The sequence below is a fragment of the Musca vetustissima genome, unplaced genomic scaffold (assembly GCF_032173495.1).
Source record: "Musca vetustissima isolate MV318-11 ecotype Yass unplaced genomic scaffold, APGP_CSIRO_Mvet_v1 utg114630, whole genome shotgun sequence".
Classification (NCBI taxonomy): domain Eukaryota; kingdom Metazoa; phylum Arthropoda; class Insecta; order Diptera; family Muscidae; genus Musca; species Musca vetustissima.
In genome coordinates, this window is record NW_026885216.1 from 1 (window position 1) to 63737 (window position 63737).

General features: G+C 37.2%; 1 protein-coding gene across 1 annotated transcript; it reads left to right on the forward strand.

The window, feature by feature from the left end:
• Positions 1-2406: 2406 nt before the first annotated feature.
• Positions 2407-53229, forward strand: LOC133332333 (uncharacterized). Its single transcript, XM_061540731.1, has 6 exons — positions 2407-2984; positions 31516-31815; positions 31895-32117; positions 32282-32388; positions 45273-45350; positions 53101-53229. The coding sequence occupies exons 1-6, from the start codon at positions 2613-2615 to the stop codon at positions 53227-53229; spliced, it is 1209 nt and encodes a 402-aa protein (XP_061396715.1). The 5' UTR covers positions 2407-2612.
• Positions 53230-63737: the final 10508 nt, after the last annotated feature.

Sequence of the window (63737 nt, forward strand, 5' to 3'; positions counted from 1 at the left end):
TAATTTTCGCAACATGATTTGCTTCCACTCTTGTGGATTGGTCGAATAATTGAAACCTTGAGTAGATCTGGAATAGTCGATTCATTTAGGCTTCTATTTATAAGGTCAGTTATGGTTTCTGATATTATTTCCACATTATTCTTAAGATCAATTGCACGAATGTTATCCGCTCCAGCACTTTTCCTGGCGTTGAGACTTTTTAGGATGTTTTTGACCTCCATAACGTCTGTATTTTCGATAACAATAGAATTCATTATGTTTGTTGGGTTGTTTGGAAGAGTAATTTTATCACACACGTGTACTATTTTTTCAACGTTATCTTTAAATTGTTCTGCAAACTGTTCAGCAACTTCGAGGATGTTTTTATTTACAAAATTAAGTTTCACTGTGTCATCTATGTTATTGCATCTCTTTCCAATTATTTCGTTAATGGTTGCCCAAGTTTCTCTGATATTGCTTCTGTTTTGAATAAATTTATGGAAATAATATGAATTTTTGGCAAATATTATTTTTTTATTCAATTGATTGTTGAATGTCTTATACAGGGTTTCGTTAGCTGCACTTTTGTTTTTCCGATATTTTTTATATAAATGATCTCTTGTAGTGCAGTAACTTATTAGTTCGTCCGTTAGCCAAGGTTGCCCACTTCTGTTTTTGGTTTTAATTTTCTTCGATTCAGTGGATTTTTTATAGATATTATTGAATGTTTTATATATTTGTTCGAATAATACCTTTGTACCATTTATTCCGTTCGCAATATTTGCCCAATCAATTTGTTTTATTAGAGTGTTAACTTTTCTATTATTAATTGTGTTTTTTTCTGATGTTGATTTGGGTGGATTTGTTGTTTTTTCCGTTTCAATACATCCATATATCGTATAGTGGTCTGATATTTTCGTAGCTATTATTGCTGATTTAATATTATTCCTAGAGTTGTGTCTTACAAATATATGATCAATGCACGTTTTACTACCTGTGCGTTCACATTCTCTAGTTATACCAGTTATGCACATGTCTCCAAATAATTCTTTACGGATATGGTATTTAAGGTAATATCCAGGTTCATATCACCTATTAATATTATGTTTTGTTTATTATTTATATTCGTTAGGCTTTGATCTAACTCCTCAATGAATTTTTTTACGTTTGTGTTTGGAGGCCTATAACAAGGAATTATTGATATGACACTCTTGTCACCCATTGATATTTCTATGTTTATAGATTCCAGACGAGCTGAAGGGCCAGTTGGTCTATATATAGACGAGCTGAAGGGCCAGCTGGTCTATATATAGACGAGCTGAAGGGCCAGCTGGTCTATATATAGACGAGCTGAAGGGCCAGCTGGTCTATATATAGACGAGCTGAAGGGCCAGCTGGTCTATATATAGACGAGCTGAAGGGCCAGCTGGTCTATATATAGACGAGCTGAAGGGCCAGCTGGTCTATATATAGACGAGCTGAAGGGCCAGCTGGTCTATATATAGACGAGCTGAAGGGCCAGCTGGTCTATATATAGACGAGCTGAAGGGCCAGCTGGTCTATATATAGACGAGCTGAAGGGCCAGCTGGTCTATATATAGACGAGCTGAAGGGCCAGCTGGTCTATATGTAGACAAGCTGAAGGGCCTGCTGGTCTATATGTAGTCGAGCTGAAGGGCAGCTGGTCTATATGTAGTCGAGCTGAAGGGCAGCTGGTCTATATGTAGTCGAGCTGAAGGGCAGCTGGTCTATATGTAGTCGAGCTGAAGGGCAGCTGGTCTATATGTAGTCGAGCTGAAGGGCAGCTGGTCTATATGTAGTCGAGCTGAAGGGCAGCTGGTATATATATAGACGAGCTGAAGGGCCAGTTGGTCTATATATAGACGAGCTGAAGGGCCAGCTGGTCTATATGTAAAAAATTGTTGGTCCTTTGAAAAATATTCTTTAAAAAAATATTTCGTTGGTCCCTCAAAAATATTTTTAAAAATCCACGCCTTGCGTTTCTTCTTGAAATAATATTTTTAAAAATGCACGACTTGTGTCGGTCCTTGGAAAATATATTTCTAAATCCGCGCCTTGTGTAGGTATTCGAAAAATTTATTTTTTCCAAACCGAGCCTTGAAAACATATTTCTAAAAATCAACGCCTTCTGTTGGTCCTTGAAGAAACACTTCCAAAAATCCACAATTTGTTTTTTTAATTTATTATTTAATTTTCAAAGATTTATTGAATGTTTATAGAATTTATATACAATTAAGTTATTTTTCTTCTTTTTTCAGCGCTCAAATTAAAAATCTAAAACAACCGCCTAAAATCACTCTTCCCAAAATTTCATCTCTCTCATAACCGCGTCAACACAACAATTCGATGATATGAAGGCAACCGCCATAACAAACAGTCTAACGGCTCAAACGGCACCGACATCAGACAATGCCACACCACTTGTAAGTCACATTGCCACGGCCGCCGCCTCGGCATCTAGCAACGTTGCAACACCCACAAATTCCACCGCCTCATCATCGACCTCATCAACGGCGAATACAACGAAATTAAAATCGGCCCTGAAAGCGCCGAAAGTTAGTTTTGCTCCAATTGATTTTATGCCTCCACCACAAATCACGTGATACGAAAATATGCCGCACAATAACATTGTTTGCGAATGGCTGCGTGCGTTGGGCTTGCAACAATATGCGGAAAGTTTTCTCGAAAATGGTTATGACGAATTGGAGATATGTAAACAAATAGGCGAAATCGATCTGGACGCTATCGGTGTAGATAATGCCCAGCATCGCAGTAAATTGTTGAAAAGTGTCCGCACGTTAAGGGAGAAGGGTGCCGCCTTGGTCTATGTTATGATCAATGATCCGAAGGCGTTAAGTAGTAGTAATGAAATTCTGGCTACAGAATGTGATACCCCAACGACAATGAAAGAGTTGGAGGCGTTAGTGAAGCGGCATTTGGAAGCGGATGGAATTCGCTTGACAGCGCATCCCTACTCAACACCGGTAAGTGAGAAATGTTTACTAATTTAAGAAACTATCGATCGCAAGAATTTTTCTTAAGCAAAGGTAATTATGACATTCTTATAAAGACCTATAAGATTGTGTCAGGACTTTCAATTGAAGGCCATTAGCTCTTATATGGAAGACCATTCGAAATTGGCAGTTGTAGAAAATTTCTTTTAAAGGGACTCTTAGGTTTCCTTAACTCTTCCTGGGCTTCTATTTGCGTTGCAGGTCATCTCGCAAAACTCGCTTCACTTCTGACCTTCGGCTCGCCTATGAAAACATCTGACTTTCAGCTCGTCTATATAGAACAGCTGGTCTTCAGCTCGTTTGCATAGTGCAATATGCCTTCAGATCGTCTATATTGATCAGTTGGCCCCAGTTGCCCCTCCACTTGTCTATATAGACCAGTTGGCCTCCATCTCGTCTATATAGACCAGCTGGCCTCCATCTCGTCTATATAGACCAGCTGGCCTCCATCTCGTCTATATAGACCAGCTGGCCTCCATCTCGTCTATATAGACCAGCTGGCCTCCATCTCGTCTATATAGACCAGCTGGCCTCCATCTCATATGTATAAACCAGCTGGCCTCCATCTCGTCTGTATAGACCAGCTGGCCTCCATCTCGTCTGTATAGACCAGCTGGCCTCCAGCTCGTCTATATAGACCAGCTGGCCTCCAGCTCGTCTATATAGACCAGCTGGCCTCCAGCTCGTCTATATAGAGCAGCTGGCCTCCAGCTCGTCTATATAGACCAGCTGGCCTCATGCTCGTCTATATAGACCATATGGCCATTCAGCTCGACTATATAGACCAGATGACCCTTCAGTTAGTCCATATACACCAGGAGCCCATCAGTTAGGCCTTCTATGCGTCTATGAAAGAATCCTGGAACTTCAGCACGTCAATGAAAGGCTGCAATCCCTTCAGACCAGGCTTTCAGTTCGAAAAGACTCCCAGTCCTTCAGCTTATCCATAAAGATTTCCTGCATTTCAGATCGTCGATAGAGACATCCTGTTCGTCTATAGAGAATCCCTGCTTCAGCTAGCCTAGTAAAGTCTCCATGTTATTCAGCTCGCCTATGGGAGGCTCCCAGCCCTTCAGCTCGTATATCGAGACTCTCTCATATTCAGTTTGTCTATATGGACTTCCTGTCCTTCAGTTTTTCTACAGAAGCTACTTCACTTCAGATAGCCTGTAAAGATATTCTTAAGGTCGTCTTTAGAGACCCCCTTCAGGTCTCAAAGACTCCCTTTAGGTCGCATGTAGATAATCCCTTCAAATCGCATATAGAGACTCCCTTCATCTCGTCTAAAGGTCCTACTTTTAGATTGCCTATAGGACTCCTTTAATCTGGACTATAGAGACTACCTTCAAATCGCCTATAGATAATCCTTTCAGGTAGCCTATAGATAATCCATTCAGGTCACATATAGAGAATGCCTTGAGGTCGACTATAATTACTTACATCTATGAAGACTCTTTGCTCTTCTGTACGTCCATAAGGCTCCCTATTCAATCTGAAAAACTCACTATCAGATGAAGGTTCATGAGGGGTTCGTTGTTCTTCAGTCAGTCTATAAAAGCTCTCTCTGTTGTGTCCTTGCCTTCCAAATGATCCCTATGCTTCAGCCAGTATTTAAAGCAGGCACGGGCAGAGCGTAAAAAATTCTGTTCTCACGTACTTGTCTTTGTGTGTGTGTCAATGGTTTTTCAATTGGTTCAGTTTAATGTGTGTGGGAGAATAGTGATACTTACTCTCGCGATAGTGGACGCGTGCGGGGGTTCGCCCGACTGTGATTTAAAGCCTCACCATACCACGAAAACACCTTCGCCTCCACCAGCTTCTCTAGAAAAGTATCCTATCTTCCGGCTCTCCTTTAGAAATCTCCAATGTCTTCTTATAGCTAATAATCGACTCCAATAGGTATGTGCGTTTGTGTGTTCGCCCAATAATTAATCTTTAAAAAACTAATTATTTTTCCGACTACTTTACTACTCCTGTAAAGTGGATTATTTCCTTGCTTTAACTTTTTTACCAGCCATTACTCTACTTTACTCGCCATGTAGTTGATGAACTTTGACTTTTTATGGCCTCCCGTCCATTTTTTGTTCACTGTAAATTTGTTCCAACTGCTTAATAAAGTTCGGGCAATAAATTTTCACTTAAACCCCTCTTGGCATCGAAAGTTTATTTTTTGCGATTTTTTCAGCTCTCTCAAAAAATATAGTTGTTCTTCTTCTCGATTTACGTGATCGTGCAACGTGTCGCTTTTCCGTTCTATTTTTTTGTTTGTTTGGTTGGTCCATCTATGTCCCTCAGGATTATTTCCGTACTTGACCATAAGTTGTGGCATGGCTGTTGGTGATTTTCTTCCCAGTTTTGTGAATGTGATAAATTTATTACATTGTAGGGCAAGTGACCAACATCAACTAACCAAGTTCATATACCCTGGCCGAGATGCCAGGCAGGCATATGGTCATTATTTAAGTTGGCGGAACAGTGGTGGTGGAAGGGCCACTAATGGGGAATTAATATAAACACAAAAGAGACCTTCTTGAAATGACTCCTGGAAGAGGTATTCGGCGGTACCGGTATAATCCTAGGGAAAGACTTTATTATGGGAGATACATTTTAAAATCATTTTTACTCCAAGTCCCACTGTTTCTTAAAAAACACTTTAGTTCCCTATTCTCTCAGTGGTCACTGATGTATATATACACTCTTTACACTATTACTGCAAATATACGATAATCTTTTTCGATAGTTTTTTCCAATTTTTTTCGAGCATATTTAATATCCTACTTAGTCCACATTATTACCACCATAACAATTCCGTAAATTTTTGGTCGTTGAGCCTGCTCGAGAGTTAAGCCATATGTTTATGAACTCTGGCTATGTGGATGGATTGTAAAATAATGTCAATACTCTATGGGATTTTCTTTGAATTTGTGTTGAAAATACGTGTGTGTCACAATTGAATGGAAGTTCTTGCTACTGCAAGTTCTCCACATGAAAAACGATTATTAACTTCGTTGGCGACCGGATAAAGTTTTCAAAAGGGAATAATGAAGTTGTTTAACAGTTTTTTGGCTAATTAGGTAATAATTAGCAGTTTATGTAGGAGCTCCCATGGTCAAGTGAAAGACCATGTTATTATTATGGTTTATGGATTTTTGTTTGAAAGGCAATTGAAGGTCAGTTGAGCTGTATTTATGGAGTGAATATTATACGTATTCGACAAATATCGAATACGTATAACACAAATATGAAAATTAATAATACACTTTGGGACAAAATCTAGGTCATGGTCTGAGGGGTGTAAAATTCGTATTGGGGATGAAAGACCTTGAAGTAAAAGACTCCAGAAAGTAAAAATTCGAAGTAAAAATCGTCATAGGTCGATGATATTGCATGATATATATATTTTTTTTGCCGGCGAACCTAACAATCCAGAATATATTGCTTCATATCTGGATTTGTAGGTAGCTATTTTATGCATTTTTTAAGATTACATTTCTTCAGCAAAATCGAATGAGGAATCTTTTTTTTAAAACATTTTGTTTGTTTATACGTGCTTTTCGTCCTTAATTTTTTCAAATGGACTCCAATTATCAACATATGCGATTTTTCAAAATATTCTACAAAATGTTTACAAATAAGATTTAAGGTGAGGTCCTCAACGACAAGAAATGGATATGATAATTGTATTTTTTCAATTTTATCCGTGACAGGTTATTAAAACCCTATGTCTCCTCCTCATTTTCCGAATGAAGGAAGCTGTTTGCAGATAACTTACAATGGCATTAGCATCCTCATGTAAAAGTTCCGTTGAATTTAAGGCCATTAAAATTCCCACCTATTGTTGGAGTAAACGACACGTTCGTCCAGAATTGAACGGCATTTTAGCTTATACCTTAATAAAGGTATTCATCAATCATAGTTTCTATTTGAATATGTTATACGGGTTCATTTTATATGTTTTTGAAAAAAATATATCATCTTAATTGTACCAAAAAAAGGATCACACCAATTTTATGTATTTTTTTGTACTTACTTATCCGAGATTAAAAAACATTTCCAAGCCCGTGGGTCTAGTGCACATCTCCTCCAATGTGAAAGACCATGTTCCGAGATGTTGACTTATACTTGGTCTTTCCACCTAATTCATGGGGTCGCTCGCTATTATATGCCTTTTGGGCTGAGACATCCTCATCCATGCTCACAACATGGAACCGTCATGCTGAACATTTCAATACGATCTGCTATATGTCCGCCCTCTAGTGTGGTAATGGTTTATTAAATAATACCTGAATACGTAAGCACCTGTAAATATTTACGTGTAGACTTTTTTCCTAAACACGACAATATAAGTTGCCTTATCTGTTTGCGCAAGTACCCATGTCTCAGATCCATAAAACAGCACGGGTAATATCAGCGTCTTGTATAGTGTATGTTTGGTCTTGAGCGAGGTGGCATTGTTTCTAAACTGTTTACTTAGACCATAGTAACATCTGTTGGCTAGCACTATACTTCTCCGAATTTCAAAACTGATGTTTTTCATACCCTACACAACTATGTTGTCAGGGTATTATAGCTTTGTGCAGCCCCAAAAGTTTGTAACGCCGCGAAATATTGGTCCTAGACCCATCTTTAAGAATACCGATCGTCATACTTTCAAGGTGAGTCGATCTAGACATGTGTGTCCGTCCGTCTGTCCATTATAATTTGTAAACACGATACAGGCCACAGTTATGGACCAATCTTCACGAAATTTTGCATGTAGGATAGGTTCTGGCGAATGAATACCCCTATTGTTTTTGGAAAAGATCGGTTTATATTTAGGGGATGAAATGGACCAAAAACTTTATTTTTGTCGGTTTTTCTGGTCGCTAAATATTTCCTTTGAGAAATTATGGCCCAAACACCGCGAATTTTTGCATGGAGAAATCGGGATAAAGAATAAGCATGCATGTTTTGATAAAGAAGCAATATTTACCGGGTCAAATGGACCCTAACTTTTGTGTGAAAAATGACAAAATTTGTATTCTATAGCGTATATATTTACCACTGAAGGACATAGACCCGAGAAGTGGATAGTATCTCCAAGAGGAGTGGCTGACCTTTAAATTGATACCAATTATATTGACGTAGGTACTCGGATGCGGGAGTACACTTAAATATTTAACGCCTAAAATGTTAGGTGATGATCAGATAATAATTTTTCGGATGAAGTGGAACGAAAACTTCATTATTTGTACTTTTCGAGTCGAAAGCCGAACATCACAACACAACCCACGGTGAGGGGAATCTGGACAAGTAATTAGAGGAGCTGTACTGATTATTAGTAACTTTTGCTGACCTCTAGCCAGTCAAAAGTGTGCAAATTTGAAAGACCGTATTCCAAGAATATTGTATTCACAGAAAATAAGATTTTCATGGAAGTTGTGTTTTACCCTTTCTTCGTGAACCATCCGTAGGCTCGCTTTTATATGCCTTTTATGCATTCAAAACTTATGTCATTAGTTTTATTTATGGAGGTACCAATGTATATAAAATATTTAACTACCTCGAAGCTGTAGTTCTCAAGTTCCACAGTTGGTCGGAGTCTACTGGACGTCTTTCGTGTTGATTTACTGCCAGACCCACTTTGGCAAATCCACATCTCAATTTGTTCGATCAATGTTCGATCCATTATATCGATGGCATCAGCGGCGTAGGCAAGTAACATGTGTTGTTTGGTGTACAGAGTACCATTTCTGTTCACCTTTGCGTCTTGTATGACCTTTTCCAGGTCGCACGAAGAACTATCACCTTGTCTGAATCCTCGTTCGGTATTGAAGGGCTCCGATTAATCCTTTACGACTTTAACTGATGACCATGTGCCAATTAAAGTTATTCTGCATAGCCGTATAAATTTTCCAGGAATGCAGGAAAGTAGACATGGCTTTAAACACCTCTGAACGGATAGGGTTGTCGAAGGCGGCTTTATAGTCGATGAATAGGTGGTATGTGTCGATGTGTTTTTCGTGGGTTTTTTTCCAGGATTTGGCGCAGAGTTAAAATCTGGTCAATGGTGGATTTGCCAGGTCTGAAGCCGCATTGGTATGATCCAATAATGTCATTGACCATTGGCTTTAATCGTTCACACAGCACACTGGATAGCAATTTATATGTGATGGGAAGAAGATTTATTCCTCTATAGTTGACACCTATCGTCTTGTCTCCTTTTTGGTGCAGGGAACACAGGATGCTGAGGTTTCAATCATAGGGCATGCATTCCTTTAGCCAAATTGTACTAATCAGTTGGTGCATGCTCCTGACAAGCATCTGACCTCCAGTCTTGAATAGTTCGGCTGGTAACCCATCGGCACCTGCTGCTTGAGTGTTCTTCAGCCGATTTATTGCTACTCTGACCTCATCTTGGCTATGTGGCATACACTCTATACCGTCATCTATTATTGGTTCTTCACCGCTATTATTTCACCAATATTATTTGATACCAGAAGTTTTTCAAAATGCTCCTTTAATATCCTCAACACGCTGTCTCTATCTGTCACCAGGATTCCTTCTTCATCTCTACAGAAGGATGTGCCTGCACCAAAACCTTCGGTTTGGTGTTTTACCCGTTGGTAGAATTTTCGGACTTCATTCTGACTCCTGTACATCTCGATATGCTCACGCTCAAATTGTACCAATCTGCTGGTGCATGCTTCTTACCAGCATCTGACCACCAGTCTTGAATAGTTCGGCTTGTAACCCATCGGCATCTGCTGCTTTATTATTCTTCAGCTGATTGATTGCAATTCTGACTTCATCTTGACTGGGTGGTATACACTCTATACCGTCATCTCCTATTGGCTCTGGGGTATCTTCTTCACCGCCTCTATTTGATACCAACAGCTTTTTAAAATGCTCCTTCCATATCCTCAAGACACTGTCTGTATCTGTCACCAGGTTTCCTTTTTCATCTCTACAGGAGGATGTGCCTGCACCAAAACCTTCAGTTTAGTGTTTTACTCGTTGGTAAAATTTCCGGACTTAATTCTGACTCCAAATCGAGATGTAGATTTGCTCACGCTCACGTTTTTGTTTGTTCTTTCTTCTTTTTTCTGGAGACATGTTTCTCCTCTCTCCTTTTCTCCCGATAATTCTCCATCACATTACGTGTTCCTACTGTCTGCAGGGTTGTCCTATACGTTGCGGTTTTCACATCAGTAGCATTGCGACTCTCCTGATCGTACCATGGGTTTCTTGGTTGTGGTTTTTGGTACCCAAGTGTTGCTTTTGCTGCAGTTTGTAGGGAGTGGGAAATTCTTTGCCATTGTGCTTCTATACTATTATCGGGACAAGAAGTGCTTTCGTCAAGCAGGTGGGTAAGTTGAGCGGAGTAGGCCTCGGCTGTGTTTGCAGCTTTTCAACATCGAGTTTACGTCTTACATTAGCTCGCAACATTGCAGCAACATTAATACTGGTGCGAACTTTGGTAATGGTCCGAATCGATATTCGCTCCCCGTATCGAGTCTATCACACTTTATCAGGAGAAATCCTTGTGGCCTTGTGTATATCGAGATGCTTGAATCTGGTGCTGCTACCTACCATGTTTTTTGCTGCCTCGAAGTCAATAAACCTCATGCCGTTGTCGGATGTTTCTTCATGGAGGCTGATTTTTCCGATGGCGGGACCAAATTTTTTTCCCTTCCGATTTTCTCCTAGCAGAATTTTAATGTAATGGCCAGGGCAGCAGTCGTATGCAGATTCTAGGTGCTCTTAAATAATGTATTTGGTCTGTTCATCTTTGTCTTCCGTCGGAGCGTTGGTTTTTTACTCTTTACCACTCTGTGGTACAGAGTATTATGTCTTTTGTAACATGCAATAGGAAACGATATAGACACATGGTTCCTTTTGAGAATATGCATATAATCACTTTTTAAGTCGATTTGTGCATGTCCGTCCGTCTGGCCATCTGTCCATGTTAAATTGTAAACAAAGTACAGGTCGCATTTATTATCCGAATTAGATGATTTGGCACAGCTCATCTATTCGGCCCAAGGACGAACCCTATTGAAATTGGGAAAAATCGGTTCAGATTTAGATATAGCTCCCATATATATTTTCGTCCGATTAAGTAAATGGTGCACCAAAATACCACATATCTTTCGATTTGCACAAAGTTTGGCATAGCGTACTAAATTAAGTCTGTAGAGATGTGTGTTTAGATATAGCTCTGATATATGTTCGTCCGATTTTAGGTAAATGGTGCACTAAAGTCCCTATATATGTTTCGATTTGCACGAAATTTGGCATAGCGTACTAAATTGAGTCTAAAATGATGAGCAATAAGTTTCGTGAAAATCGGTTCAGATTTCTATATAGCTCTCATATATATTTTCGTCCGATTTGATGTAAATGGTGGTATTACAAACTGGATTAGTATTAGACATATCCAAATATTTATCCACATTTTATGACCATTATTATAACATTTCGCAATAAAGATTAATGAGCATAAGTTTATTTCCAAACTAAAGAACTTTCAGGGAATCTTAATCCCTCATCTTACAATTTAAGCTACTACAATAAAACAAAACCAAACATTCTCGTAGCTCAAAATAAGGCAAATGTCAACACCAATTCTCTATTTCATCATCATCACCATCACCATCACTTCCTTCGCAATGTCTTAAGAAAACCTGTATCTCTCATCAAATTGAAATTGAATGACAGGATATTACGTTGACATATCTCCTACGTAGATTTTCATTCATAATCACAGCTTTATTGTCGAGCTATACGACAATATCCATCCATCCATTCTGCACACATGTAATTATGTGAGTGAACAAATGTGTGTTACACGCATGTCAATGACCCTTATACGAGTATTATGTTTGTTTGGCTGGTTGGTTGGTTGGTGAGAATAAAAAACGCATCACACAGTTTTTAATGTTGTTTTTGTCAGCTTTTTCTGAATTGTGTTTTTGTTTTTTTTTTCTTTCTTTACTTTCTCACCATTAGTCTTGTAATCCTTGCTGTGAATGTGCGGCTTTTTTTATTTGACAGCTTATTCATATGCGGATTGTCCTTAAGTGTCGGTGCGTGTATTTGTGTTACGTATGTGTGTGAGCACACAATTTCTTTTTTACATTTGCTGTTTGTAAAGTAGAATCAATTAAACAGTGTAGCATATTACACTCGAATAAAAATGTTATGAAAAATGAAAATGAATTTAAATTATTTATGTAGAAAATGGGTCATTGTTTTTTTTTCAAAAATGTGCCCGTTTATTGTGATTGAAATATAACAATTTTTATACTTTTCATAACTGTAGATGTCAAGTGCATAAAATCGTTTGTAGAACCTCGAAAAATTATTTGCAGAGCATAGGTTATTTTGAATCACAACAAATTCTAATAGAATTGTTTAAAAAATAATGTCAACAGCCAATTTCCAGGTTTTTATAACATTTTCACATATTATTTGCACAACGGTAACGCCTCGTCTATTAAATCACGATAGAGTTCGCAATATTTAAGATAGATCTTGTGTACGTACATTACTACAACTTCTAGGATGATAGAGATATATCGATCCCCGTTACATTATAGCCCCTGTTTTGTCTCAAAACTATTTTGGGCAAAATCCCAACAACAACCAAAAAATCACGGGTGGAGCACAACTGGAACAACGAAGGCGATCAGGATCAACTTTAAATAAATAAAAACACTTTTATTTTCATTTTTCCTGATATTGGAAAAAAATCACTTTCCTCTAATTTATTTATATTTTTATACCCTACACGACTATGTTGTCAGGGTATTATAGCTTTGTGCAGCCCCAAGAATTTGTAACGCTGCGAAATATATCTCGACTAGCTGAGTCGATCTAGACATGTGTGTCCGTCCGTCTGTCCACTATAATTTGTAAACACGATACAGGCCACAATTATGGACCAATCTTCACAAAATTTTGCATGTAGAATGGGTTCTGACCAATGAAGACCCCTATTGTTTTTGGAAAAAATCGGTTAATATTTGGGGCATGAAATGGACCAAAAACTTTATTTTTGTCTGATTTTCTGGTCGCTCCAGAATTCGCAATTATGGCCCAAACACCGCGATTTTTTTGGATGGAGAAGGACATCGGGCCAAAGAATAAAGATCAATCAATATTTAGAGGATCAAATGGAACCTGACTTTTGTGTGAAAAATTAAAAAAAAAAATTATATTCTATAGCGTATATATTTACTCTTTACTACTTTATAGTATATCCAAGAGGAGTGGTTGGCCTTTAAATTGATACCAATTATATTGTCGTATGTACTCGGATGTGGGAATTACACGTAAATATTTACAGGTGCTTACGTATTTATTTAGTAACCCATTACCACACTAGAGGGCGGAAATATAGCGCTGATCGCTTTGAAATGTTTCATGAGGTTCCAGCTATGGTCAACTACAACGTCTATAATTTTCGGCGATAATCAGATAATAATTTTGGGATGAAGTGGACCGAAAACTTATTTTTTTTTGTGTTTTTTCGAGTCGATCTTTAGGCCACATTGAAAGCCGAACATCACAACACAACCTACGCTCAAAGAAATCTGGACAAGTATGTAGACTAGTCGGTCAAGAGGGTAAAAATATCGCGAAATATTGCCCAAGTTCAGAATATAGAACCACACAAAGTTATAATTTTTTTGGAGGTTGTGTAGGGTCGTCCGCGTCCGACTATACTGCTCACTGGTTTGAATACTGATTGATTGATTTTTATTTTATGTTTCGTTATCTTAATGATTATAATATCTCCCTACAACAATAACAATACGGGTACACGTTTTGAGGAATTCAAAGACAATTTTTTTGCTATATTGTTTTTTCCTGGCAACAATTTACTATGGCACAGGCCCCATATACAAGTTGCGATATATTTTAGGTATTTTGGCCTTTTCAGATAAATTCATCTGATATCAATCTGATTAAGAATATGCATGATTTGATAAAAAAAAACGTTATAAGTCACCTTGGGTTGCGGTCGAAAATAGATAATTTTCTACAAAACAATTTAAAACGATGTTAAGTTCGGTCCGGCCAAACTTTTTATGTCCTCCACCATGAGGTTGACAATCAAAATATTGGTGTGGAAATTTTGTGATATCGTTATGAAAACACAAAATACCAAATTACAGCGAATTTTGTTCAAAAACGTGTCAAAAATCCCTATATTGGGAGGTACCATACTATGGGGGCTGCCCTTAAATGTGGGTCAATATTAAAAATTTTTAGTACGAAAATGTACTATACAATGAGAACCCAAAACACAAAATTACAGCCAAGTTGGTTTTAATACGTGTCCAAAATCCCCAAAATATCGAATATTGGCTATCGTTATATGGAACCTACACGAAATGTGTTGCGATATATCCCATTTGCAATACCAAACATTTCAGAACTCTATCTTTAACATCGTGATTTCAACAGACGGACATGCCTAAACCGAAATAGAATTTTATTTATCGAAGTCAAAAATCCTAGTTCATGCCAGAGTCAGATATGTATACTTTCCAATTGTGTGGTCGAAAAAAGTGTCCGCCGTTGAAAAGTTGCAATTTTATTACGAAAACAAAACAATTACAAAGTTCAAAAGTCGGACCCTTCACCACTTTGGGTATACACAAGAGATTCTCATATGTACAATATCCGACATAGCATCAATAAAGGGCCATTAAAATAGAATCGGGCGTAATTAAATTAAGTAAAAACCAATACACATACCATTCTGCAATCTATACAAAATTGCATGTCAATCGGGGAGACATGGATTTTTTGATGTACTATTTGTATGAAATCGAGCAAAAAAAAATGGGATCTATATGTAAATCTGGACCTAATTGAGCAACTGTGGCATGCACCATTTGGTATGCTGCAGCACATTACACTCTGAACAATTTTATCTCATCTATATGGAAATATATATATATATATATATGATCTATATCTAAATCTAAACCGATTTCAGCAAGCCTTGACACACATCATTCTTGACTCAATTGAATTCGATATGCAAACATTTCGTATCAATCGGACAGACATTGGAAGTTGGGTGCATCATCTATATAAAATCGGATGAAAATATGTATGGGAGCTATATCTATATATGAACTGACTCCAACAAAGCATCGCATACATCAATTTGGTCCTAATTTTGTATATTGTGGAACATTTTGTCTCAATTGGATAAAAATTTGGCAGTTTTGTGCACCATTTACATGAAATCGGACGATCCTATATATGGGAGCTATATATAAATCTTAACCGATTATAACAAAACTTCGCATCCATCAATGTGGACCTAATTCAGAATACTGTGCAAAATTTTGTCTCAATCGAACAGAACTTGGCAGTTTGGTCATAAAATCTGACAAAACTATACATGGGAGCTATATCCCAATCTGAACCGATTTTAACAGAACCTTGCAGACATCAACCTGAAGCTAATTTAGTACGTTGTGTAAAATTTTGTCTTAATCGGACAAATATTGGGAGTTTGGTGCACCATTTACGTAAAATCGGGCGAAATTATATGTGGGAGCTATATTTAAGTCTGAACGGATTTTCAATTTCAATAGGCCAAAAAAGTGAGCTGTGCCAAATGTCATCTAAATCGGATCATAAATGCGATCTGTACTTTGTTCACAAAAATACAGGGACGGACGGACATACATAAATCGACTCAGAAAGTGACTCTATGCATATTTTCAAAAGGAACCATGGGTCTATCTCGATTCCTTTTGACTGTTTTTCCTTTTCCTTGAGTCCTTTTGACTGTTACAAACATATGTTCAAAGACATATTACCCTGTACTACAGAGTGGTGAAATGTCGATCCACTTTTTCAATTTTTACCTTTTTCATGCAAAATCGTAATTAGCGTCACCGAAACCCCTATATGTGAAATTTATTTATTTCAAAAACTCACTGCTCTAATTATGGCATAAATTGGATATTTGGCCCATCGCCTCTATTAGCCTGTTCGTCTGAGCGTTCCTATTACAGCATTACTTTACTATGAGAAAAATTCACATTTTATCTCAGACATTTTTATACCATATATAACTTTGTTGTGAGGATATTATAGGTTTATATGGCCCAAGAGTTTGTAACGCAGCGAAATATTAGACCTAGGATCACCGAGTCGATCTACATATGTGTGTCCGTCCGCCTGTCTGTCCATTATAATTTGTATACATGGTTATAGACCAATTGTCACGAAATATTGCATGCTGGTTCGGTTCGGACCAAAGAAGACCCGTATACATTTTTGGTAAATATCGGTAATAATTTAAGGAATGAAATGGACCAACAACTTTTTTCCTGTTTTTCTGGCCACAATTATGACCCGAACATCTCTATATTTTAAACAGAGAAAGGAGTGTGACCGTGGAATAAGCATTGACTCAGATTTTTGTTTGAAAAATTACAATTTTTTGTATTCTATGGCTTATGTATTTACTCCTGAAGGACATTGGACCGAGATGTTGATAGTATACCACAGAGGAGTGGTTAGCTTTCAAATTGATACTAATTATATTGTTGTATGAAATCGATTTTGGGAGTTATGGATTTTGGGATTTATGATATTACTTCGTATAATATCTATAATTTTCGATGATGATCATATGATATTTGAGGCACTTCCGCCTAAATATATATATATATATATATATAAATATATATATACAAATATATATATATATAAATATATATATATATATATATATATTTGTTGTTTACTTCTTACGCGTAAACGTCCATATATTATATCATATAAACCTATTATTCGATTTTATCCAAACTTTCCACCTCGTCCTCAAAGGAGTAAACATTTTGAACAAATTAACCCCAAATTGCGGGCATAACTCTCGATAGTTTTTCCAAGCCATCGTATTTGCTACAAAATTGCAACTAGGAGCAATGTCATCAAGTGGCTACCCGCTACTTTTAGTGTGCCCGGCCGAACACCATGAGGATGACAATCAAAATATCTAAAATAATGGGGGGTACCAAGGAGAAAACTTATGTTATAATAGGACCTTAAAAATGCAAAAAAAAAAAATCCGTGAGAAATGTTTCAAAATATCTAATGATGGAGCTACCGGACACAGAGATCAATATTGATATTTTTAGTGAGATGTCAGACAATGAGAATACAAATTACAGCGAACACAGTTAAAAACGTCTCCAAAATTCTCCAATTTTCTGAAACTTGGGTCAATATTAATAATTTTTGGTACGAATATGTGTTATTCAATGAGAACCGAAAATACCAAATATTGGGGGTACTTTAGATCTCAATATTAAATATTGCGAACCGACATGAGTAAATCGACATAGAATTTTATTCTGATTAAGAATATACATATGTTGTGTGCGGTGAAGTTCACGAATGTAAGCGACACGCAGTGGAAGAATATTCAAACCTTTCCGAATGTTAGTTCCTTTCCCAAGTCAGCGTTTTTGCTACAAAATTGGAAGTAGAAACAGGATCCTCAATTGGCTACCCGCGGCTCTTGGGGTGTTAATAAACAAAAATATTGCAAAAAAATAGGTCAGTCGGTGGTGCGGTGCCGTCGTCTTAAGAACAGCGACTTGAGGATGTGAAGGTCTTACCCGTTCATCGGTACAACAGTATTGGATGCAATACCTGTTTCGGTGATATCGTGGGAATTATTCATGCCATTAACTCATACATATGATGCCCCCACCCAGGCACGTATTGATCTAGATTGAGAGGTCCGACGATATATGAGAGAACCTTTTTATCGCCAAGCCTATCGATCAGGATTTAATAGCATTCGCAAGTAAACAGTGGCCCAGGCATTTGAATTGAATATCATATGAATACAGTTTTTGAAGTGTAGCCACCACACACATCAGCAGAAGACCGGCATTTACCAAGAAAAATGAGTGTGGACTAGGGCCTCAGGATATGCTGATTTTCTTGTTTGTTGCCGATCCAGAATATTTTTGAAATCCTTGAATTTTATTTCATGTTATACATTTTTCTGGTGTAATATGTACTACTTATAAAAATTTCGCTTTCCCAAAAAGGCAACTTCTTCAACTGCAACACGAAAAGGAGGAAAATGACGATCAAGCAGCTGCAGTTGCACACTTGCAGAAAGTTGCAGGCGAAAAACAATGTAATTATTTTTTCAAGTTGTCAAACGTGCGTGATTATCTTCCCATTTGTTGTACTTGATCGCCAGTCAGCCAACAACTGCCACCATCGGCAGCAACAACAACAACAATTTTCGTTGCTACTTCCCAAACTTGATGTTGTTTTTGCTCGCACTTTTACCGCGTATTTTTGCGTAAAACTTAACGATTTTTTTTTTCGGTTACTCTTTACATACAATTCAAACGTACGTTTATTTTACAAACCACCTTCATCACTTCACACCCTCTATCCGAAGATTGTCTTAAGAGATTTTTAAGTCAGCTAAAACAATATTTACCAAAAGTACAAAAGTTTAAAGTGCATTATGGTAGTATAATGGGGGGCACGTTGGAGCTTAACGACAGTCGACAACACTGTCGAATAACGCTGTCAAGAAGATAAGATAACCGCCAATTGTCGATGAAGAACGGATGCAGGGCCGAGAGAAGTTGTGGCATAAAGAAATTAATAACAAGATATTTATTTCGTCTTTGTGGGATTGAGATTGAGGAGAAAAAACTGGAAGATGAAGAAGTTATAAAAAATGCGGAACTTTGTGGCTTCTTTGGGGTGGGAGGTTCAACCGAGTTAGTTGCAACAATTATTTACTGAACTGGGGGATAGGGAAAAATGTTGATAATTGTATTTGTATAACCACAAAACCAACACGGCAATGACAGTCATATGTCATTTCGTCATTATTACTATATGACGTTCGTCATTCAAATAGGAGTAACATTTGCGTTCTTTCTAGAATCTGAGAAAGTAAAGATTTAATCTCTACAATTTTTTTCTGCAACCTAAAGCCATTGGCAGTCATTTTTTTGTTTACATGTGTGTGTGTGTAAGTGAATGTCAAAGAATTGAAATTTTCATTTGTATAGTCAAATGGACTTTCGTTCCACATTCGTTTGTTCGCTTTTGCATTCATGCATTCGTTCACTCAACCATACAAAGAATTTGTAAGATGTCAGGTCACCGTGTATCTGTTTTGTGACGATGTGTGTGTGTGTCTTCTTCTTTTCTGTTTGGCGAATTGCTCTTTATTGGCTGTCCCTGAACCAGTGACATATTTCATATTCATATGAATGGTGATCCAACCAAAAAGGACATACATAGATTTCACAAAAAAATGCTGTCTTCTTTTGTGGTCGTTGCAAGTTGACTGTCAGTTCTTTTAAAAAAGTCCAACTCAAAGACTTAGACATAACTAGTAGTTTTTTTCTGCTTTCTACTAAAAAGGACTTAATCTGGGTTTCCTTTGTGTGTCTGTCTGTGTTTAAGGTTTGTACCTTTTTTTGCGATTTATTTTTTCTAGTCAGAAAACGCACTTACATTTACATTCGTATTCGTTTTCGGATACACATTCATCATAATTTCAATTCAAGTTGCCATCAACATTGACATATACATGAGATGATGGCATACATTTATGTTATGGATATTCATTACCGAACAGTCATGGACAAAAGTTTACATCACATAATTTTTTAATAATTTTTATAAAACAGTATTTTTTCAAGCACTTAAAGAATATTTTTTCAAGGACTAAACTGGCGTGGATTTTTTAAACAAATTTTTTCAACGACCATCCAAAAAGGCGTGGATTTTTTAAAGAATATTTTTTCAACGACCATCCAACAAGGCGTGGATTTTTTAAAGAATATTTTTTCAACGACCATCCAACAAGGCGTGGATTTTTTAAAGAATATTTTTTCAACGACCATCCAACAAGGCGTGGATTTTTTAAAGAATATTTTTTCAACGACCATCCAACAAGGCATGGATTTTTTTTAAAGAATATTTTTTCAACGACCATCCAACAAGGCGTGGATTTTTTTTAAAGAATATTCTTTCAAGGACTACAACAGGCGTAGAACAATAAGACCATTTATAAGCCTGGTTTTTGAAGACCATTTATAGGCCCTTAAGCCTGTTTTAAGGTTTATTTACTGGTGCCTTAACCTCGTTATACCCTTCACCACACTGTGGTACAGGGTATTATGTCTTTGTGCATATGTTTGTAACAGGCAAAAGGAAACGAGATAGACACATGGTTCCTTTTGAGAATATGCATAGAATCACTTTCTGAGTCGATTTACGCATGTCCGTCTGTCCGTCCGTGCGTCCATGTATTTTTGTGAACAAAGTACAGGTCGCATTTATAATCCGATTTGAATGAAATTTGGCATATGTCACTTATTTGGCCCAAGGACGAACCCTATTGAAATTGGGAAAAATCGGTTCAGATTTAGATATAGCTCCCATATATATATTCGTCCGATTTAATGTAAAAAGTCTCTATATATCTTCCGAATCTTCCGAAATTTGGCAAATCGTAATGAATTAGGCCCAGAATGATGTGTGCTGAGTTTCATGAAAATCGGTTCAGATTTAGATATAGCTCCCATATATAGTTTCGTCCGATTTTATATAAATGGTGCACCAAAGTCCCGATATATCTTTCGATTTGCACGAAATTTGGCATAGCGTAATGAATTAGGCCTAAAATGATGTGTGCTGAGTTTCATGAAAATCGGTTCAGATTTAGATATAGCTCCCATATATAGTTTCGTCCGATTTTATATAAATGGTGCACCAAAGTCCCTATATAACTTTCGACTTGCACGAAATTTTTCACAGTGTAATGAATTAGGCCTAAAATTATGTGAGCTGAGTTTCATGAAAATCGGTTCAGATTTAGATATAGCTCCCATATATAGGTTCACCCGATTCAATGTAAATGGTCCACCAAAGTCCCTATATATATTTCGATTTGCACGAAATTTGGCACAGCGTAATGAATTAGGCCTAAAATGATGTGTGCTGAGTTTCATGAAAATCGGTTCAGATTTAGATATAGCTCCCATATATAGGTTCGCCCGATTCAATGTAAATGGTCCATGGTATATATTTTTCTATTTGCACGAAATTTAGCGTATCGTATTATATTAACTCTAGAATGATGTGTGCTAAGTTTCGGGAAAATCGGTTCAGATTTAGATATAGCTCCCATATATATCTTCGTCCTATTTAAGGTAAATTGTGTACCAAAGTCGATATATATCTTTCGATTTGCACGAAATTTGGAACAGTGTACTAAATTAGGTCTAGAATGATGTGTGTTAAGTTTCCTGAAAATCGGTCCAGATTTAGACATAGATCCCATACATATATATATATATATATACCTGTATATATGTATATATATATCCGTCCGATTTAATGTAAATGATGTACCCAAGTCTCTATATATATTTCGATTTGAACGAAATTTGGTACAGCGTACAGAATTAGGTCTAGAATGAAAATCGCTCCAGAGTTAGATATAGATATATATTTTTGTCCTATTTAATGTAAATGGTGCACCAAAATCCCTATATATCTTTCGATTTGCATGACATTTAGCACGGCGTAATGAATAAGGTCTAGAATGATGTGTGTTAAGTTTTGTGAAAATCGGTTCAGATTTAGATATAGTTCCCATATATATTTTCGTCCGATTTAATGTAAATAGTGTACCAAAGTCCCTTAATATCTTTCGGTTTGCACGAAATTTAGCACAGCGTAATGAATTAGGTCTACAATGATTTGTGTTTAGTTTCGTAAAAATCGGTTCAGATTTAGATATAGCTTCTATATCTGACCAAATGAAAAATTTAGTATCGTTTGCAGAATGACATGTTTATGGATCCAATTTCATTTTACTGGTTCTTTAAAAATGCGACGTCTGTTAGGATTCATCTGTTGAATATACCTAAAGTGGTGAAGGGTATCATATAGTCGGCCCCGTCCGACTTTACAACTTTCCTTACTGGTTTTTAAAATGTATTTATTGACCCCTAAGCGTGGATTTTAGAGTCCTAAGCCAGGATTCTTAACGACCGATTCTAGACCCCTAAACGTAAACTTTTGAAGATCAGTTTTAGGTCCCTAAATGAGGATTCTTAAAGACCATTTTTAGACCCCAAAACGTGGATTTTTTAAAGGTAAATTTAAGCCCCTAAGTGTGGATTTTGAGACCTCTAAGCTTAGATTTTTAAACACCATTTTAAGACCCTCTTAGCGTAGATACCATCATTTCCTATTAGCGTAGGTTTTTCTAAAGACAATTTAAAGGTCTCTAAGCGTGGATCTTTAAGCCCATGTTAAGGCTCCTAAGCTTAGATTTTTACAGACCCTTCTAAGCGTAGATTTTTATACCCTTAGCCTTTAGGCAAATGAGGGTATATACACTTTGATACGCAGAAAATGTGCCTCATCGAAATATTGGATTTGGACCAAATCCGTTTCAGAAAATTTGGAGTCGATTTAGCCACGTCCGGACATGTAGCCATGTCCGTCTTGCCAGCCAGTCAGCAAAACAGACGGACGTCTTGCTGGCTGGCTGGTGCGCACGATAACTCTCGAAGAAAGCAACTGATTTCATTCAAACTTTGCACATCTTAATGGACCCATTGGTCCACTCTTTCCGGTACCTCCCACACAAAATAGTCAAAATTGTGCTAAAAATTAAATTTTAATAACATGCAAATGGGCTATCCGATGTCAATGAAACTTTGTTTAATCTATTATCTTTACCAAGCCTAGATAAAGTTGGTCAACTCCTTCTAGTACATCCCCCACAAATTGTCCACATTTTCAATATTTGTAAATCCAATATCAGGCGAATGGATGGTCCGATGTAAATCAAACTTACTTACGAAGTCTAGATTAAGTCCGAAGATGGGACCCACTCCTTCTGGTACCTCCCCCACAAATGGTCAAAATTTTCAGTATTAGTAAATTCAATATCAGGCGAATGGAATGTATGATTTGAACCAAACATTGCACAACCTATTATCTTTACCAATAATATATCACGTTTGAATAGGGGACCCATTGGTCCACTCCTTCTGGTACCTGCCCCACAAATGGTACACATTTTCAATATTTGTAAATCGAATATCAGCGAATGGAATGTCCGATTTGAACCAAACCTTGCACAACCCATTATACTTTCAAAGTCTAGATTAAATCAAAAGATGGGACCCAGTAGTCCACTCCTTCCGGTACCTTCCTCACAAATGGTAACAATTTTTAATATTTGTAAATCGAATATCAGCCGCATGGAATGTCCGATTTGAACCAAACCTTGCACAACCTATTATCTTTACGAAGTCTAGATTAAGTCAAAAGATGGTACCCACTAGTCCACTCCTTCCGGTACCTCCCTCACAAATGGTCAATATTTTATAAGATGTTATCAACATTAAATACGAAACCTCTTTAATAAAAACATATATCTTATAAATCTAATAATAAAATCTGTGTCTAATTCCGAAGACCACCGCAAACCATAGGCTGGGATCGGCAACACCGACTGACACTTTTTTACTTGCTTAAAGATAATTTTAAAACTTCTAAGCGTAGATTTTTTAATGACAATTTTAAAACTTATAAGCGAAGATTTGTTAAAGATAAGTTTTAGGTTCTATAGAAGACCTCTTGTATACAATAGAACACCTCTTCAAGAACAAAGATGGCCTCTTTTACTATAGATGAAACCCTCTTCTATGCTATAGAAAAATATCTCTTCTTAACTATATTGGACTTATACTACCTTCTCTTATATATTCTATCTGTTGCATAATTTCTTGTACCACTGCACCCCTTCCCCACACATTTCTTGTGTATATTATAAACCCTATATATCCCACATGTTGCAATTATGTAGCTGTCGTCTCGTACAAATTGCGAATGTAAACAAAATTTAATTTTCATTTATAAAATCTTATGATGACATGACGTGACACCCTCGCCCTACCGCCTACAAACACGCATACACACACACTTCGAAATATTGCACTTTCCGATGCAGCCTGATTTCGAAGGAAATTCCACCAATACACACAACCATACCTTTTGGGCGGCAAATGAATTTCGAGAACGTTGGAACTTTGGTTGTCGGTGCTGGTGTTGTTGTTATGAATCCTGACCATTTACTCTGATTGGCATTGCGTAGCTTCGTGCGGAGTGTACTCCTTGTAACCATGTACCCCCTGTGTCATAGACTAAACATTGAAACATTTCTTTTTTTTGTTTTTGTTACTTCTCATATTTACATTAATCCATCTTTCTGATGTATGGTGGTGTAGACCAAGGACGACGACTATAAGCCAACTGATGTGTGTATCGTTTTTTGAGAAACATTCTGATTGACCTGATCCTGATGGGATGGCGGAGAGGGTGTTTTGTTGGCAATCAGTTATTTTTATTTTGCAGACTATTTACTTTGCGTTCGTGTGGCATGTCATGTCACAAGTACAGATGTAAGTAATTGGGTGTTGATGTTGTATGTTTACAGGTACTGGTCGGATTGCAGGAGATTTTTACAGTGGTTGGAAATTTTTAATTTAACTTTACTATAAATCGGCTTGCTATATATAAGGCTATTGAAGACCTTCAAATTATACATAGACCCCATATAAAACTACCAATCCATTTTCGGTACTTTAAAGATCTTAACCGCACTTTCTCACCGAAATGTGATCTTTGGCCCACATTTTAGTATACCGATTTTCACTAGCGCAATATATGTCCTCTTTAATTTATTATCAATGGGCAGGCCACAATTGTGAACCAATCGTCACCTAATTTTACATGTAGGCACGGTTCTGACCAAATGCGTTATCTAAAATAAGGATACACATATTCTGTCCTTAGATGATCCGTATATGTCTTCCATATTGAAGGTATATGTGGCATATTATACCTTGGAATATGTATTCGAACCTTCTATTTGCTGAGTATCTTTTGGAAACAAGTATAGAGAGGTGTTACCAGAGTTTTATATCTATAGGGTCCCTATTCGAATTACTATTTCTAATAGACTTCCGTCCTATTTCTATTCCTTTTTATGTTCTTCCATCCAAATAATAACATTAACACGTTTGCGGAACACTGTGTTATATTCCTTGTCAGTTATAAAAACAATTTTGTATTTTGACAGTCTGTCCTGTCACTGTTCAAACATTGGGTACTCAATTTTTTCATAATTGTTTCTCCGAACATTTCATGGAAGAATCAAAGTGAGTTGCGTATCTTTTTTCCCTCCAATCCTTGTGACACATTCGCATGACGCAAAGCTTATCCCCAACCGAGCGGGTGATGCGCAGCGGTTACGGATTTCTTTGCATTGCGGTTTTCAATACCAACATGACCGGAGAAAAAAAATTAAAATAAAAATCTTACGGACCTGCCTACCTACCTTAACTTCGGAATGGTGACCACAATTACATGTACTCAACTGTGGTTTATTTTTTGTTTAAGGAAAACACTTCAGAGGTGAATGGGTGAACTAGATGTTTGTTGTGACATTTATTTATTTATTTTTTTTTGTTGTCCACAATTTGGGTTTCAAATATATTTCGGTAGTCCTTCAGTTTTTCTACTAATTTTGGTCATTTGATATTATTTTTTGGTAAGGAATATTTTTGATAATTGAAAGAAGGATGTGGTTTTGGTTTTGTGTTCGAAAATATTGTGGGTAATAATTTTATAGGGTTGTTTATATGTATATATGTGAGTACATCATCTTGGCTAAGATGTCCCCATGTAAGAGCTACGTCTATAGATGAAATATCCAAGCTCAACATTTTGAGTTTATACGGAATTTATTTTTGTGCACAGCTATAGGTGTTTCCGGGATGGTTTGTAAATGTTGAAAAGTGCAACAAAATCATCCAAATATTGGTATATTTGAGGAAGCCAATTGTAATCTTCTGAGCGATATTTTTCATTAAAAATTTCATGCAAAAATAGAATAGAAACCATACGATACCCAGCACAACTACCCGGGAACTCCTACTTTCTGCAGATGTTTATTTCGAGCCTGGGCAATTTTTCGTGATATTTGCACTTTCTTAACCGATTAGAGATCAACAGCACCTCTTCCTAACTCTGACATATTTTCCGAATATTCCCCATATTCATTACAGCCTTTGTAATTTCTTATCGAGATTCCCTTCCCCATGGGTTGTGTTATGATGTTTGGCTTATGGCCTATAGATCAACTCGAAAAAACACAAAAAATTCAGTTTTCGGTCCACTTCATCCCAAATGGTTTATGTGTTCATCACCGAAAATTATAGACGTTGTCTTTGACCATAACTGGAACGTCTTGGAAAATTTTAAAGCGATTAGCGTCTTATTTCTGCCCTCTAATGTTAATGGGTTACTAAATTATATCTGAATAAGTAACCACCTATAAATATTTAAGTTTAACTCTCACATCCGAGAACACACGACAATATAATTGGTATCAATTTAAAGGTCAATCACTCCTCTTGGATATACTATCGACTTCTCGGGTCTATATCCTTCAGGAGTAAATATATACGCTATAGAATACAAATTTTGTAATTTTTCACACAAAAGTCAGGGTACATTTGACCCGCTAAATAATAAGCGATCTTCATTAAAACAGGCATGCTTACTCTTTGGCCCTTCTCCATGTAAAATTTCGCGATTTTCGGGCCATAATTGCGGTCTCGGGAGCGACAAAAAAAAAACGACAAAAATTAAGTTTGTGGTCCATTCCATCCTCTAAATTTTAACCGATCTTAGCCAAAAACAATAGGGGTCTTCATTGGGCAGAACCAATCCTACATGCAAAATTTCGTGAGGATTGGTCCATAAATGTGGCATGTATCGTGTTTGCAAATTACGGATGGACGGATACACGTGTCTAGATCGACTCAGCTAGTCGAGATATTACGATCGGTATACTTAAAGGTAGGTCTATTTCGCGTCGTTACAAACTCTTGGGGCTGCATAAAGCTATAATATCCTGACAACATAGTTGTGTAGTGTATAATAATATGTTAACCTAAACTCCGTCGGGAGGGTCAGAAAATATTTTCGCCCGAAGCCCTTAATAGCACATTATATGTATTTCGGTCGTAATAAACAACAAACATACAAAAAAATGGGTTCGGGAGTGTGAGAACTATATATTTAGAATATTGTGCGACAGATCATTTTATCCCACCAATAATCTGGACTGCAAAATTACAGAGCTTTCGCGTGGTAAAATGTGGCTGAAAAGGAACATATATTATCCTCCAGATAAGCGAATATTTCGTGATATTTCTTGACCGACTTGAGGTCAACAAATATTACTAATATTCAGTACAGCCCTTCTAATTACTTATCGAGATTCCCTTCACCGTGGGTTGTCTTGTGATGTTTGGCTTGTGGCCTATAGATCGACTCGAAAAAACACATAAAATTGAGTTTTTGGTCTACTTCATCCCAAATTTTTTATGTGATCATCAACGAAAATTATAGGCGTTGTCCTTGACCATAACAGGAACCTCTTGGAAAATTTTAAAGCGATCAGCGTCTTATTTCTGCCCTCTAATGTTAATGGATTATTAAATTATATCAGAATACGTAATCACCTATAAATATTTAAGTGAAACTCCTACATCCGGGTACATACGACAATATAATTGGTATCATTTGAAAGACCAACCACTCCTCTTGGATGTACTATAAACTTCTCGGGTATATGTCTTTCAGGTATCTTTTAATACAATAGAATAGAATACAAATTTTGTAATTTTTCACACAAAAGTATGGGTCCATTTGACCCGCTAAATATTGACCGATTTTTTTCGCGATGTTAGGGCTATAATTGTGGTCTCTGGAGCGACCAGAAAAAAACGACAAAAATAAGTTTTTGGCCCATTCCATTCCCTAAATATCCACCAAAAACAATAGGGGTCTTCATTGGGCAGAACCAATCCTGCATTCAAAATTACATGATGTTTGGTCCATAATTGTGGCCTGTATCGTGTTTTCAAATTATAACGGGCATACGGACGGACGGACACACATGTCTAGATCGACTCAGCTAGTTAAGATATGGCGATCCGTATATTTAATCGTGGGTCTAGGACCAATATTTCCCGGCGTTACAAACTTTTGTGGCTCCACAAAGCTATAATAAACTGACAACATAGTTGTGTAGGGTATAATAATATGTTAATCTATAATCGGTCGGGATGGTCAGAAGTATTCTATCCTCTGAAATTGAAATACCAATTGGCGCAGCCTTAAGGCAAAACTCTGCTGGTACTTTTGACTTGCCAAAAATGACGGAACCTTTATATGGGATCTACGTCTTAAAATGGACCTGTATTGAAAATGTTCTGCGAAAAAATGTTTCGTAATAACAAATATACAAAAAATGGGTGGGGGTGTGAGAACTTTATATTTAAAATTCTGTGCGACAAGTTATTTTATCCCACCAATAACCAGGACTGGAATATTACAGTGCCTTCGCGTCGTAAAATGTAGATGAACAGGAACCTATATTGACAATGTTCAAATTAATTTTTGAGTTTCAACAGAATGATATATTAAATCAGAACTTTACCTCCTGGTCCAGGATATACAAATTCAAATTTTTAATTAAATTTTGAAATGTTTAAGATTTCGAATCGAATTAGTTGTTTGCGACCTACGATTTGGAGTAGATCCACTTGGCGACACTGATCTACCATTTATCTTTTTACCTTGGACCATTTAATTTCAGTAACATTACCATAGCCTCTATGAACAATGTTACCGTGACATTCGTAGTGTATGTTTGCATATTCCTTGAATGGAAGAATACCAGAATAATGGTTGTCAAAAATTCTCGATTTTCATTTTTCCTGGTAAATGAATATAAATGCTTGTTAAGGTTTGTAACTTTGCACATATATATTTGAAGATTTAAAAGAGAAGAAAAATAATTTACAAAAAATTTTTGTTATTGTTTTGTTGTTGTTTTTTGTAATTAAAGAAAAGTCCTTCTTTTTGATGGCGGGCATGATAACTCCTCACTGGAACGTCGGAATCCGAAAATACCAACGGTGTTAGAAAGAGTACATGTCTGGCTCTCGTATGAACTAGTATTATTGACTTCGCTCTAAAATTAACAAAATGGTGGACCTTTGAAAAATATTTTTGGAAAATCGCCGATTTTTTACAAAAAACCAAGTTAAAAAATAAGGAAGATCTTCACCGATTGGCTTTATCCTAGTTCATACGAGAGCTATACACTCCCAGAGAAACGTTGCAAAATTTGGAACCGATTGGATTATTAGTTTTTGAGTTATCGTGCCCGCCATTCGCAAAAAATGTTTAAAGTTTGAGAAGCCTTTCAGCCGTCACTTGACGACACAATAAAGCTATTTTCACTTGAAATTTTGTAGAGACATTCTTGAATTAGTGTAGAATCGAATTAAATCAAAAAAAAAAAAAAAAAAAAATTGACCCCGAGAATGGGGGAGTCCCCTAAGTTGTCAAAAAATTATCGCACTCTGATCAACACACCTCCAAAAACACGATTTTTGAATTCTTCAACATAATATTTAGGCGACGTTATCATTCATTGGGTGACAACTCAGAGCTACACGACGTTTTGCTGGTCAAATTACTTTGGTTTGATCCGATGTTTGAGATATCGCATTATCTTGGACATCAATGATACGCCATGGTTTACTCTTTTTTCTACAATTTCTTTGAAGACTTCAGGGAAACAAATTGTGGTGTGCCTCTCAGAATTGACCTCCTAAGTTGCTTAAGCGACACAGTCTACTTACACGACTACTTTTGTCGAAGAAACGGCCCACCTTTTGCTTTCAACGAAAGTTGGAAGCAAATAGTGGAATCTATCACACGATAGATTACTTCGGGATTAAGTTCCAAAACTAATGGCAATAGAAATTTTATTTTCCCAATTTCAGGATTCCAGGATTTATACTCCAATCTAAATTATACCAAATTTTGGTAAACGTTAAGATAAATTTCCATATCTGCCAACCTCAGCAATCAATATTTCCAAATTTTAGAAATACCCAAATCCAAAGTGTACCAAATTTAGTACACAATAGTACGAATTTTCAAAACTTCCAACATAGCCCAATCCTACACCCCAAGAGTGATCCCAACTTCAAATGTCAAGATACCAGTTCTATAGCTTCACCTACATCCAAGTTTGGTACCATTTAGTACACATTAGTACGAATTTTCAAAACTTCCTACATTCTCTAATCCTGCACCCCAACAGTGATCCTAACGCCAAATTTCAGGATTCCAGTTTTATCGGTCCACCAAAAATTCAGATTGTACCAAATTTAGTACCATTTAGTAGTACCATAAAAATTAATTTCTAAAACTACATCTACGCCCAAATTCTACACTCCAACAATCCTTATTTGCAAATTTCAGTGTTCCAGATCTATCGGTTGACCCAAAACCAAATTGTACCAATTATAGTACGATTAAGTACTTTTTTAGATAATAAAAAATAACATATAATTCAACGATGGTAAAGTCAATTTGAAATTTCTGGATTCCAGTTCCCATCCGTTTCTCTAAATTCAAATTGTACTAAATTTAGTACAGTTTAGTACTTTTCGTATACATGAGTACATACATTCAAAACTACCTCATTATATCGATCTGAGCAGTATGATCGATATAATGAGGTGGTTTTGAACTCCTTAATTCGCATTCCAAATTTCAAGTTTTTAGGCTATTCGTTATCATTCTACGAAATTGTACCAAATTTAGTTGACTTTAGTACATTTTGGATATTTATAGTTCGAATTTCCTTTGGTACATCTATTCTAGACACCACCAGTGACTCATATTTCACATTTAAGTGTTTTAGCTCTACCGGCTCGCCAAATACAAATGGTATTTTTCGTGCCGTTCTATTACGAATTCCCAAAAATCCAACCTTATCTGCCACCTTTGGACCAATGACCCTGGATTTAAAAATGCACCCTTGTCTTTTATATACAGACTTTTTGATCTTTATACAGATCTATGGTCTCTCAGCAGACAAGTAGTATCTATACTCTTCCAATCTGTCGATTCACACACTAGTTGGTCTTTGCCATGGGATGTGGTTCTTCAATAGAAAATTTAATATATGCTCCATCTTGTGGTGGAGGGAATAATGAGGTGTTCGACAAGTACATATGTTGCATATATTGTACAAAGACCCTCATTGAATGGACGCATTGTCCAACATATTTAAAATATTAAAATCTTTAGCAACTGAATTATGAGGCCAGAATACGCTCCATGCTATTGGGATTTTGTGTGCTGTCTCCATTCCATTTCCCTTTCGCCTCCAATTAAACTCTATTCCTTACTTCCCATAGCTATTAACACAGTCATAATATATATTAATAACTGCTTCGATAATAATTGACAACTGTTCCGCTTCATTCTAATTGTTTATCTTTGTTGTTTCGTTCGACAGGAAGGAAAACGTGGCTATTTAGAAGGTTTGGCCAGCCACTATTGCAAAGAAATCAATATGCCTTATGAAGATGTCTTGGATGCCATCGAATTGGCGCGTGTCTCCAAATGGAAAGAGCGACACATTCGCATGGGCAATACAAATACGGGTGGTTCGAATACACTGAGGAGGGGTGCTAGCGCCGGTGCCGGCACAAGCTGTGGTATGGGTGTTAGTGCCATGATAACGGGTAATATAGCACATCAATCGATGATGCCGTCGAGTCACAGTCAACCGTTATATGTGCCTGGCAAATATCTGGTAAGTGGCTAAATGAACTACAATATCCAATTAACCTTGCCCGATTGAACGACGGTATCTCTCAATCTCCTCTTTGTAGCCCTCCAGCTGTTTATCGAATCGTGAAGAGAATGAAATCTATAGCTATGCTCAGAATGATTTGGCCAATCGCATGGCACGTAATGTTATCGATTCGAAATCAACGGTTAATTTGAGTAGCAGTGCGGGTGGCGGCGGTGTTGTTGGTGGTAGTGGTATTGGTGGCATGCAGCATAGTTATCCTGGAGCACGGTCAAATTTCTTTTATGAATTCTCGGCAACAGGTAGAGTAGTAGCAGCAGTTTGGGCCTTAAGGCGCTTTCTGTGTTTTTTTTTTCGTTTGCAAGAAATTATTTTTGATATTGTTATCATTTCCGTTTCCGTTTTGACATTTTTGTTTTGGTTGTTGTTGTTTGCCTCTGTCTCATGCCGTTGCTCTTTTTTACAGAAGGACGTAATAAACGTAAACGACATACCACAGTATTTGCCCGTTTCCTGAATGGTTTACGCCAAGGTGCCGACGAACTAAATCCAGCTGAAGGCATGCAATTAAAGGTATGTTTATTTGGTAGTATGAGTCCGAATGACAATAGAATTTTGGTGAAGGGGACCACTGCCATCATCATTAAACGGAATAAGTCAATTTTAAAAGTACAGTGATATATTTTGTGTGGGAAGAATTATTGAGAATGTGAAGAGGTTAAAATTGGTTAAATGATTGACTCTAGCAATAAGTTTTTTCGTATTTTTTCTGATGGAAATTCTGTGCTGGTAACCACAAATTTATTGACAAACAATTTCAAATTTATAACTTATAAGGATTAAACTTGACAGAAATTAATGTTAGGACCAATGATGACACTTATAGTGTTTGATTACGATCGAATAATGATTAGGGGATCAAATAACACAACAACTTTAGCATTACCAATTGTTCTAGACGCTGTATAGATTAAAAACGAACACCACGAAATTTCGTTCATTTTGGATCAGACTTCGTTCAAACAGGACTTCGAGTCAAGATTTTCTATCCCAAAAAGTGAATTTATGATAAAAAAAATTTGTAAAATTATTCGTAACAATCAAAATGCAAAATTTAATTGGAAAAATAAGTGTTTTCCAACTTGTTCATTCCCTAAATCCCTCTGGTCGACGCTGCGAAATATTGGTCCTAGACCCACCTTTTAGTACACCTGTCATCATATCTCTAATACCTGGGTCTTTATAATTGTAAACACGATACTCGGCACATTTATGTACCAATCGTCACCATATTTTGCATGTAGAAGGGTTTTGGCCAAAGAAGACCCCCATTGGTATTTAGGGAATGAAATGAACCAAAAACTTTATTTCTTTTTCTGGTCGCTCTAGAGGCCACAATTATGACCCGAACATCTCTAAACTTTACACAGAGAAAGTGGTCTGACCATAGAATAAGCATGGCTGTTTTGAACCAAATTGGTGTGTGAAAATTTTCAAAATTCCACTCTGTGGCGCCCGAAGGATATACAGCCTAGAAGTAGATATTATCCATGATAAGTGGTTGACATTTTGTTATATGTACTCGGATGTGGAAGTTATACCTAAATATTTACCAAGCCCACCTAAAATGTACGTCATGACGCAAGTTTTGGAAAAGATGCGAGATAAGAAAGAGGAGCCTTTGGCCTCTAAACGGTCAAATATTGTCCAGGCTCTGAATTCAAATCCGTTTCAAACAATTACAAATGTCCGTCCTTCTGTCTGGATGGCTTTGCAAAAGCTACTAGATCCTAGATCAAGTCCAATGATGAGATCCATTACTCGCTCAACTCCTTCTGGTACCTCTCCCACAAAGGCTCAAAATTTTCAATAGTTATAAATCCAATATTGGACTAATGTAATGTCCGATTTGATCCAAACTGTGTACATTTCGTTCAAACCCCAATTAGGTTTGCAGATGTGGAAAATCGGTCCACTTCTTCTGGTACCTCTCCTACAAATTGGTCGAAATTGTGCAGAAAATACATTTCATATGGAAACTTTGTCAATCGATATGAAACATTTTGAAACTTTGTCAATCGATATGAAATGATCGAAATATCCAGATTTCATCGTCGTAATATTTTTACCTAGCCTAGAGCGAATCCAAATAAGGGGCCATTCTTCTGGTAACTTCCCACAATGTGTTGAATTTTTGGACATTAGTTGATTCAATAACAATGGCATGGAATGTCCGATTTGATGCCAAATATGCATATCATAATATTTAATTACAATTGAATTCCAGTTGGATGATGGAACCCACCGGTCAATTCCTTCTGGTATTCTCACACAAAATTGTCAAAATTTTGCTGAAAATTAATTTTATAATTCATGCGAACGGACTATCTGATTTGTATAATATTGGAAGGTGGTACTTATACACTTCTTCTGTTACCTCCCACACAAAAGGCCAACATTTTGAAAAATTTAAATCTCATGTGAAGCGAATGCTATATCCAATTTCATTCAAACTTTGCAAATAGTAATATATTTGCCTTACATAGATCAAACTTGAAGATGGGACCCGTTGGTCCACTTCTTCTGGTACCTTCCCTCACACTTTGAAAATTTGTTAATCCAATATCAAGATAATGGAATATCTGGATAGATCCAAACTTTGCAAATCGTAATATTTTTTTTTTCAAATCTAGATTAAATCAAACTTCGCACATAGTAATATATTAACCTTACATAGATCAAGCTTGAAGATGGGACCCGTTGGTCCTCTGCTTCTGGTACCTTCCCTACCACTTTGCAAATTCGTTAATCTTGGTGGCAAGTAATCCCATAACGAAATTTCAGGTTTGTAGTTTAACAAATAAAAAAGAAGCCCAGGTGATCATTTTATATGGTCCTCCAAATGGGAACCTTCGTCGGGACCTTTATATGGAGACAATGTAATGGTAAATTGTCTCCTAGTCTGCTAGGATGGAAAACTAGGCTAGGAAATTAACTATAACCTCTGAATGTATTTACAAACATTGACCTACATTATGAAACTAGAGCTTTTTTGTTGAAAAATATGACTAAACCCCGCAAAATTCTGGCAATGTGGAAGGTTCTTTATATCAAAATTTAGAGGGACCTTTTTATGGGGGCTGTATCAACACATGGATCTATAATGATCGTTTTCTACCCAGATGTATGACAAAAATCCTGGAATGGCAAATTAGGCATACCGGAAAATGAGTCGGGCCATATATGGGGCTTTCTAAAAACATGAATCTACAGAGATCATTTTCTGCCAGATATATGTGAGCCTCTAAAACCCCAGAATATATGGGTGCTGGCTCAAAACATTGTTAGTTTTCTGTATAAACGTATGCCAATCTCCAAAAACCTGGTATTTCATAATACAGTCCTTTGAATTAGACCATGAATATACCGTATATTGAGGGTAACATTATATGGAAAAAACATGGCCCCATTTGCAAAGACCCTAAGGGTAAAAGCAATGTATGTGGACATTTTGAAAGCTTTATTTTAAATATTACGATCATGATTTTAACATACCGACGGGATGGATATAGAAATGTTACTTTATGGAGTATCCGACGAATCTTTCGTGGTATTGCATACCGAATAACAAATATAATTTAGGTTCCTCTTTATGTTGGAAGTAATAAATTCTTTCAATTTCAAAAATTCTGGTTATAAAATTAGAATGAACACAGTTTGTACCATTAAGTTACGTGCGTACACAAATAATACAAGATTCCAAAATAATTACAAAAATTCAAAAAAATGTTTACTAAATTTAGTACCCTTTATGTTAACCCAAATCCATAGCTCAATACATCTCCATATCAATATTCCGTGCTTTAGATTTCTTTATTCAATCCACATACTAAATTTAGTATCTTTTGCAGTATTTCTGAAAATTCGTATACATCTTAACTATACAACCAACAGGATATTTATATGGGGACTATGAAAAAACTAAATACCGAATTTCAGACACTCAGGTACGACTTATATTGAATATTTTTCATTCACCAAGAATTTGGAATGAAAAACTTGCCACCATTTTAGTTCGATATTGCAGATATTAAGGTCCTTAAAAATATTCTTCAAAAGATCCAAGCTAATTGCACCTTGAAAAAATTGTATGTAAAAATCCACAATTATTGATCCTATGGTCCTTGAAACGTTTAAATCCACGATTATTTGACTAGAGATTCTTAAAAACATTCTTAAAAAAATCCTTGATTATTTTACTAGAAGTCCTCGAAAACATATTATTTTAAAATACACGCTTATTGCTCTGCAGGTCCTTGAAAAATTATTGATTTTTAAATTCACTCCTATTGCTCTTGAGGCCCTTGAAAAAAATCTTTAAAAATCCAAGATAAACTAGATGTCCTTGAAATTTTTTTTTTTCAAATTCACGTTTATTGCTCTTGAGGTGCTTAACATATATTACTTTAAGATCCACGCTTGTTGCTCTTGAGGTCCTTGAAAAAAACATTATTGACCAGTGAGCGGATACCCTACACAACTTCCACGAAAAACTAACTTTCTGTGGATTTATATTCTGAGCTTGGACAATATGTCGCGATATTTGAATCATCTGGACCAACTAGAGGCCGACAATTATTACTAATGTTCAGTACAGCCCTTCTAATTACTTGTCAGATTCCCATCCCTTGTGCTGTGATCTTCTTATTCCCATTGGAGCCTATAGATCGACTCGAAAAAACACAAAAAATTCGGTTTTCGGTCCACTTCATCGCAATATAATTATCTGGTCGTCACCGAAAATTATAGGCGTTATCCTTGACCATAACTGGAACTTCATGGAACATGATCAGCGCTATATTTCCGCCCTCTAGTGTGGTAAAGGGTTACTAAATAATATCTGAATACATAAGCACCTGTAAATGTTTAAGTGTAATTCCCACATCTGAGTACATACGATCAAATAATTGGTATCAATTTAAAGGCCAATCACTGCCCTTGGATATACCAACAACTTGTCGAGTCTATGTCCTTCAGGTGTGAATCTATACGCTATAGAATACAATTTTGTAATTTTTCACACAAAAGTCAGGGTCCATTTGACCCGCTAAATATTGACAGGCATGCTTATTCTTTGGCCCTATCCCCTTCTCTATGTAAAAATTCGCGATGTTTGGGTCATAATTGCGGCCTCTAGAGCGACCAGAAAAAACGATAAAAACTAAGTATTTGGTCAATTTCATCCCCTAGATATTAACCGATCTTTACCAAAAACAATATGGGTCTTCATTGGGCAGAACCCATCCTACATGCAAAATTTCGTGAAGATTGGTCCATAACTGTTGCCAGTATAGTGTTTACAAAATATAATGGACAGATGGACGAACGGACACACATGTCTAGATCGACTCAGCTAGTCGAGATATGACGATCGGTATACTTAAAGGTGGGTCTATAACCAACATTTCGCGGCGTTACAGACTCTTGGGGCTGCACAAAGCTATAATACCCTGACAACATAGTTGTGTAGGCTATAAAAAATCCACGATTATTTCACTGGATGTCTTTAAAAAATGTTGTTATTGCAAATCCACGCTTAATGCTTTTGTGATCCTTGAAAAAATATTATTGAAAATCCATGCTTATTGCTCTTGAGGTCCTTGAAAAAAAATTATTGAAAATCCACGCTTATTGCTTTTAAAAAAAATCTTCTTTTAAAAATCCACGTTTACTGCTCTCGAGGTCCTTGAAAAAATCGTCTTTAAAAATTAACGATTATTTGAACAGAGGTCCATAAAAAATATTTTTAAAATATCCACAATTTTTTGACTAGAGGTCATTGACAAATATTCTTTAAAAAATCCACAATTATTTGACAATAGGTCCTTCAAAATATATTCCTTACGAAATCTATTCTTATTTGACTAGAGGTTCATGAAAGAAAAAATAAACCTTTTTGTCTATAGGTCCTTCAAAAAATTTGTTTTAAAAAAATCCGCTTTCATTTGACTAGAATTCCTTAAAAATGTTCTTTAAATAGAGGCCCTTAAAAAATACCCTTGAAAAATCAACGCTTAGGTTCTTAAATCCACGATTATTCCTTGAATCCACGATTATTCCATATATGCAGCCTCTGGAGCGACCAGAAAAACCGACAAAAATTTAGTATTGGTGGTCCAATTCATCCCCTAAATATTAACCGACCTTTTCCAAAAATAATAGGGGTCTTCATTGGCCAGAACCCATCCTACATGAAAAATTTCGTGAAGATTGGTCCATAACTGTGGCCTGTATCGTGTTTACAAAATATAATGGACAGACGGACGAACGGACGGACAAACATGTCTAGATCGACTCAGCTAGGCGAGATATGACAATCGGTATACTTAAAGGTGGGTCTAGGACCAATATTTCGCGGCGTTACAAACTTTTGGGGCTTCACAAAGCTATAATACCCTGACAACGTAGTTGTGTAGGGTATAAAAACACAGTTTTTGCTCTTGATGTCCTTGAATCAAATAAAATCCTCGTGCTCCTTGGAAAGCAATTGTTTAAAAAACATTCGTATATATCCTAAAGTCATTGAAAACGGAATGCTAAGAAACCACATATTTTGTTTCCTGGTCTTAGAGAAATAATTTTATTATTTTTTGTTGGAGTCTATCCTCTCTGTGGTGTAACATAATTTAAAATGCGTCCACCACCACCTGTATGCTTCGTTGAACATTTCATCCATTTCTTTTTTTTAAATTACTTAACGAACAAATTGGTTTCTCCTTCACTTGCAAATGCATTCATTGCATGGAATTTTCAATTTTTCGTGTACTATCCATTCGCATTTTGTTGTTGTTGCTGTTTTCTTTTTTCTCTTCAAATGTACATACCATGAAAATGGTCAAAGTGTTAAGAATATAGATTATTACAACACTTTTGATATTATTATCTAACAATGGGAGTGAACCAAGCGAAAAATACAACAACAACAAAATAGCAACTACTATCCAACAACAGAAGGCAACTATGTATCTCTTCAGCAGCAGCATGCCGCAAAATATCCTTCGATGGCAAAAGCCAAGCCAAAAAAGACACAAAAGGAGGCGAAGAGGAAAATCAAGTAAACGATGCATGAACAAACACACACACCCAGACACAGAAATTGTGCTTAAATAATAAATGTGTAGTGTACAACAACAGCAATAACATGAAGGCAAAACAACTACTGTTACACTACAATGAGAATAAGATTGCAACAAAATGTGGCACAACCATCAGCAACAACATCGCCGGACCGAACGACCGACCGACACAGCATTAATTACAAAGATAGTACATTCCTACAGCCAACCAAGCCATGGACCAAAAGATGGGCGAACGGACGGACGAACAAAAAAAAAAAAAAACAAACAAAACACTTTTAATGGACTGCCATTCGACACACACTGACACTTACAAATACAAAAGCAAAGCTTTGGCCAACATTCATCCAAACACTGGCACAGATACACACCCATACACTCTCATACAATTTATCGAAATACTGAGACACATTAAAGGACATACTGCTTTTGGTTGGGATGCGCGTTAAATAAATAACTGCGAACGAAATACAAAAGGACAAACGTTCACACACCGACACACAAACAAACAATAAACCTTTATGTCTTCCTTGTGTTCTTCTTGTTGTTCGCTTTATTTTTCTGTAGCGGTAAGGATATCCGAGAACCGAGATATCCAACAACAAAGTTCAGACAATGCAACAACAAACAAATGGTTACATTGACATCCCAAAAAACAAGCAATACAAAAGAAACAACTCTCAAAGAATAGAAAGAGAGGGAGAGAATACCTGCCGGAGAGAGAGAGAGGGACAGAGAATGAGCGAAAACACTTGTAGACAAAAATGTACTTGAGCGGCAAATGTTTCCTCTACAATATCCAGAACATTTTCACAGTAAATTGCAGAGGGCACTAAAGGACATCATCTATAGAGGAGCAGACACCTTTGGACAATACATTGCTCGTAACTGTCTGTTCGGTGGTCATTTGCATGCACTGTGGTCAGAGGTGGCGTATTAGTGATCTCGAAGTGAAGATGCTGACTGACGAATAATCGATGGCATTACACCCAGAACTCTGAAATTTGGATATGGAGTCATAGATACAATGTAGGTTGGATACTGCAAATGGGATTTTGGTACTTATAGTATTTGACGTATTGACCAGATCCGCCAAATCCTGGAAAATACTCACGATAACCACATAGAAAATTTTCACTTAGTTGTCTACTATAAAACCGCATTCGGCAGCCCAATCCGCACTGAAAAAATTAAACCGGCTATGCAGGATAACTTTAACTGACATCAGGTCAGCAGTTAAAGTCGGAAGCCCTTTAGTGCTGAACGAGGATTCAGACGAAGTGAGAGTTTGTCTTGTGGTCTTTTTAACGTCCTGCTGGAAAAGGTTATACGCGAGGCAAATGTGGACAGAAATGACACTCTGGACACCAAACAACACATGTTACTCTCCTACTCCGATGACATCGACATAATTGGTCGAACATTGCGAGCGGTAAGAGCCACCTTTGAACAAATTGAGAAGGATCTATAGGCCGATCTGCATCGACGGTGAATATCGCCATCGAATGAATCATGAGTTGTACCATCTGTTCTCGGACATTGACATAGTCAGACGGTGGCTAGGTCATGTTGTGAAAATGGCTGAGGATGCCCCAGATCAAAAGGCATATACAAGTGAGCCGGCTGATGTTTCACGCACAAGGGGAAGGGCACGAATTCGTTGGAAAGATCAATATTTGGAAACATGGTCTTTCAAATTGGAAGAGCTGCGCACAAGACCAACTCCCTGGAAATCTTTTTTAAGCTCGGCTTATTGAAGAAAAGTTCTGTTTCAAGCCAGCTAAGTAAGTACTGGATGTGTAATGACGATATAAGTCGGGAGCTTCGGATATCAAACATAAAAATTGATTTAAAGGAAATACCATTAATATTCGTCTATAAACATCTGAGCTAATATTTTTGAAAATTCATTCACAATTCTATGAAAAGGAAAAATGTTAGTCAAGAAACTAAAACATTTTTGGGTCGGTGCGGGACTACAGTCATCAGTTAGGAAAGTAAGTTATGCATAGAATAAAATCGTTGCACATAGCTGAAGAATAACTGTGAATATTGTTGTTGTAGCCTGAGTGCAGATTATTGTTAATTCTTTGAAATTGAGTCTTTGGGCCTATAGAGTTCAGTTACTAAAAAAAGTGATATGGTGAGGATTTCTATAGAATTTATGAGGCCCATTTTCACCTTGGTGACTACGTCAACAAGCTAAATTCTCGCACATGCGGCTTGGAAAACCCAACAGCTATTGTCGAAAAGCCTCTCCATCATCAATGTGTAATTGTTTAGTGCGGTTTATGACCCGAAGGGGTCATTGTCCTTTACATTTTCGAAAGTATGATTGTGAGTCCTGTTTGAAAAATAAAATATACGCAAAAAATCAGGGTAATTTTAATACCTTAAAGAATTTGTGAGGCTACCGAGGGAGGAGATATTTCCAAAATTTCATAAAACAAATTAAAATTCAAGAAGAAAACATTGTGAAAGATGAACAAGCTGGCTTCAGGCCAAATGGAAGCTGTGTGGGCCACCCCAAAACCCTGCGAGCTTCCGACACCGTCAAGCAAACTGTCATACGGAAAGCATTGAGAAAAAGGGAGTATCTCAGAAAAAAAAAAACAAAAACAGAATTAAATGGTAATGTAGGAGGATCTAGAACTCACAGTTCTCCGAAACGGAAACATAAGCCCTGCCATCCTTTCCGATCACAATCGTATTAGTTGTAAGTCTTCTCTCAGAGAAAAGGCATAACATGGAGTCTAGATTCGGTTATGAGTATGATATATGTCTTCCCACTCACAAGCTATCCAACAGATAGTAGCTGGGCCGACTTTACTGAGCGCAGGAAAGTGAACCGAATAACATCAATCCATGCACATGACTTTCTGGAACCTATGCTAAATTTCATTCGGGTAGTTTTAAAGTCCCTTCGGCACAATGGGACAAATTTATGTACATCGAATTATAACACACCTGATATACGATATTCGGTATGCCGCAATCAGACACCCGTTCGAAATATATATTTATCTAAAATCGGACGAAAATATATATGTGGAAGCTATATCTAAATCTGAACCGATTTCGACTTGCCAGAGATTAATTTATATTAACTTCAGTTCATTGTACAAAATTGAGTGGCAATCGGGCAAACTTTGGGTTTTTACTGCACATTAAATCGAACGAAAATATATATGGCAGCTATATCTAAATCAGCACACATCATTCTAGACTTAATTCAGTAAGCTATGTCAAATTTCGCACAAATCGAAAGATATATAGGTTCTTTAGTACACCATTTACATAAAATCTGAACCGATTCTCACCAAGCTTAACAAACATTATTTCAGACTTTATTCAGTGCGCTATGCCAAATTTCGCAAAAATCGAAAGATATATGGGATAATTGGACGAACATATATATGGCAGCTATATGTAAATCTGAACCGATTTCCCCGAAACTTGCGACCCATCATTCTAGACCCAATTCATTACGCTATGCCAAATTTCGAGCAAATCGAAGGATATAAAGAGACTTTGGTGCACTATTTACCTAAAATCGGACGAAAATATATATGGGAGCTATATTTAAATCTGAACCGATTTTCATGAAATTTAATATACATCGTTCTAGACTTACTTCAGTACGCTATGTCAAATTTCGTCCAAATCGTAGGATATATAGGGACCATGGTGCACCATTTTCATATCTACATCTGAACCGATTTTTCGAAATTTTAATAGGGTTCGTCCTTGGGCCAAATAAATGAGCTGTGCCAAATTTCATGCAATTCGAATAAAAAAGCGACCTGTACTTTGTTTACAATTTAGCATGGACAGACCGGCGGACGGACTGACATGCATAAATCGACTGCACAAAGACATAATACCCTTTACCACTGCGTGGTGAAGTGTATAAAAATCATCTGAAGGATAGGACCATTTTTTTATAGGACAATTGGATGACTAAATATTCCTGGCATAGATGAAAAATTGTCTGAGTCAGAAGACTTTGTTTTGTAAAAATATCCTTAGACCTAGAAGACTATTTTTTACTAAAGATGGAATTCCTCTGGCAGAGGTCCTCTGTAGGAGAGGTCCTTAAAATATAATTATTCTGACCAGAGGATTATTTCTTCTGTAGAAAAAAATCTAGTCCAGAGAATGTAGAAAAATATTTTCCGGCTGATCAGATTATCTTTCACATCTGATCATCCGGAACCTTTTTTAATTCAGAGAAACTTCCTTCCATTTAAAAAAGTTTTTAGTTGACGTTTTTGGACCATTTAAGGGAACCCCCCATTCTCGATTTTTTATTTTTAAGATTTTAAATGGGCTGGTAAATGAATACCAATGCTTGTTAAGGTTTGTAACTTTGCACATATATATTTGAAGCTTTAAAAAGGAAGAAAAATAATTTACAAACAATTTTTGTTATAGTTTTGTTGTTGTTTTTTGTGATCAAAGAAAAGTCCTTATTTTTGATGGCGGGCATGATAACTTCTCACTGGAACATCGGAATGCGAAAATTCCAACGGTGTTAGAAAGAGTACATGTCTGGCTCTCGTATGAACTAGGATTATTGACTTCGCACAAAAATTAACAAAATGGCGGAACTTTGAATTTTTTTTTTAGAAAATCGCCTATTTTTTACCACAAACTAAGTTAAAAAAAATAAGGAAGTTCTTCACCGATTGGCTTTATCATTGTTCATGCGAGAGCTATACACTCCCAGAGATACGTGTCAAAATTTTGGACCGATTGGATTATTAGTTTTTGAGTTATCAAGCCCGCCATTCGCAAAAGAGAACAACACGTTTATAGTTTGAGAAGCCCTTTAGTCGTCACGTGATGCTGACACAATAAATCGGCTATGTCTTCAATCAAAAATGTTTGACCCCGAGAGTGGGAGGGGTTCCCTTAATTCAATGCATGCGAAATTTCTTAATACATGCGAAATTTCTTAACGATCGGTATAGTAATGGTTGGGTCTAGGTCCAATATTTCTCGGCGTTACAAAGTCTTGAGGCCACACAATGCCCTAACAACATAGTTATGTAGGGTATAAAAAAGCCTCTGTTGCAAATGGATATTGTTTGTCGAAACTTCCTCTAACCCATCTTGCTAATTTGATCTTTAGAAACATCCTCGGACCTATACTACGAATTTTTTTTATAAAAAATTCCTCCGATCCATGTGAAATTAGTTCTCTGGCCCAGAGAACAAAGACAAAAAATTCTACCAATCCAGAGGACAAATTGTTCTCTATGGAATAATAACCCATCTAGATCCCAAAAAATCCTACTTTAAAACACTGTCCATCTATTCAAAATATCTTTTTGGCTACACCATTGGCAGTTTTAGGTTAGCTGGACATGTGTTAGGGGGTAGTGTATTATATATACATTTTTTTGTTTCATAATGAACTTCAAGGTAGTTATTGTTGGCGCTTTTGTTTGATGCTGGTGCTGCTGCTGTTGTTGTTTTTGTTGTCAATTTTTATGGTTTTGGTTACATGGTTTACAGGACATTGGTCAAAAAATGGCAGGAAATAAATAAGAAGACAAAGACAAAAACGTTTGCACAGGACAACAAAAAATACTATGTGTAGCATAAAATTGAAAACGACAAAAAAAAACAAAAAAACAGGATCCCAACATAAATACACACACACACCCAGGCAAACACATAGAGACAAATGTTTACAGGTGATGATCATAAAACACTCACTCATCAAAAGGAGCAAGTGGAGTAGTAAGCCATCAGTTGCCAAACCAAAAACCGTTAACCAAAACAAAAAATCAACAACAGCAACAACAACGACATAAGACAACAACAACAAAATGGCAACATCATAGCCATCATCCATCCTCGTGGTCATCAGCCAACGATGAACGACTACAAAACCGAACCACAAAAAGGGACGTTAATAAGAAGACAGCACACCAAAGGTAGTCATATTTCTAAAGCAGAACCAGGACGACCACCATCAGGAAGACTTTTTTTGTTTGTGCCGCTACACAGCCGGACAAGCAAAAGACTGTCACTCAAAACAGTTGGAAACAATTGAAGCCATACAATTGTCATCATAAAACTAGTTAACACTTTTTAACATTGAAAGCTGAGTAGTAGTAATTAATGAAGTGTAGAGGAGCTCTGACGTTGGTGGTGCTGGTCGGGTGGCTGTGGTCTTGGTTTTTGGTGGTGGTCTTTTTCATTTGGAACAATTTTTATTTTTAAGGATTCCTCTAAAAATGCAATGAGATAATACTTTTTAATCTGATTCGCTTTTGTTTTGTTGTCTCTCTCTCTCTCTCTCTCTTACAGACATCGGAGAAACTGAAAAGCTGTGGCACCATGAAACGTGTAGAACCTCATCAGAATTTCGAAGAAACGATACAAAGGGTAAATATCCACAGAGCATAGCATAACATTAAAATGAAATTTTAATAATTTAATAATAACAAAACAAATGCATACACACACAGTCATTCGGAATTATCTGAAAATGAAATATGAGATGGAAAATCATTTGGTTATATATTTTTTTGTTGTTTTTGTTTTGCTATCGTCCAAAAAGTTAACCGCAAACAAAAAAATAATGGAATCATTTTAAATAGGATTAAATGCTACATCAAAGTGGCTGTCAAAAACATATTTTTGAATATTCACCATTTGTAATGGGATTTGAACAATTCACAGAAATATATACCCTTGCGGTGGCGGAGAAAGATTTTTATCGTCGCTTTATTTTTTTAATTTAATTTTCTATGATTTTAAATTTTATTTTACTCATTTAATTGGGAATAAGTAATATAAAGAATAATTTCAGTCGTAATGAACCTGTAGTAATACAGGTTATTCAAGAAACAATAAACTTTTCAGAAGTGTCCATTATATAACACCAAAATGGATTATATATATTTGGTAATGATATAAAATATAGTTATAATGTTTAATACACTCATCCTTAAACTAGAATCTTGAAAATGTTCATTCAGTTTTTGCGGAAATTAGTCCAACAAATGGGTAAAGTGTTGAGTTCGACTGTGGTGTACCTTTTTTAGGTAGTTCCACATATACTGGATACCGGATATATATAGCAGATACCGGATACCGGTATTTCCAATAATCGGTATATTGGGCCATTTGGACTCGTAATATGTTATAATTTGGTATTTTGGGTTCTCACTGGGTAGGAAATGTTCCCACTAAAAATGATCAATATAGGCCCAATATAACGGTAGCCTAAAATTCTGTACTTTGAGCATGTTGGGCACGTTTTCAACATAATTGTTGTACTTATTTATCTTTCGAGATGAGCTACTATATCGATGTTGCAATGAAAAAGAAAGTCAGAGAGATGCTACTTTCGCACGGTATAACGGTATCTCCCACTATTCAGTAGTTTGCGGCTTTTGGGCACGTTTTTCAAACTAATGAGCTGTAATTCTGTATTTTTGGCTGCACTGGATAAAATATATCCCTACAAAAAAGTTATCAAAATTGGTACACGTTTTAGGGTAGCCCCAATATAACGCTATAACCAAAATGCGGGTATTTTGGGGGCGTGTATTAAATAAATTGTTTATAATTTTATACTTTGGATTCTCATTGAGATAAAAATTAACCTACCTATTTGTAAACTTGGGCCAATGTTAACCCAACGCTTAACGCTTAAAAGGGTAACTCCAGTGTTCGGTATTTTGGGGGGTTGGAACACATGTTCAACTAACATTGTCTCTAATTTGATTTATCAGGTTTTCATGGGGTGTCAACTCTTTCAACTAAAAATTATCAATATCGGTTTACTTTTTGGTATAACGGTCCAACCAATATTTGGCATTGTGAAGTTTTCGCCGCATCTTTTGTGTCTGTTATTGGCTATAAAGGGTTCTTGAAGGCTGACATATATCCGAACAAGGTCTCGCAGTCATATATTTATACGTCCATAATTGTCTTTTGTAATTAAATTCCCTCTACAGTGAGGGCTTGCCGGGACACCAAAATGTCGTTGGAAAATTCCAGCTTATTATGCAGCTCATCCCTTACATCAAATATTCCATTTCGGACAGGGTTTCTCTTCTGACATTTTGGGCAATTCATTTTTCACGTCGTCGCATCGCTCAATTACATAATCGGCTTCATTGTATATTTCTTCTAAGGCAAAATGATATATTCTGGAGTTCTTGGCGTAAATTATAAAATGTTCTCATCGATGTGGCTATAAATTGGCATATCTGATACCAGTTTAATAAAAAAACTTCTTTCCAGAAATTAATCAATATAGCTTAAAGTTTTAAAATAACCTTCATAAAAATGTGCCCAATGTTACTATATTGAATCGCCACTAACATTTCCAGGGCTCTGTTACCAAATCGATGCAAAATTAATAGATGTATAATATTTAAAGCCGTGGGTAAATACCTGTGCATTTTCCCAAACATTGGATAAAAACTTGTTTACTACTAGGGATTGGGATCGGGAATTCCCGTCCCGGGTATTCCCGGGATTTCCCGATTTTTTTGAAATCGATATTCCCGGGATTTCCCGATACTTTTTCCCGGGAAATCGGGAAATAATATTTTTAAATAAATATAAATATAGAATTAAATATTTCAATCCCAAAGGCATAAGCAGAATGGATCCGTTGATCCATCTGTGGTATTATTTGTTATCGATAATACAACAACTACATATGGATATTTTAATGTGTGTTTAAGTGGAAGATACTCATTTAAAAACGGATTTATATAACAAGTAGGTTCAAAATTCGGAATATGATTGAAGAAAAATTGCTGGAATTATGTTTTGAAACCCACATTGTAGCAACTGGCGAACGACATAAGAAAATGTATTCTTAATGTCCTATAGAAGGGTTCTTTTGCTGGAATCATACCATACATTGTAAGATCAACAAACATCCATCGACCATTCAATTTCAAAGATATTAAAAAAAAAATAAGTGACCGACGTGATTTAAAATTTATATACATAAACTAAAGTTTTGAAGAGACCCAGATAGTTTGGGGAATACGGATGTGCCAAAAAAGTAGCAATGAAGTGGAATCTTGTCATCTAGTAGTGATAAAGGCACTCCAAAGGTATACATGTTTTTAAATTAAATTAAAATGTTCGCAAAGTCAACCCCTATATGATCAAAACCTTGCCACAGTAGTTTTTATACCCTACACAACTATGTTGTCAGGGTATTATAGCTTTGTGCAGCCCCAAAAGTTTGTAACGCCGCGAAATATTGGTCCTAGACCCACCTTTAAGTATACCGATCGTCATATCTCGACCAGCTGAGTCGATCTAGACATGTGTGTCCGTCCGTCCGTCTGTCCATTATAATTTGTAAACACGATACAGGCCACAGTTATGGACCAATCTTCACGAAATTTTGCATGTAGGATGGGTTCTGGCCAATGAAGACCCCTACTGTATTTGATAAAGATCGGTTAATATTTAGGGGATGAAATGGACCAAATACATAATTTTTGTCAGTTTTTCTGGTCGCTCCAGAGGCCGCAGTTATGTTCCGAACATCGTGAAATTTTGCATGGAGAAGGGGATCGGGGCTAAGAATAAGCATGCCTGTTTTGATAAAGATCTGTCAATATTTAGCGGGGACCCTGACTTTTGTGTGAAAAATAACAACATTTTTATGCTGGGGCGTATATACTTGCTCCTGAAGGGCATATACTCGAGATCTTGATAATATGTCCAAGATGAGTTCTTGACCTTCAAATTGATACCAATTATAAGGCTGTATGTACTCCGATGAGGGAGTTATACGTAATTAAGTAAAGGTGACTATGTGCATATTATTACTATTACTCCATTAGAGGACGAAAATGTCGCGCTGATCGCTTTGAAATTGTACATCAAGTTCCGATTATGGTCAAGGACGACGCTTATAGTTTTCGGTGAAGTTGAGATTTCATTCAGGGGGTGCAATGAACATAAAACTTTAATTTTGTCAGATTTTCTAGTCGTTCTGGAGGCAATTATTATAGCACAACATCACATATTTTACAAGGTGAAGGGGATCTGACCAAATACTTAGAGCGGCTGTTTAGATGATGATCTGTCAATTTTCCGAGGGTCAAATCAACCAAAACCTAAAGTGACCAATTTTTTATTGTATGGCGTAAAAATTCACTTCTAGAAAAAAAAACATTTTGGAAAATATGCAAGACTTAGAATGAGGATTTGTTGATCTATAATCGTTAAAAAGGGTGCAAATATCATGAAATATTGCCCAGGCTCAAAATACAGAGCCATATGATATAGGGTATCATACGGTCGGCCCCGTCCGACTATACTGCTCCGCTCAATAGCTTAAAAATAAATAAGTTTTATATAAAGTGAGTAAAAGTCCATAAAAATGAGAGAGTATTTTCAATTGATGGAAACTTTTGCATCAACATAAGAAGCAGTATATCAGGCAACCTGTTTAAGGCACAATTGTTCATATGTGTTTTATGTGTACAAATAGTTCTTAATTCAATATTTTGCCAAAAACATACTAAAATACTCTTATTTAAAAAAATAATTCTTAATTTTTATACCCTACACAACTATGTTGTCAGTGTATTATAGCTTTGTGCAGCCCCAAGAGTTTGTAACACCGCGAATTATTGGTCCTATATATTTACTCCTGAACGAAGTTGATAGTATATCCAAGATGAGTGGTTTACCTTTAAATTGATACCAATTATATGGTCGTATGTACTCGGATATGAGAGTTACACGTAAATATTTTCAGGAGCTTACGTATTCATATATTATTTAGTAACATATTGCCACAATAGAGGGGGAAATATAGCGCTCATCGCTTTGAAATTTTCCTTGAGGATCCAGGTATGGTCAAGGACAACGCCTATAATTTCTGTGATGATCAGATTAAAAATTTGGGATGAAGTGGACCCAAAATTATTTTTTTTGTATTTTTTCGAGTCGATCTATAGGCTACAAAATCGAAAATCACAACACACGGTGAAGTGAATCTGGACAAGTAATTAGAAGGGCTGCACAGAATATTGGGATATTCGGAAAATATGTCAATGTAAGGAAGAGGTGCTGTTGATCTCTAATCGGCCAAGGGGTAATATATCACGAAATATTGATCAGGCTCGAAATAAACATAAGCAAAAGTTAAAGTTCTGTGGTAGTTGTGTAGGGTATCATATGGTCGGCCCCGTCCGACTATACTGCTCCGCTCACTGGTTTTATATATTATTGTACAATGACGTAGAACGTATATTTTTATAATTCTAATTATTTAATTAAAAAATATATCACACCTACCCTTTCATATTTTATTTACAAAGGTTGTGAAAAGTCCCGAGAATTACCGGGAATGAAAAAAAGTCGGGAATTCCCAAACCCTATTTACTACCGAACCACTTGACTACCGAACCATAGACTTATGGCAAATGAGGGTATATACACTTTGATACGGTAAAAATGTGCCTCATCGACATGTTGATATCAGACTCCATGTTTCTTTGTTTCCGTTGAAGACAATTTGGAGTCGTCATACAAATGTCCGTCTGTTTGTTTGGACGGCTGGTGTGCACGATTACTATCGGAGAGAGTATCCGATTTCATCCAAAATTTGTACATCGTAATATTATATTTCTATCAAACTTAGTACAAGTTCATGGTCCACTCATTCTGGTACCTCCGCCACAAATGGTCAACATTTTCAATATTTATAAATCCAATATCAGGCGAATGGATTATCCAAATGTCTTTACCAAGCCTAGATCAAGTCCGAAGTTGGGACTCATCTGTCCTCCCTCCCACAAAATCGCTCTATATTATATAAACTTGTAAATTTTATTTGAAGCAAATTTGATCAACATTAAATCCGAAACCTCTTAAATAAAACATATACCTTATATAAACAGTTTAATAAAACCTCTGTGTACCTCCACAACCCATTGGCTGGGGGTATATATCTAGCGCCAACACCGACTGACACTTTTTTATATCCTTCACCACACTGTGGTACAGGGTATTATGTCGTTGTGCATATGTTTGCAACAGGCGAAAGAAACCGAGATATACACATGGTTCATTTTCAGAATATGCATAGAATCACTTTCTGAGTCGATTTATGCATGTCCGTCCCTCTGCCTGTCTGTTCATGTTAAATTGTAAATGAAGTAAACGTCGCATTTATATTTTCGCCCGGTTTAATGCAAATGGTGTACCAAAGTCCCAATATGTCTTTCGATTTGCACGAAATTTAGCATAGCCTGCTGAATTAAGTCTAGAATGTTGTGTGTTAAGCTTCGTGTTCGGTTCAGATTAAGATATAGGTCCCATATATATTTTCTACCGATATATGTAAATGTTATGGACTATATACTCAAAGTTTGTCCGATTGGCACACACTTTTGTACAATGTACCGAAGTAAATATAACTTAATCTCTGGCAAGTTTCGTTGAAATTGGTTCAGATATAACTACCATTCCGATTGATATTTAATTGTGAACAGTGCGGTATACCGAATAGCGTGTATCAAGTTTGCTTTAAAAAAAAACAATTCTAAAACTGCCCGAATGAACATAGGTTGAAGAACATTTAAGTTCGTCCAATTTTATTTTAATGTTCCTTCAAAAATGCGACGTTTGTTAGGATACATATGTAGAATATATCCAAAGCGGTGAAGGGTATCATATAGTCGACTTTACTACTTTCCTTACTGGTTATTCTTGTTTTTATATTACAACAACTACTTCTATGGAAAATGGAGTCCCTGGTCCCTATGCGCATTATCCAACCCATGTGGCTTCTTTGTTGTAAATTTTCAATGGGTTGGTACAGGGCTCATATAAAGATGCTAAGCCTATTTACCGTATTTTAAAGCCCTACTGAATTTTCCAGCCTGTAAATTGGTATTTCGTGTTCTAAGAGCATACAAATCCTCCGGCTAATTTTAGATTTTTTTTTTAATATCGTAGGGCAAACATAACGATATATATCCTGGTTCAGTATCTTTATTTCCTATACCTCAGCCTTGGGACTAATACGACAAAAATATGATTTATCATATATCGGGTTTAGGCCGAATCCGTTGCAGACAATTTGGTGCCGATTTTAAAATGCCGATGGGCAGTTCTAATATTTTTGTCCAAAAATCCACATTTCTGTTTGGTCTTTGAAAAATATTAAATTTATGCTTTGTTGGGTACTTCTCTATAGTCTTTGAAAAAATATTGCCTCAGATTGAAAAAATATTGCCTCAATATTGCCTCTATAGTCTTTGAGAAAATATTGCCTCAGATTTTGTAACATAAATACGCTTCTGTTTGTTTTTTACTTGAAAAAAAATTGAAAATCCATTTTTCTGTTTGGTCATTGAAAAAAACATTTTTTTTTTTAATCAGTTCCCCTTTGGTTCCTTGAAAAAATGTTTGCTAAAAATCCACACGCTATTTTTGCCCTTGAAAGAAATATTTTCGAACAATCCACGGTTCTGCTTGCTCCATGAAAGCAATATTTTCCAAAATCCTCAAAACCATTTTTCTGGTCTATGACGAAAATATTTTCTAAAATCCTCAGATCCATGTTTCTGGTCCATGACAAAAATATTTTCTAAAAATCTACGTTTCTCTTTTGAAAAAATGAAGTTTGTTTACTCATTTTTAATTTATATATGTTTGATGATACACCAAGGACGCTTTTTGTCCGATAGACACAAATTATATTATAAATAAACACGTTCCGATAATTTCAGATATAGCTTTCATATATGAAGAATTCTATAAGTACCACCTTTTCCGTCCTTGTATTTTTTATATTTATTCTCCTTTTATTTAAGTCGATGCTTCATAACAAAAAGTTGTACCAGTTTCTTGCCAAAGTGTAACCATAAGGCTTCCTACTTAACAGCTACGTCAGATTTGCATATGCCACCAATCTCACCCACAATCTCATAAAAATTTCAACAACAAGATAATGATCAACATTTGTTTCCCTCGTCAATTTTCCTTGAAGTGACATCCTTACCGAATGACGTTGTAATATTTACTATTCGATTAAAAACTACTTTATTTAACGACACAGTTTCTTTATGTGATTTTAACTACGTTCTTGTTTTTTGTTTCTTCCTGCCTTCCTGCCTTCCTTTCATTGCAGCTAAAAAATCAAAATGCACGAAAAAAGTCACAACATGACCGAGGAATACATGACCGCAGCAAGGATATCAATACGCATAGTGTGACAACAAATGACATGTCATTAAATAACTATACCAAGCATCCATAGGCTGGTGGACAAGTGGTGGACGGACGATCGATGCAAAGGATGATATGGAGTAATAAAAAAACACAAGCAACGAAACAACGATGGAGTCGAAGGAGGAGAAACATTTTTTGAATTGACAAATGTGAATGCAATTACTGTGGGCGAAAAAAAAGAGATGCGGCAACACGAACACCATACGTTCATTATGTATCATAATCATTCATTCGGACAACACAGGACAACAGAATAAGAAGAAGCAGAAGAATATTGGCAGGACATGTAAACACATGGCGAAACATATATACACAGTAAGTCATCCACACTCACACATATATAGATTTTTTTGCGGGAGGGAATCATATGCATCAAAAGTAGCATCGACAAAAAACATTTGCAACATGATTTCAGTGTGGTTGTGTGTTGTTGCACACAGATATGATGTTGCAACATCATCATCATAAGTAAAGAAACCATATATCGGTGGCATCAGCATAGATATCCGTTCCAGAGACAAAATCAATAAAATCCTTATAGGACAACATCGAACAACCAAACGAATGAGCTCATCCGATCATTCGACGTATGAACCGATGATTGAGTTGTTGCTGTTGTTTGCTTGATTTGTTATAACTATGATATGTTTTCAGTTTATCCAACCATTTCCTTCCGTCCGTCCTACCATCCATCCTTCCGAGTGCCACCTATCCTTTCCGACCAATGCAATATATGCGTAAAACGCACTACCTCCAACACATCCAAAGGGTAGTGTCAATGACTGAAACTGTCCAGCATCCTACACAGTCGCTCCACAATGTTTTGATCCACACTATAAATTTATGTTTTTCTTTTCTCGATCTGTTCAGTGAGGCTTTTGAGGGCCGAGAAAATCTTGAAATGCTTTTACGTGTGTGTGTGTGTGTGTGTATGCAACAGTTTGTGTGGTCGTAATAATTTCATTGCATAATCTCATCGAAAATTGAATGTCTGTTGCTGTTATTTATCGACTTAACTGTCTGCCTACCACACCACACAGGCCTGAATGCAGGACGAAGATTTGGATGCTTTTGATAACCGCAAATTTACAATGTTGTTCAGGTTAGGGCACTGTAGTTTGGATTGGAAAATATGCAGAGAAAATATTGGAAGACGGGTCAAAAGGTCCTTGACAAAAATATTCTTTAAAAAATCCACACTTATTGGTCGAGAGGTCCTTGACAAAAATATTCTTTAAAAAATCCACACTTATTGGTCGAGAGGTCCTTGACAAAAATATTCTTTAAAACATCCACGCTTATTGGTCGAGAAGTCCTTGACAAAAATATTCTTTAAAAATACACGCTCATTGGTCTTTCGACCAATGAGTCCTTGAAAATATATTCTTTAACAAATCCACGCCTATTAGTCAAAAAGTCCTTGAAAAAATATTCTTTAAAAATCCACGCTTATTGGTCTAAAAGTCCTTGAAAAAATATTCTTTAAAAATCCACGCTTATTGGTCAAAAGGTCCTTGAAAAAATATTCTTTAAAAATACACGCTCATTGGTCGAAAGGTCCTTAAAAATATATTCTTTAACAAATCCACGCCTATTAGTCAAAGGGTCCTTGAAAAAATATTCTTTAAAATTACCACGCCTATTAGTCAAAAGGTCCTTGAAAAAATATTCTTTAGAAAATCCACGCCTATTGGTCAAAAGGTCCTTGAAAAAATATTCGTTAAAAAATCCACACTTATTGGTCGAGAGGTCCTTGACAAAAATATTCTTTAAAACATCCACGCTTATTGGTCGAGAAGTCCTTGACAAAAATATTCTTTAAAAATACACGCTCATTGGTCTTTCGACCAATGAGTCCTTGAAAATATATTCTTTAAAAATCCACGCTTATTGGTCTAAAAGTCCTTGAAAAAATATTCTTTAAAAATCCACGCTTATTGGTCAAAAGGTCCTTGAAAAAATATTCTTTAAAAATACACGCTCATTGGTCGAAAGGTCCTTAAAAATATATTCTTTAACAAATCCACGCCTATTAGTCAAAGGGTCCTTGAAAAAATATTCTTTAAAAATACCACGCCTATTAGTCAAAAGGTCCTTGAAAAAATATTCTTTAAAAAATCCACGCCTATTGGTCAAAAGGTGCTTGAAAAAATATTCTTTAAAAAATCCACGCCTATTTGTCAAACGGTCCTTGAAAAAATATTCTTTAAAAAATCCACGCTTATTGGTCGAAAGGTCCTTGACAAAAATATTCTTTAAAAAATCCACGCTCATTGGTCTTTCGACCAATCGAGATGTCCTTGAAAAAAAATCTTTTAAAAATCCACGCCTATTGGTCGAAAGGTCCTTGAAAAAATATTCTTTAAAAAATCCACGCTTATTGGTCGAGATGTCCTTGAAAAAAAAATCTTTTAAAAATCCACGCCTATTGGTCAAAAGGTCCTTGAAAAAATATTCTTTAAAAAATCCACGCTTATTGGTCGAGATGTCCTTGAAAAAAAAAATCTTTTAAAAATCCACGCCTATTGGTCAAAAGGTCCTTGAAAAAATATTCGTTAAAAAATCCACGCCTATTTGTCAAACGGTCCTTGAAAAAATATTCTTTAAAAAATCCACGCCTATTGGTCAAAAGGTCCTTGAAAAAATATTCTTTAAAAAATCCACGCCTATTGGTCAAAAGGTCATTGAAAAAATATTTTCTAAAAAATCCACGCCTATTGGCCAAAAGGTCCTTGAAAAAATATTCTTTAAAAAATCCACGCCTATTGGTCAAAAGGTCCTTGAAAAAATATTTTTTAAAAAATCCACGCCCTTGGTAGGCTTTTAAAAAATATTCTTTAAAAATCCACGCTTATTGGTCTAAAGTTCCTTGAAAAAATATTCTTTAAAAAATCCACGCTTATTGGTCTAAAGGTCCTTGACAAAAATATTCATTAAAAAATCCACGCTTATTGGTCTAAAGGTCCTTGACAAAAATATTCTTTAAAAAATCCACGCTTATTGGTCGAGAGGTCCTTGGAAAATATTATTTTTAAAATTCCTCACCTAAAAAAATATTATATATAGTGTTACCACACTGTTTTTCCTCTACTCAATCCATGTTACTACCCACACATTTTTAGCCATATAGTATGCGGGCCAGGGTTGTGCATGTAAATTAAGTCGAAATGTGGTTGTATGCAAGAGCAAGTAGGCATTATAGGTACCCCGCATAAATATTCCAGACAGCTAGAAAGCAGGCACAACCATCGATAGCAAATACTAACACCGCCGCCGCCAGCCATGGTTGTATGGCCACGATTTGCTGTGTAAAATTCCACCAGCCAGCCAGGCAAGCAACCAACCTAACGACCGACCAGCCAACCATCCAACCAGCAAACAGCAGAAGCGGCAATAGCAGCAGCAACAATAACGCATTATCAGCAATTGCATCAAAGCTATTTGAGTTCTATTTGCAAATTTTAATTGCATCCATGTACAATGGCTGTTTGGAACTTTAATGATGCATCAATGGGTATATAAACATACAAACAAACAAATGCACGGTTTTGCAATAACAACAACAAAATATATGGGGCATTGCATGGGAGATGGAGAAGAGGAGCAAGAATATATGATATGACACAAACTATAGCTCCTGCATATTGCCTCTGAAGATAACTAAGTGCTCTCCGTACCACTATATCGTCAACAAAGGATCCATACCTTAAGTAATTCAATAGATACGCCCCTTCACGCCTTTAATGTCTGGCTCGTGAGTCACTCTATTAGCCAAGGGAGACTCCTAGCCTTATGTTAATCTACAAAGATTTTTTCCCTCAGTCAGCCTATGAATACTCACATCTATACCGACTATCCACCTTTCTCTCCGATGATCCAATAACGACCCTTTTAGTCTATATAGTATCCATGACCCTTCCACTTCCACCTAGACCTTCAGAGCCTTCCTGATTCTTCAGCTGATATATTAAAACTTCTGTTCTTCGAGGTTTCCTAAAAAACTTCAAGGCCGTCAACTCGACAATAGGAAGTTCCTGACCCTTAAAATGGTTTCTACAGGCTTCATGACCTGTTTTCTATAACCCGTGCTCCTAGGTTTTCAGATTGTTTATAGGGACAGCATGGCCTTCATCTCGTCTTCTGGTATCCCCTAGCCCTTCAGCTCAACTATAGAGACTCCCTGACTTTCTGTCTCCTTGAGAGGTTTGTCCTTCAGCTCCCTTCAATTTGGCTATAAAGGCATACATATCATATATTTACTCCTTGGCATATATCTATGTAGTCGACTCTATACTCCTGGATCTTCTTCTATGTGGACCTATGTACACTCTTTGCCATTCAGCTCCCTTCAATTTGGCTATAAAGGCATACATATCATATATTTACTCCTTGGCATTAAGCTATATATTCCCCCTGTGTTTAGCTAGAGACTCCGTTCCTTTCAGCTCGTGTGAAAACATTCCCAGCTTTGCTATAAGAATTAGAATAACAACATCTCACCCTTCACCTCATCTGTATATGCTCCATGGCAAGATCATATTGTCTGTGTAGCTTCAACTATATTGACTTTGTGGTCAATCAGCTTGTTGTTTGAGCTCTCTGGCACCTGTAGGAACTCATTAACTTGTAAACTGGTCTAATCAGACTCAATGACCTTAAATTTGTCTGCCTTGTCCTGACCTCTGGCTTCCAGCCGTTCTATAAACCCTGTTTGTCCTCCAGCTCGTCTATATAGACCGACTGACCTTTAAGCTCGTCTATACCGACACTCCTGCCCTTGCAATCGTTCATTAGCCTCTCAGTACCTCAGCATATCTTTACAGGCTACTCGATAACCATGCATTTGCCTTCAGACTTTGTGTTCCTTCAGCTTATTTCTAGAGCTCACTGGCATTCGGCTCATATGCACGAACTAACTGACTTTTCAGCTGGTCCTCGAGCCGTTCTATAAATACTCTTTATCCTGCAGCTCGTCCATATATACCGACAGGATGTTTTTTTCCGTCTACAGACTCCCTAGGATTATATCCATGTCCTTCTGTTTACCCATGAATCCTCAACTAGTCTGTGGAAATTCCCCAGCCCGCAGATTGTCTCTGGCACATCTTTTCATGCCCTTCAGCTCTTCTGTTAGGGTCCCTGTGCCATTAAGCTGGAATATGAAGATTCCCTGTCCATCAGCTCCACTATGGAGCTTCCCAGCTTTTAGCTCTTCCTTAGTTTTCACTTCTATCGTAGTTACTAGCTACAGAGGATCCCTGACTTCAATATAAAGTCTGACATCTGTACGTCCATAAAGACTGTCAAAGCATCAGCTCGTCTATCTAGACTCCCCTGGCTTCAGCTCTCTTACAGATACTCACTAGCCCTTCAGCTCGCCTATACAGTCTCATTGGCACATCAAATCTATTATACAGACACAGTGGTTCTTCAGCTCTAATCACTGGTCTCTCAGATCGCCTATATTGTCTTCCTGGATATTGATTTCGCCTATATAAACTCACTGACCCCTCAGCTCGTCTATATAGACTCACTGACCCTATATAGATTCACATGCCCCTCAACTAAAAAAAAAGAAAAGAATTACTGGTGGTTCAGTTCATCTATATAGACTCACTGGTCCTTCAGATCTACTATATAGACTCACTGTCCCTTCAGCTCGCCTGTATGACTCACTGACCCGTCAGCTCGACTATATAGACTCACTGGCTTCTCCTCATCTATGTAGAATCACTGGCCCTTCAGGTCATCTATATTATATATATATATATATATATAGAATCACTGTACATTCAGTTTGCCTATATCTTACTGGCTCTTTAACGCGTTTATATTGACTCACTTTTGGTCGTGCCTGGCCTTCATCTCGAACATAGAAACTTCCTATAAAGGCATCATGACCTCTATATAAAATCTGACATCGGTTCGTCTATAAAAATCTGTCACTTTTTATATTTTGGCTATTCTGATCTTCTATATAGGCTAACTGTCCCTTCCTTGATATCTCAGTTCATCTCCCTCCGACTCCTGGCACTACAGCTCTTCAGCCCGTTTGTTCATCTAAAGGAACACCTTGGAATTTATATCACCTACATATGTGTCCTATACTTCAGCTTTAAAGGTTTTCTGGTTCGTTAGCTCATCTTTATATATGGGCGAATGTAAAGAAATTGTAGGGGATTCAATTCGCTTATATGGCTTATATTCCTTCTACAAAGAGACTCTCTGATTTTCAGTTCGCCAGTAAAGACTCCATGATAATCAGCTCCATAATACAGAATCCCGGGTCTTCAAAGATTTACAGAGAGTCACATGACATGTGCACGTCTATATATACTCACTGGTCCTTCAGCACGTCTATATAGACACCGTGCCCATTTAGATCATCTGTCCTTCAACTCGCTTTACGAAAATTCCTTCTCGTTTCCTCTACAAAACCCCAACGCAAAAGTGTTCCGACAGGCTTCCCATTCCCTATCTACACCAACTTCCTTCTGGTCTCCTCCAAAGATATCCGAAAATGAAGCTTAAGCAATTATAACAAGTAATCCCCCATAATTGGGCTTAGATATATTTCCAGACATATACATGTCTACCGAAAGACATCGTTAGATGGATGGTTAGATGAGAGATGCCAGTGGTGAACAGAGTTTAGGTGTGTATCTGTGTGTTTATGACGAAGGGACCGGAGCTGCGGGGTGCATGGTATTCAGCCATCTTCAGATGCATTTCGAGATTAAAACATTTGCATATAAATGCAGGCAGGCGTTGTTGTTTTTCGTTGTTGTTGGTGTAAAATTTAAATGTTGATGATGCTGTTGTTGTTGGTGGTGGTGGGTGCTTCTGATGGTGGGGAATACCATTATAGCAGCTGATGCTGCTGATGTTGCAACTGTGCGCGATTCTCAAAAAGGCTTTGTGAAGTAATTAACTGAATTAGAAACTGCTTTACAATGCGAATGTCTGTTTTCTAAAGCAAGGAGGGGGAGGGAAGGATGGAGGGACAGGCGGATGGATGGACCAGCAACGAAGCAGCAACCAGCTAACATATGCTTAGACCTAATTTTTGGTTGTTAGAAACTAAAACTTTTCCCCGGCATGCAATCAGACATTCAGTAGCCACACTCATTTGCATGCTTACGACTTGCCACAGCAGCACCCCTGCCACCATTAGTTCATACGTGGTCGGTACATTGACTCCCAGCTTTCAGTTTCATTGCACACACAAGAAGTTGATGATAGCTGGAAAAGTTTAATACACACAGCGTTGCAGCTCCACAGAAACAGAGAGAATATGCGGATTGGATGAGCGGAATGTGAGGTTTAATGTATTTCCTTGCATTCTTCATGTTTGTACATTCTCACCAACAAAATTACAGTTATATTTTTATATTCTCCACCAATGGCCTCTACTCTTCCTCCTCCTCACCATCGCAATGTCTAATCTTCTAAGCTAAGCCATTAGTCAACCACACATATGTCCGGTATGATGGGCATGATGGCGTATCATTTGCTGGTAGCTGCTGCTGCATAACTTTGTTACCCGTTTTAAATTGCGGTGGCATCTTGGTCGGTTAGCTGGCTGGTTGTTTGGTTCGGTGGCTTTGCCTTGATGCAAACCTAGTGTGTGTTGTGGCTAACTCTTGTATATACGAGAGAGAATGACAACAAAGCTAAAAAACTAAAACTTGGTCAAAACTAGAACTACTCTCACTCTAATAGCAGAACATAACTAAACTGCAACTAAACCCATTTCCATGTCAAAAGGAAAAAAAACAACAACAAATAACATTTCCCACGATTAGAGAAAAAAACCTAACACAGGGAAATAGTTTATACGGTTTATAAATCATAGAGGGTTTCTAGGTCTATTTCTCATCTGTGGGTGAGTGTGTGTGTGCGTAGTGTTTTTAAGGATGTGGGCTATTTTGTTAATTAGTTTTTGTAATTGAAACTATAACATAATTGCTGCCATAATTACATTCGATTAGCCTATTTGCTGTGAAGTAGAAACTAGTTTCAATATTCTAATCAGGAAGTAAAATCCAAACACTTTTGAAATGTAATTCGAAATTAAAAGGGTTTGAATTTAAATCAATAGATAAGCTGTTCTAAAAATAACTGAATTAAAATAGAATAAGGATTTCAATCAATTTTTACATAAACCTGTCATCTAGCTATCCTAAGGTCGTCCTATTTGATAGTCTTCCCATTTCGAAACCTTCACATTATTTCTTTCTTCAATATTTATTCAAAACCTTTTCAGCTCATCTATACTGACCCACTGGATCTCCAGATCGTCTATGTAGACTCACTGGCCCTTCAAGTCGTCTATATAGACTCACTGACCCTTCAGCTCGTCTATATATAGACTCACTGACCCTTCAGCTCGTCTACAAAGACTCACTGACCCTTCAGCTCGTCTACAAAGACTCACTGACCCTTCAGCTCGTCTACAAAGACTCACTGGCCCGTCAGCTCGTCTATATAGGCTCACTGGCCAGTCAGCTCGTCTATATATAGACTCACTGGCCCGTCAGCTCGTCTATATATAGACTCACTGGCCCGTCAGCTCGTCTATATATAGACTCACTGGCCCGTCAGCTCGTCTATATATAGACTCACTGGCCCGTCAGCTCGTCTATATATAGACTCACTGGCCCGTCAGCTCGTCTATATAGACTCACTGGCCCGTCAGCTCGTCTATATATAGACTCACTGGCCCGTCAGCTCGTCTATATATAGACTCACTGGCCCGTCAGCTCGTCTATATATAGACTCACTGGCCCGTCAGCTCGTCTATATAGACTCACTGGCCCGTCAGCTCGTCTATATAGACTCACTGGCCCGTCAGCTCGTCTATATATAGACTCACTGGCCCGTCAGCTCGTCTATATATATAGACTCACTGGCCCGTCAGCTCGTCTATATAGACTCACTGGCCCGTCAGCTCGTCTATATAGACTCACTGGCCCGTCAGCTCGTCTATATAGACTCACTGGCCCGTCAGCTCGTCTATATAGACTCACTGGCCCGTCAGCTCGTCTATATAGACTCACTGGCCCGTCAGCTCGTCTATATAGACTCACTGGCCCGTCAGCTCGTCTATATAGACTCACTGGCCCGTCAGCTCGTCTATATAGACTCACTGGCCCGTCAGCTCGTCTATATAGACTCACTGGCCCGTCAGCTCGTCTATATAGACTCACTGGCCCGTCAGCTCGTCTATATAGACTCACTGGCCCGTCAGCTCGTCTATATAGACTCACTGGCCCGTCAGCTCGTCTATATAGACTCACTGGCCCGTCAGCTCGTCTATATAGACTCACTGGCCCGTCAGCTCGTCTATATATAGACTCACTGGCCCGTCAGCTCGTCTATATAGACTCACTGGCCCGTCAGCTCGTCTATATAGACTCACTGGCCCGTCAGCTCGTCTATATAGACTCACTGGCCCGTCAGCTCGTCTATATAGACTCACTGGCCCGTCAGCTCGTCTATATAGACTCACTGGCCCGTCAGCTCGTCTATATAGACTCACTGGCCCGTCAGCTCGTCTATATAGACTCACTGGCCCGTCAGCTCGTCTATATAGACTCACTGGCCCGTCAGCTCGTCTATATAGACTCACTGGCCCGTCAGCTCGTCTATATAGACTCACTGGCCCGTCAGCTCGTCTATATAGACTCACTGGCCCGTCAGCTCGTCTATATAGACTCACTGGCCCGTCAGCTCGTCTATATAGACTCACTGGCCCGTCAGCTCGTCTATATAGACTCACTGGCCCGTCAGCTCGTCTATATAGACTCACTGGCCCGTCAGCTCGTCTATATAGACTCACTGGCCCGTCAGCTCGTCTATATAGACTCACTGGCCCGTCAGCTCGTCTATATAGACTCACTGGCCCGTCAGCTCGTCTATATAGACTCACTGGCCCGTCAGCTCGTCTATATAGACTCACTGGCCCGTCAGCTCGTCTATATAGACTCACTGGCCCGTCAGCTCGTCTATATAGACTCACTGGCCCGTCAGCTCGTCTATATAGACTCACTGGCCCGTCAGCTCGTCTATATAGACTCACTGGCCCGTCAGCTCGTCTATATAGACTCACTAGACTCACTGACCCTTCAGCTCGTCTATATAGACTCACTGGCCCGTCAGCTCGTCTATATAGACTCACTGGCCCGTCAGCTCGTCTATATAGACTCACTGGCCCGTCAGCTCGTCTATATAGACTCACTGGCCCGTCAGCTCGTCTATATAGACTCACTGGCCCGTCAGCTCGTCTATATAGACTCACTGGCCCGTCAGCTCGTCTATATAGACTCACTGGCCCGTCAGCTCGTCTATATAGACTCACTGGCCCGTCAGCTCGTCTATATAGACTCACTGGCCCGTCAGCTCGTCTATATAGACTCACTGGCCCTATATAGCCTCAGCTCGTCTATATAGACTCACTGGCCCGTCAGCTCGTCTATATAGACTCACTGGCCCGTCAGCTCGTCTATATAGACTCACTGGCCCGTCAGCTCGTCT

Coding starts and splice junctions, on each gene's coding strand:
- LOC133332333 (XM_061540731.1), top strand. CDS start 2,613: ATGCCGCACAATAACATTGTTTGCGAATGGCTGCGTGCGTTGGGCTTG. Junction 32,118..32,281: donor TTATGAATTCTCGGCAACAG/GTAGAGTAGTAG, acceptor TCTTTTTTACAG/AAGGACGTAATAAACGTAAA. Junction 32,389..45,272: donor CTGAAGGCATGCAATTAAAG/GTATGTTTATTT, acceptor TCTCTCTTACAG/ACATCGGAGAAACTGAAAAG.